Source organism: Manihot esculenta, chromosome 16, assembly GCF_001659605.2.
Source record: "Manihot esculenta cultivar AM560-2 chromosome 16, M.esculenta_v8, whole genome shotgun sequence".
Taxonomy (NCBI): domain Eukaryota; kingdom Viridiplantae; phylum Streptophyta; class Magnoliopsida; order Malpighiales; family Euphorbiaceae; genus Manihot; species Manihot esculenta.
The window spans coordinates 33,364,536-33,435,258 of record NC_035176.2 but is presented as its reverse complement, the minus strand read 5'-3'; the positions used below and the strand labels follow the sequence as shown (position 1 = coordinate 33,435,258).

General features: G+C 35.1%; 6 protein-coding genes and 1 long non-coding RNA gene across 10 annotated transcripts; 4 read left to right on the top strand and 3 right to left on the bottom strand.

Annotated features, from left to right (window-relative positions):
• Positions 1-13,049: 13,049 nt before the first annotated feature.
• LOC110603902 (ubiquitin carboxyl-terminal hydrolase 18) lies at positions 13,050-22,154 on the bottom strand. 4 transcript variants are annotated; one of them, XM_043951771.1, is made up of 13 exons: positions 21,530-22,154; positions 20,494-20,689; positions 20,292-20,380; positions 19,968-20,053; positions 19,704-19,866; positions 19,484-19,607; positions 18,500-18,657; positions 16,888-16,972; positions 16,562-16,771; positions 16,262-16,323; positions 15,091-15,590; positions 14,349-14,453; positions 13,050-13,891 (listed from the first exon to the last, which is right to left on the bottom strand). In XM_043951771.1, exons 1-12 carry the CDS (start codon positions 21,799-21,801, stop codon positions 14,395-14,397), a joined length of 2,004 nt encoding a protein of 667 aa, XP_043807706.1. In that variant the 5' UTR covers positions 21,802-22,154; the 3' UTR covers positions 13,050-13,891; positions 14,349-14,394. The 4 variants fall into 4 exon arrangements, with proteins under 4 accessions (XP_043807706.1, XP_043807707.1, XP_043807705.1 ...); XM_043951772.1 differs by having other exon boundaries at positions 13,050-13,297; XM_043951770.1 differs by having other exon boundaries at positions 13,050-14,453.
• A 7,573-nt stretch (positions 22,155-29,727) lies between these two features.
• LOC110603135 (histidine kinase 5) lies at positions 29,728-35,822 on the top strand. Its single transcript, XM_021740825.2, has 12 exons — positions 29,728-30,272; positions 30,942-31,875; positions 32,143-32,199; positions 32,336-32,563; positions 32,652-32,745; positions 32,848-33,185; positions 33,286-33,335; positions 33,466-33,806; positions 33,967-34,070; positions 34,196-34,978; positions 35,203-35,364; positions 35,581-35,822. The coding sequence occupies exons 2-12, from the start codon at positions 31,129-31,131 to the stop codon at positions 35,701-35,703; spliced, it is 3,027 nt and encodes a 1,008-aa protein (XP_021596517.1). The 5' UTR covers positions 29,728-30,272; positions 30,942-31,128; the 3' UTR covers positions 35,704-35,822.
• A 582-nt stretch (positions 35,823-36,404) lies between these two features.
• Positions 36,405-41,016, bottom strand: LOC110603352 (glutamate receptor 2.7). The gene is made up of 5 exons (XM_021741054.2): positions 40,577-41,016; positions 38,104-39,419; positions 37,686-37,998; positions 37,173-37,579; positions 36,405-37,086 (listed from the first exon to the last, which is right to left on the bottom strand). The coding sequence occupies exons 1-5, from the start codon at positions 40,860-40,862 to the stop codon at positions 36,505-36,507; spliced, it is 2,904 nt and encodes a 967-aa protein (XP_021596746.1). The 5' UTR covers positions 40,863-41,016; the 3' UTR covers positions 36,405-36,504.
• LOC122722122 lies at positions 40,341-41,177 on the top strand. Its single transcript, XR_006349014.1, has 2 exons — positions 40,341-40,387; positions 40,554-41,177. It is a non-coding gene; the product is annotated as an uncharacterized LOC122722122 (long non-coding RNA).
• A 2,179-nt stretch (positions 41,178-43,356) lies between these two features.
• LOC110604182 (uncharacterized protein At1g32220, chloroplastic) lies at positions 43,357-49,058 on the bottom strand. The gene is made up of 10 exons (XM_021742312.2): positions 48,753-49,058; positions 48,330-48,447; positions 48,149-48,237; positions 46,830-46,885; positions 46,666-46,721; positions 46,401-46,494; positions 45,649-45,728; positions 45,245-45,287; positions 44,797-44,888; positions 43,357-43,704 (listed from the first exon to the last, which is right to left on the bottom strand). Exons 1-10 carry the CDS (start codon positions 48,806-48,808, stop codon positions 43,525-43,527), a joined length of 864 nt encoding a protein of 287 aa, XP_021598004.1. The 5' UTR covers positions 48,809-49,058; the 3' UTR covers positions 43,357-43,524.
• Positions 49,059-57,306: 8,248 nt separating this feature from the next.
• On the top strand, positions 57,307-58,152 carry LOC110604295 (protein GLUTAMINE DUMPER 5). Its single transcript, XM_021742462.2, has one exon. It carries the CDS (start codon positions 57,415-57,417, stop codon positions 57,961-57,963), a length of 549 nt encoding a protein of 182 aa, XP_021598154.1. The 5' UTR covers positions 57,307-57,414; the 3' UTR covers positions 57,964-58,152.
• A 1,041-nt stretch (positions 58,153-59,193) lies between these two features.
• On the top strand, positions 59,194-63,991 carry LOC110604294 (ADP-ribosylation factor 1). Its single transcript, XM_021742461.2, has 8 exons — positions 59,194-59,455; positions 59,549-59,587; positions 59,689-59,751; positions 60,147-60,165; positions 61,538-61,649; positions 62,435-62,482; positions 62,719-62,849; positions 63,738-63,991. Exons 1-8 carry the CDS (start codon positions 59,353-59,355, stop codon positions 63,769-63,771), a joined length of 549 nt encoding a protein of 182 aa, XP_021598153.1. The 5' UTR covers positions 59,194-59,352; the 3' UTR covers positions 63,772-63,991.
• The last annotated feature ends 6,732 nt before the right edge of the window (positions 63,992-70,723 follow it).

The following is a 70,723-nucleotide window of genomic DNA, read 5'->3' as shown; positions in this document are numbered from 1 at the left end:
CAATGAGCTTGTAAAACTCCTTCACCACTGGTCTCCTCTCTGCCGTGATGTGGGATAGACTGCCTAGTGACTTCCGGCTTAGGGCGTCTGCCACGACATTCGCCTTACCCGGATGATACTGAATCTTGCAATCATAGTCACTCAGCAGCTCTACCCATCTCCTCTGTCTCAAGTTCAAATCTCTTTGACTCAGGATGTACTGCAGGCTTTTATGATCTGTGAAGATCTCTCATTTTACCCCATAGAGGTAGTGCCTCCACATCTTGAGTGCAAAGATTACTGCTGCCATCTCCAGGTCATGTGTGGGGTAATTCAACTCATGCTTCTTTAGCTGCCTAGAAGCATAAGCAATCACCCTCTCATTCTGCATCAGTACACAACCCAGTCCCACACGGGACGCATCACAAAAGACTGTAAAGTCTTCATCACTAGATGGCAGAGCTAAAACTGGTGCTGAAGTTAACCTCTTCTTAAGCTCTTCAAAACTCTCTTCGCACTGGTCGGTCCACAGAAACTTCTGATTCTTCCTGGTTAGTCTGGTCAGAGGAGCTGCTATTTTCGAGAAGTCCTAAACGAACCTCCTGTAGTAACCTGCCAAACCCAAGAAACTCCTGATCTCCGTCACTGAAGTGGGTCTAGGCCAGTTAGCCACAGTTTCTGTCTTCTTGGGGTCCACCTCTATCCCATTCTCTGACACTACATGCCCCAAGAACGAAATACTCCTCAGCCAGAACTCACACTTAGAGAACTTGGCATACAAGCCATGTTCCCTCAAGGTCTGCAAAACCAACCGCAGATGATGGGCATGCTCCTCTGCATTCCTGGAATACACCAAGATATCATCTATGAAGACAATAACAAAGTGATCCAGGTACTGACTAAACACTCTGTTCATGAGATCCATGAATGCTGCAGGGGCTTTAGTTAACCCGAACGGCATTACAAGGAACTCAAAATGCCCATATCTGGTCCTGAAAGCCGTCTTTGGAACATCCTCATCTCTGATCCTCAGCTGATGGTACCCAGATCTCAGATCTATTTTGGAGAAACAACCCGCTCCTGCTAGCTGGTCGAATAGATCGTCGATCCTTGGCAAAGGGTACTTATTCTTGGTAGTGACTTTGTTCAACTGTCTGTAGTCGATACAAAGTCTAAGGGATCCATCCTTCTTTCTGACAAATAAAACTGGAGCACCCCAGGGTGAGGTACTCGGTCGGATGAAGCTCTTGTCTACCAGCTCTTGCAACTGTTCTTTCAACTCCTTCAACTCGGCTGGAGCCATCCTGTAGGGAGGGATAGAGATCGGTCGGGTTCCAGGCATCAATTCTATCTCGAACTCTATCTCCCTAGCAGGTGGTAAACCTGGCAACTCGTCTGGGAAGACGTCTAGAAACTCTCTGACCACTGGCACCGAGGCGGGCTCTCTAACCTGACTGCTAAGCTCTCTCACATGAGCCAAATACCCCTGACATCCCCTCCTAAGCAACCTACGAGCCTGAAGAGCTGATATCAGACCTCTAGGTGTACCCCTCCTGTCTCCTCTGAAGACAACCTCTGACCCATCCTAACCTCTAAACCTGACTACCTTGTCCCTGCAGTCCAAGGTAGCACCATGGGTAGATAACCAGTCCATCCCTAGAATGACGTCAAAATCTGTCAAGTCTAGAACCACAAGGTCGGCGGACAAGCATTTTCCCTCAACAAACACAGGACTACACTGGCAGACTGACTCTGCCACTGATGGATCACACTTGGGTCCACTGACCCAGAGAGGACACTCTAACTCAGAGATCATCAACCCTAACCTCTGGACAGCTCTCGGTGTAACAAAAGAATGAGATGCACCAAGGTCCATCAAGGCATACACATCTGAACAACCAATGACTAAGTTACCTGCCACCACGGTGTTAGATGCATCTGCCTCCTGTTGAGTCATCGTGAAGATCCGTGCTGGAGTTGATGGACCTTCACCTCTGAAACCCGCTGAAGAAAAGGCTGCCCCTCTCCCTCTGCCTCTGCCACTGGCCTGAGTCATGGCTGGAGCTGCTGGCTGCGCTACACTACCTGAAGCTGTCTGCTGGGACTGTGCCATCGGGGCTGCTCTTGGACAATCTCAAGACATATGCCCCTCCTGACCACATCTGTAACAGGCCGTCGTCCCAAACCGACATACTCCTCTGTGTGGCTTACCACACCTTGCACAAACTGCATTATCCGCACCAGAGCTTGAGCCACTCCCTAGTCCCAGACTGGACTTAACCTTGTTCCAGAACTTGTTCTTCTTAGACTTCCTGGGACCTCTGTCCCACTTCTTGCTACCTGAGGTTGCTACACTCATTGAAGAAGAGCCTGGGGTCTTAAAACCAGAAGGTTGTGCCACTGACTGTTTAACTGACCCTTGAACGATGGCACTGGCCTCCATTTTCCGAGCCATATCCACTATGGCATGGAAGCTCTCCCTATCTGCTGACTGGATCAAGGAGGAATATCTGGAGTGGAGTTTCATGATATACCTCCTTGACCTTTTCTGGTCTGAGTCAAGGCTTTGCCCTGCAAAAGGCAACAGCTCCAAAAATCTGTCCGTGAACTCCTCTACGCCCATCTCATCAGTCTGCCTCAACTGCTCAAACTCTATCATCTTCAGCTCCCTTGAACTATCTGGGAAAGTCCATCCTGCAAACTCGTTTGCAAACTCCTCCCAAGACATGCTATCCACTTTCGGGTTCACATAATTTTTGAACCACTCTCGTGCCTTCTTGCACTTAAGTGTAAACCCAGCCATCTGAATGGCTCTACTATCATCAGCCCCAATCTCATCTGTGATCACCTTGACCCTCTCCAAATACACAAACGGGTCATCCCCTTTTTCATACTGGGGAGCACCCAACTTCATGTAGTCGGTCATCTTGACCTTGCTCCCACTGGCTGAGCTAGGTCTAGGAGGTTGGGTAACTGGGGCTGCTGGTTCTGCTGGAGGAGGAGGAGGTGCAGCATCCCCTGGGGTAGGGTTTGCTGGATTTGGATAGTAAGGTGGAGGTGGATACATTGGGTACTGTGAATATGGTGGGTAGTAGGGTGGGTATGGCATCTGTGTGGGATAAGGGCTAAAGCTGTGGTAGTCCGATGTGCCTCCCATCGAATACCCAGGGTTTTGTGAGAAGGGTGGGTAGTAAGGTGGCTGAACAAGTCCCGAGGTCTGAGTGCCTCCTTGGGATTCTCCCATTCCTTCTTCTGACATACTGACTCCCAGACTGCCATCCCTCCTCTGCTCTACATCCATATCATCCCCCATGTTTTCTGACGCTCCTCCCTGAACTGTTCCTCTGACTGATCTACTTCTACCCAGATCCAAAGACCTTCTAGGGTCTCTTACTACTCTTTCTCTGTTAGACCTACTAGACATTGTCCTAGGCAATGTTGGAGGACGGGCGCTCGTGCCCTCATCCTCGGGTGGTACTCCAGTCAATCTTGCTGATCGACGAGTTCCTCTCATTCTGTTTTCTGAAAAACAGTACACATCACATAAACATTAACATCATATGGTTCATGTGGGCACACATGAACCCGCATCACACATCATAGCATATCATTCATATCATAGCATTTCACATCATCATGTAAGACAGGACTCCACATCCTATCCTAGTGGACATGACCTTTCCTACTGTGCTTGACCTTCTATAACATCTATGAGCCCGACACTCTAGGTCCGACCATATGAACCTAGGGCTCTGATACCATTCTGTAACGACCCAAAAATCGGACCGCTACCGGCGCTAGGATCCAGATCGACTTAAGGCCGCCGGGACCCGTAGCAAGCCTGACATGCAACCTGTAAACCTGTTTAATCCCATACATGATCAACAATTATACATAAAAATTTAAAACTTTTCTTTCATACATTCTATCAATCACCAAACTCAACCTGTGCATGCACTGAACATATACATAATCATAAACTTGACCCCTCTGTGGGATCTCATCAAAGCCCCCAATAGGTGGCATAACAAGAGTTTAGTTGGCTAAACATGGACATCAATAACATTAAGATCATGTTTCAAAAGGGATTACATTAAACTATGGTCAAGCACACTTCTAACCTCGATATCGTTACATTACATATCTATACATCATTATACAATCTGTCATGTCCACTTTCTAACTATTACATACATAAGACTTCATTACTCTTCTTGACTTCTCTGTCTAACCCGCACCTGCAAACCTGGGGAATTTGGGAGAGGGGTGAGCTACTAGAGCCCAGTGAGCAGAATAGTAAAGCATTTAAAACATATGATAACATGAAATGCATCACATCACAACTAATCATATCAAGGATGAACTTGTCACCATTTAGCCCTCTACATAATCCAATCATGCCAGGGGCGTAGTGCAGGCCACACCTGGTCTTTCTCTTATACATAACATAACATAGCATACATAGTCCATGATGCCGGGGGTGTAGTGCAGGCCACATCCGGTCTTTCTCTTACATAGTGCCAGGGGCGTAGTGCAGGCCACACCTGGACTTCCATATCATATCATCATGTCATAACATATGAGGGCTAATGGATCATTCAACATTCATCCACATCAACAACATATTATGCAATGCAACATATTCGTGACTTCTAATGCAAGCATCCTAGAATATCACATGGCATCCGTGATGCATGAACATGCCCAAAGCTGATTTATTTAAAAGCATAAGAGTTATTCCACTCACCTCTGGCTAGCTCTGACACTGACTGAAGCAGTTGACTCACTGCTGAGGTCCTCGGTTCCTCGGGTCCAACCCTACACAGGTGGACTCAAATGAGGGACCAACATACTAGAACATAACTCTAAAACATCCCCCAAAAACTCCCCTAAAACATCTTAAAACATCCATGCAAAAACATGCAAAAGAAGGCTGGACAGGGCACTTTCGGCGGCAGGTTCGGCGGCCGAAAGTCCCTCTAGAGCCGAAAGTCAGGCAGGTTCGGCGGCACCTTCGGCGGCCGAAACTCCCAGACAGAGGCGAAACTCATGCATGTTCGGCGGCACTTTCGGCGGCCGAAACTCCCAGACAGAGACGAAAGTCTCCTTTCGGGGGCAAGCTTCGGCAGCCGAAGGCTGCCTCCACAAGAGGGTTCGGCGGCCGAAAGTCCCTTCGGCTGCCGAACCTTGTTTCTCCCAAAAGGGCAGAAACTTGGTTCAAACATGCACAAAAGCCTCAAACTCATACCATCATGCATTTAGCTCAACCAAAACATGCACACAAGCTCCTAGGGGTCTCAAACTAACTTAAACCCCAACTACAACACACATACACAAGCATTTGCAAGCCACATTGTTCATGAACATACATTTATACCTATAAACATAACTAAAACCTAAACATGCATTCTACCCCCATGAACTTCAATAAACTTGCTTAAAACATAATATAAGCTAGAGATCGACTCTTACCTCTTGAAGATCGAGAGTAGAGGCGACCAAACTTGGGGTTGGGAGAGATTTGAGTTCTTGAACCTCAAAGCTCCAAAACTTTGCTGAAAAGCTCAAATCTTCAAAACAAAGTTAAAACAAGTGAAAAACTTGAAGGATCTAGAGGAAAAGCATCAAAGATCGGTGAGGGGCGGCGGAGAGCTCACCTTGGCCGAAAATGGGGAAAACTCGCCCGTTTTCGGCTAAGAGACCCTTTTATAGTGGCTGGCTAGGCCACGTTCGGGGGCCGAATGTGCCTCCGCATGCATGCCATGTTCGGCGGCCGAACTTGAGGTTCAGCGGCCGAACCTGGACTTCCCTCACTTATGCCTTCGGGGGCCTAAGGCTCACCCGAAACGCATGCATGTTCGGCGGCCGAACTTCCAGTTTCGGCGGCCAAACCTGAGCTTTCCTCCAAGGTTGTTTTTATTCAAAAACTCATTTCCTTTTCATTCAAAATCATCAAAAACATTAAAACATCTCATGAAAACATGGTTTTACCCTTCTAGAGGTCTCCGACATCCGAGATTCCACCGGACGGTAGGAATTCCGATACCGGAGTCTAGCCGGGTATTACACTTACAACATAAAACTCATTAAAACATTTTATGAAAACATGATGTTTCCCCTTCTAGAGGCTTCCGACATCCGAGATTCAACCGGACGGTAGGAATTCCGATACCGGAGTCTAGCCGGGTATTACAAATAATTTGTTAGTTTGGATAGTTTTGAGTCCGTAATTGCTTGGATTATTCAAATACAAGAACATTTGGTGTAAAAATTAAGAAAATTGCATGATCTAGGCGATATCACCATATGTTTGGGTAGCTAGAATTAGGTCTCTCTATCTCTTAATGCAATTGACAGTTGTTAGATGCCAAAGGTCCAAGGACATTCATTGTCAATTTGTTGACTATGAATTAATTAGAGGACGTTTCCTAATTGATTTATGCTTAAGGAGAGATATTGATTTATGCTTAAGGAGAGATATGGTGGTGAGAAACGTCTTCCACCCCATAACTAATTTATTGAATCAAATAAAGGAACCTAAGAGTCAATAATCAATCTCAACAACTAAAGTGGATCCAATTCTTCAACTAGAGCTTTTCTTATATTTGAATTTCTTTACTTTAATTATTCACTTTACTTTATTGCTTTCATTATTAGTTTAATTGAATTAATCTCAAAACTCCCTTTTATTTTACTTTAAGTTTATTTACTTTTAGTTTGTTTGTTTGGTCTTGATAAGAAAATAGATAAATATCAATTTTCTGTGGATTTAATCCTTTTGCCACTATTTGCAGTTGTAAAATTGTTGATAATTAAAAAAATTATTTTTGATAGGTTTCGACAACTGCAAAATCAATGACGCAAAGAACCTAGAAGCTTGCAAGGTTGGCAAGGTAATAAAACAGTTGAATACTCGGCAAGCTTGTATGGTTCAAGGAGTTTGGATGGCCAGCAGGACTAGTCTGGACTAAAAGAAGAGTCCAGATACTCGCCAGGCTTGTTGGGACAAGACTTAAATGCCTGTTGGGACAAGGCTTTAATACTTAGAAGCTCTGCCAGGGCGAAAGTTAATGCTCGGATTGACTGACTAGACATTAGACAACACGAGTTTCTAAAAGCTGCTAGAGAAGTCTAAGTGCTAAATGATGGACGGGCACACAAAAATAGCTTCGAGAGCCACAACTTGTAGAACTTGTCAAATAGCGTGGCCCTAAGTACTCTTTTGTACAGACTCTATAAATACTCATTTTATTCAATTGTAGAGACAACAGAGACAACTCTAGAGAGAGAACTTTAGATACTCTTTAAATCATTTTTCTTGTATTACACAAGTCTCTTCTTCTTGCTTCCATCATTCTATGTTTTTCTTTGAATCCTTCAACCCTCTCCCCAGTTTAACTTTCGCTGTGCATTTCACGGAAAGGCTGAACTTGGTTCCAGTTGAACTAAGGCGGCAGGTTGTAGTGCCATTCTGGTGTTGAATCACTTACTCCGTGACAAAGAGCGTGGGGAGATAACTACCACCATCGCCATTCGCCACCACACCTATTCCAACTCCGCCGTTGCCAGTTTTATTTCTACTCCACTCCTGGAGACTCAGCAGAAAAAATTGGATCTCCTTTCTTTCTTTCGCTTTCTTCCCTATTAGTGATAAAGGACTATTTAAACCGTCGGAGTTTCAATCAATATAGATATTGATTAAAATGAAATAAGAGAAAAGATTGGATAAAAAACTAAAAATTTTACTGAAATTTTTTAAAATAAAAGTGTTTTCTAATAAAAAAGATTATTTATAATAAAAATAAAAATTTAATATGTAAAATTATGAAAATATTTAAAATAAAATAATTAAACTGTAAAAATAATATTTATATGATAGAATTTTCATATTAAATTTTGTAATCAGTTTATAATTTTCGTGACACTTTTAAAGTTATGAATTTCAAAATTTTTTTTTTGAAAAATTATAGTAGTCTATCGCAACAACAAAAATTAAGTTTGGATCACCGAAGTTTAAGGTTAAGAGCTCCATATCGGCTAGAGATCCAGTTGGCGGAATCTACCTTATTTTCGGGCATGGCACTACACTAGAAGCTTCATTTTTCCTTTTTCTTTTTTAAATTGCCACGCCGAACCCTAGCTTGTAGTAACACTCTCTTTTCTTCTCCGATCACCTGTATTCAATCATCACATCTCCCCTTTGTTTCCCTTTCCAGTCACGTTCCTCCTCCACGACATTGTTCCCAATGTCCGCATCTCCGACGCCGCCTCCGTCCACGAAAGTTCGATCAATTGTAAATTCATTTCTTCTATCTATATTTTTATTTCACAAATTGCTTTCTTATGATGTGAGATCAATCATTGTATGATCGATTGATTCTTCTATTGGTGTTTTAGATGGCAAGTGTTAGGAGCGATAACCAGTGGAGACTGCTTGGAGAGCATAGTTACTCGAGTGAATTGGGGGTAATTATTGTACGATCAATTATTCGTCTACCGTACTAGAACCATGAAATAGGGATTGTTTGTGTTTAATCATTTCAACAATACTCAAGAGTAATCGATATTCATCATATGTATTGCTTGATTAGGGTTTTTGTAGCCTCTCTTGTAGAAGTACTATGACAACTTCAGGATGCAGGAAAATACAGGATGGTCTGAGGTGAAAAATGTGATATATCTTGCTGTCTATTCTCGCACGAACTCCATTTGATATTTCCTTCGTTGATTCTAGACTTCTAGTATTGCAAATAGTAATGATCTTAGAAAATTTGAGCCTGCCCCCTTGTTTGAAGATTTTTAAGTTCTCCAAGCATTTTTAGCATTTGCTGAACTAGCATGTAGAGGGTTGATATTGCCTGTTAGTCTTTCTAACTTTCCATCTTTGCTGTGATTCTGCTGTAGTTTGTAGCATTGCACATTGATTGAGAACTTGCCTTCTATTTTAAGTTATAACAATTTGTTGTTTGAGATTTTTTTTTTTCATTTCATTTTTTTATTTCTCTTTTTCTTAAATTCCATGGCTTCACTTTTTTGTAAATATGTCAGCATCTTCTCTTTTATTTCTTAGTTATTGTGAATCCACTTATTAGACATTATGCCTCAGATATCATGAACTTTTCTTTCAGTTTAGAGATATTAAATCAAGTTACTTTTATTTAGGTGTTTAAAAATGACGAAGGATGGAGAATTAGCTGACTTATCTTTCCTCAAATTGGGCATAAATGAATTTTTTCACAAATTTAAAATTTTTGGATTTTCATTTATAAACTCATAATTGGCTTATAGTTTGATTGGAAACTCTATTGACTTGTCTCTATTATTGTGGAAAACATAACTTGTGTCATTCATTTTTTTTTAAATCTGGCAGAATCAAGAAAAAATTTTAAAAATGTAGGAATTAGTAAAACTATGTGGATGGGGTAAATTGCACAGACATGGTACCTTAATTTAGGGGTATGTAATAGTAAGTTGCCTAAACTTTATTTTCTCCCTTTAAACTCCCTCAACATCAATTTAAGTGATATAAAACCTATTTAACCTGCAGTAGCATATTTCCAAGTTATTTCTATTGATGTGACACTTGATAAATTTATCACTGTGTTTTACGTGGCCCTTAGTGTGCCTCCCTCAGCATTTCATGTCTATTGACCTTCATATTTAACAATAGTTGATTGGTTTAAGATTATTACCAAAATTCAGACATAAGCTCATAACAAAACTTGGCAATAGTTGCATCTTTTTGATAGAGAAGGGAATTTAACTAAGCAAAATAACAGTGACATAAATAGCTAAATAGGGAATGGAGGAGGGATAATTTGATTGAATTGTGAAAATTGTAATACAACTATCAAGTATAGGAGATAAGTCTCCCCAAGCAAGAATAATTTCCAGCTCCCAATTACTCAAGGAAAACACTTGATACCCTCTTTTCCCTCCTTGATCCTGTTTATAGCTTTTCTAGTACTCATACACAAGTCATGCTTTGGCATAACTAACGCTACATCCTCTCCTAATCTTTTTGATTCTGCTTTTATGTTCTAGAGTAAACAATCTATGTGCCTTTGGCCCTTCCTTCGTGTTATAGTTGCCACCCTCTTTAAAAACAACCTTGTCCTTAAAGCTGAAACATGGAAATTGGCCCTTTAAATCATCATCCAGCCATTTATCATCATCAATAGGCTGGCCCTGCCATTTAACCAAACTCTGGGAAGTAGGCTTATCATTTGGTGATCCATCATCACTGGTTGGTGCCTTGTTTTCTTCTAAAAATGCGTTAGTTGATCGGACATGCAATTCAAACTTAATATTAAGCATTCTGATGATATACTGTTGTCATCTTTGCAATGATTATTAGCATCTGGTGCTTGATTTATTTATTTTCCATTTTTAGTCTTCATTTTCTTTAGGTCTCATAGCATTTTGACTGATAAGACGCATATCCTAAACTAAAGAAAAGGAAGCACAAATTCAGTTTCTTTTCCTTTCCTAATAAACCAAAAGAGTTGATTATGTAGTTTCTGCCATCGGAAAAATACGTCTTTATTGTGGAAAAGGGTGGAGGTAAATATGTTTTCTGCTGTTTCCAGCTTCCTTGAATGCATTTCGTTTGTGTCATTTGACATTGTTAAAGCTTTAGTTACGTGATATTCTTTAGTGTAAGCCTTATAACAGCAGACTATCTGGGATAGCTAACAGATGATAATATTGCTGTAATAAGAGAATGTATTGTTTGTGTGTTGAGGGAAGATTGTACACTTTTAAAGCATTGCATCTCTTGTGCAATTGAGGTATTCATAAAAGATGCTGGACTTTAAAATTATTTCATTTGTCAAGGACTTAATTAACTGGCTTTAAGTGGATCTTTTATTTGCAGGATAACCTTGAGGGCGAAAATGCTGGGCCGAGGTACTGCTCGCAGTGGACTCGATTCCTTGTGCAAGACATTAAAGCAGGCATGACAATGTTCTCACGATAAATGCTTCATAATTATCGCTTCCTGATCAAAATGAATCTCTCCAAGCCGAAGAAAAAGTTGCACGTGTGAGATTTGCAGTAGTTTTCGAATTTTCATCATGCATCAATTCTTATTTTCTTTTTATTTATTTTTAGAATGTTTATATTTAATGCACTGGTTCTTTTTAGATTTAGTATTTGTATTTATTTCACATAAATTTATTACGATTGAACTAAAACCTAGAGCGAAAGGCCCATTTAAATTGATTGAGGCCCAAACTACTTGAGAGTGTTAAATACTTAAGCTGGGCAAAAGGCTCAAACTCTAATCCCCTTTTAATCTGCTTAAAATATGTCCAACTAAAAGTGGTGTAAAACCTTGTGCAAGGCCCCAAGCTGCCCTACGGAAGTAAAAAAATTTTAAATGGGTTCTGAAGTTAATTTCGTAATAGCAGATTGGTCCTTTAAACTGGGCAGGGAGCTACAAAGAAACTCGGAAATTTCCCAAGGAATGTGTGGCTCAAGGGAATCAATATGAGCTCTAAATTAGGCCTTGAGGCCCAAAGGCCACGGTAATTGGACCATGCAACTTTAAATGTGCACATTAAGGAGTTTTTAATGTGGTCCAGGAAGCCCAATTCCCAAGTTTTATCACGTAGATGGGCTCTATAGCCCAAAACCGTTTAATTGGGCTTCTAAATTGGTTAAAGGCCTATTATCAGTTCCGTTGGACTCACAGAGCAAGCCCATCATTCGGGCCTAAAATCGGCCAGAAAGGCCAAGGAAAATTGGCAGCCCAAAAATCAGTTATTGGGCTGCAAGGTGGGCCTTGAGCCCAAAGCAGCTTCCTATTGAGCGTTTTACTGGGCCTAATTTGGCCTAGTAAGCCCAAAAGACTATCATTGGTCTTCTAGGTTTGGGGCCCAAATTAATTTCCTTTTGGGCTGCAGAAGGCCCAAAAATAACTTATTGGGCTATTTAAATGGGCCTCCGGCTCTAATTAACTTCTTATTGGCCCTTTAAATTGGCCCAAATTAATTTCTGATTGGGCCTCCAACTGGGCGGTTTTGCATGGGCCTCTGGTCCAAATCAACTTCTTACTGGGCCTTCATTTGGGCCCAAAAATCAATTATTGGGCTATTTGAAAGAGCATCGGGTCAATAAACTTGGCCCAAATAAACTTTATTGGTGCTTCGGTGGGCCCAAAAATAAACTATTGGGCTATATTGATTGAGGCCCAAATTAATTTCTCTTTGGGCCGCAAGAGGCCCAAAATAACTTATTGGGCTATTTAAATGGGCCTCCGGCTCTAATTAACTTCTTATTGGGCCTTTAAATTGGCCCAAATTAATTTCTTATTGGGCCTCCAACTGGGCCCAAAATCAATTATTGAGTTTTTCATGGGCCATTAGTGCAAATTAACTTCTTTCTGGGCCTTCATTGGGCCCAAAAATCAATTATTGCGCTATTTGAATGGGCATCGGGTCAATAAAACGGGCCCAAATTAACTATTGTGACTTCGTTGGGCCCAAAAATCAACTATTGGGCTATTTGGATTAAGGCCCAAATTAATTTCTGTTTGGGCCACAAAAGGCCCAAAAATACTTATCCATTTAAATGGGCCTCCGGCTCTAATTAACGTCTTGTTGGGCCTTTAAATTGGCCCAAATTAATTTCTGGTTGGGCCTCCAACTGGGCCCAAAATCAATTATTGGGTTTTGTATGGGCCTCTGGTCCAAGTTAACTTCTTTCTGGGCCTTCATTTGGGCCCAAAATCAATTATTGGGCTATTTGAATGGGCATCGGGTCAATAAAATGGGCCCCAATTAACTTTATTCGGGCTTCTGTGGGCCCAAAAATCAACTATTGGGCTATTTGGACTAAGCTCTGAAGGGCCTTTAACTAGTCTAGTAAGACCAAAAATTATTACAGGGTTTTACAGTGGGCCTTAAGTCAAAATTAAATTGTGATTGAGCATGTTATTGGGCCAGTAGCCCTATAAAACTCTTGGAATTTTCCATAAGCACCTTATTGGGTATTATAAGTGAGCCTTCGGCCCATGTAGCCTCAACCTATTGCATCTTATCATCAATAAATGAAATTGGAAGGAGAACTCAGAGAATTATAATGAATTAATTAAAGATTCAAATATAACAGTAAAGATCAATGAGACATTTTTAGAAAGCTGTCTACAAATCCTTTAGCCTTGTACATCAAACATGATGAAAACGCAAGATACGAATTAATTAAACGCATTTAAACTCTTCTCCTTCATTCTCTCTCATGCATGTAAAAGTTGCGTGACAAATGGACAGGCTAATATTTCTATAACGCAATTTAAGTTGTAAGAAGATGAACCCACCTGCGTTGTATGGAGAACAAACAAATAGTAAAACAAGATGTGAATATTCCTATTCCATCATATATTTCAGTCGCATAAACATACATGCTCATGCTCAATCATATGCATCAACCTTGCATGCTAATGCAACAAAAAACATTAGCTAGATCAAAAACCTTGATTTACTGATAATCTTTGGATTTATCTTGAATTGCCTAGCAACTTTATGAACGAAAAAAAATCAGAATTTGCACGTAGCCATGCTCACTAATAAGAAAGCCACTCTATCCATGTGCACTTACAATAGAAGACCATAATTAAAAATAATTAGGATGTTTCTAATCTGGAACACGTAAACACTTGTCTCTACAAAATAAGATGGTTAAAACAAATATAAGTAGGCAGGAGGCTTCAGACGACCAAGGAGGTGATGGTTCATAAAACTTGCAACATACTCCGCATATACAATCAATCATGCATGAAATAGAAAGCCACAAACAGATAAGAAAGCTAAAGTTACAGGCAAAAGCAAATTAAATTGTCATCAGTATGCGTAGTCAACAACCCCCTATCAGCTCATTATTATTGTTGCCTCGTCATCTCTTATTCCAGTACCTGAAGAATAGAAGTCAAACTTATACAGAATCCATCATCAAATAAAAGCTTGGGCCTTTTTTGAGAAAAATTTCCATACATAAAATCCTTTTTTCTTCTTTACCTTTTTACAGGTTCTATAGCAACAAAACTAGACTAGCCCAATTTCATACTACAACTGGTCTTGAATTAACTCCGCTAGACATTCCCACATCAATGCATCATACACTCAAATGACACTTAATACAGGAAACACCAATATTTCAGAACCATATATATCCAAGAAGTGAATACAATAATGCATTTAGGAACTTTATTATCAGGGAATAAGGATCAGTAGCGTTTTACCCATACATCACACCACTTAAAAAAAGGGTACCGGCAATAAAAATACTAGTAGCAGCACCAGAATACAGTGGCGGCAATAGTAAACAGACACTATTATGAAAAAAATATATATATGGGGGTAAGAGCTTACTTGTGATGAAAGTGAAAAACTCTGCAGTATTGTTGTTGGAGGGTAATTACCTTGTCTTCCGACATTCTCCCGAAAGGCAGCTGCTGCTGCTTCTCTGCAGTTGACCTAAGCATCATAATTCATAAGCTCTGGTATTTTGGGAACAATAATAATAATAATGGAACAATGCTTTTGATCGGAGAAAAGAAAGCAGATCAAACACCTCAAAGTCATAGCAGGCCACTGTAGGTGTGGATCAAATTATTTACAAAATTTAGATCTATATCACTCCATGTAAAACATTCTACATAAAACACCCCTTTACCGTATAAATCTCATAAATTCGGGCCTCTTTTACTCTCCAGATTCTAATTCCGCCATTGAAGAAAAAACAACCTTGCTAATATTGTAACACCTTTTAATGAAGGTTGGCTCCATCTACAATCGTTACAAATGAAAGCTGAGGTTTCCGCAAATAATGAAACCCCAGACTAAAATTCCCAGCTCAACTTTTCTTTTGCTGATGGGACAACAAGAAAAAGAACGATATATAAACAATTAATTAGTGAGGACATGTTCCACAGTTATCAATAACTATCTGTTATTTCTGCTCTCTTGACTCCACGGTTCCTATTATCATCATCTAAACCACTCAAGGGTGATTCACGTTTCAACTTGTGAGGATTGGTTGAAGCTGTCATGCCTGGAAAGGAATAAATAGTGCCGTTAACTTTGACATTCTTAAAAATATCAGAAGATTCACCATTAACTGGATGTGCATTGACTGAATCTTCTATGGCAACGGCTTTCGAGTTGGTTGCACAAGATGAATCCTTCTCCCAGTCAGAAATCTCCATTGGAAAAGGTGTACTAGAATCTGAATGAATTGCATTCATATTCCCTGAATCTTCAGCTGCAGCTTCAGAATTTAATGCAATTGTTATAGACCTATCACAGTCGACCTCCACTGTACCAGATGAATGTAATGACTTGTCAACATTCATATCCTGACCAACTCTAGAAGACAACTCATTTTCCAAGGATGAAACATCCACTGAAACCGCTGAACTTGATGCAAGTTCAAGTTCATTTACAAATTCTGAATTACTTTCAGATGCTAGTGACTGAGTAGTGCTTGTAGCTTTTACAGCATCCACAACTGAGAAGCAATCAACTTTTTTGCAGCTTCCTAATTCCGTTTCTGTTGTTGGCTGCTCTTTTGAAGGTTCCATGGTTCTAAGACATGATGGTCTGACAGAAACCCTGCCCCATAACAGGCAAAATAAGAACATGAGCAACACTGAAAGAAAGTTACAACAGAAAAACTTCCATGCATTTGAACAAGACCATTTTAATCAGACAACACAATGATCACATGGAAGCTAAAGATTACAGCTTCTCTTAACTAAGTTTACATCCACAAGCAAAAGAACCAAGGACAAGGGTTAAAGGCCAAGTAATTCAAGAAAACTGGTGAAATCAATCATTGCCACACAGTCAAAACAATCAACTCCTGTACCCATTGGTGGAAATATAATATACTCCTAGTCCTAGAGCACTAAAAAAAACTGCTTCCCAGGACACAACATTTCACTTATTCCTTATGGAGAAGACGGTTCCATGTTTTGAGAGAGAGGGAGCATGGTGCTCCATGAACATTGAATAATATCTTCCCATTGACTATTGGGTTCATAAACTCCAGAATTCAAAATTGCTCTAATAACAAGAAGTCAATCTTCTATGCCATATTTTTATTGGCTCACATTTTTTCTTTTGGGCAAGTTTGGAATGTTGGGAATATTCATGTATCTAATGGCTACCTGCATGAATACACCAAGCAACCATATTGTAGATACTCAAACTGATATGCATGCAAAACTCAAATATGCAATTGAGATTGGATGTTAACTAGCAGATGGGTATTAGCTAGATACCTGCTGTATAAAAGCATATAAGCTCCTTGAGAAAGCACTTCCTCCAATTCAACACTTTGAACCTAAGAAGAACACCATATGTTAGTGAAATACAATAGATTGTGGAGCCACTTTTTTTAAAGCAGATTTCTTTCCAGCTAGCTGAAAAATAATAAGCAAGAAAAAAATTTTATATAATCATTTTGGAAATATGGGAACATCTAAAAAATGTAATTTATTATATATGGTAGATATTCAAGAAACTATGTGTCGGATATAAGAGAGGAGTAGTGAGCTGGAGGGATGGGGGAGAGTTTCTACCTTACAGTCATCAACTCTATACCAGTTTCCATGGAAGTCCTTAATATAGCAGATATAATGACCAAAGAAAGATGCATTAAGCATGTCCACGTGGACAACAACAGCATAAAGCTTGTACACATCTGTACCATCTCCTTCACTTGTATATGGGCTCAGATCCAATGTCTCAGGAAAAGTTACTCTTTTGTTGAGTTTTCCAAACCTCCCACTCTGTAAAATTTTTTGTCAACAGATGCCATTAGAAGGCATGTAAATTTTTAGCCTCAGTTAAAACTAATGATCAATAAAGAAATTATGGCTCAGAAAGGATTTAAACAACTTGAGACCTGAAATCTTTTTAATGCAATTGTGAGAATATTTGGAGCCCGTTGAATGGTGAGACGCTTCCATGCCTTGACATAGTCATTGCACCTGCAAACAAGAGTATATTATCTCTAACAACAGAATAAAACGGAGACATCTAGAATACAAACATTTGTTGTGGACTTGTAAACCAGTTTATTTATGTATGATAATGTAAATGACATTTCCACTGGGTTTGAAATATTATAGAATGTTAAAGTTACAATAATAAAGAAGACAGAAGAAAATAATAAGAGAATATTTATGTGGTTTGGCTACAAGAGCTTTACCTATGGAAACAAAACATCAAAGGGTTACATATTCTACCTCATAAATACATAAGCTTCCAATTTATATTGGAAGACCCAATACATGATACTGTAAATTAAGAATTCTCCAACTAAGTAGGAATATATCAAATCCCCCCTAATAGGAACATAAAGACATAAATTATTTTATATATTTAAAAGTACAAATCCGACGATAAATAGGAATAACTTTCCATACCTTAGCACAGAATCATATCAATTCCAACTAGCATCAGCATGGAAGACAAAATACCCTTTGGGCATGGCATATTGGACTCAAACTCTAACTCAACCCAATTAAACTTTATCACAAGCCAATAGAGATAAAGGGAGAGAAGAAAGAATTAGGAGTTGGCTACAAAGTAATCTTCCTCCACTCCATTTCACCTATCAAAGTACTCTCAGTGAAAAGCTTTAAATTCTTGAAGTTCAACCCTAAGAATTTTGTCCACATCTCAACAAGGGATGAGGATATTTGGGAGAATATGAAGTAGGACAGGTTATGCAAGTAACCTGCTAATGTTTTTCTAGTGGAGATATCTCAAGCAATTGATGAGATGTAGGGTCAAGATTAAATAAAGATAGTAGGTTAAGCTTTAGGGGGGAGGAATGATTAGAGTGAGACTAGGAGAAACCGTGGCTCTTTTAAATCATCAAATAGTAACCTGGGTACTGTAGCAGCAGAGACAGAAAGAATGAGAAGAAGAGGACAAAAGAGAGTAGGAACTCCAAACAATATCAAACTACTGAAAATTCCATTGTCAAAACTCTAAGCAACGAATTAAGACAAATATGTATACACAGTAATTACGGTGATTTAATGACACTAATCATATTGGAGTTGGTAATCCAGGCAAGGAAAATTACAAACTAATACTGAATGGAATGCAAATTCCAATTGCCAAATGGGCATGGGCTTAGGAGTGTTAATTTATGAAGAATATACTGAAACAACCTCAACCATTATCCTTTTTATAAAAAAAAACTGCAAAACTAATCTAAGGTATACTTTCTACTCCCATCCAACGTTCAAATGCCATTATCATTTGATATAGTTGCAACACCATAGCTATGGACCAAATGAAGGATTATTAAAAAACATAAGGGTCCACCAGTGGCTTAAAAACAAACATGATGAGAAGATTACAAAAGCCTTCCTAAAAGGCCAAGTATGTAAGGTGCAGTGCTCAAAGCTCACACTAAAATGAACAAAATGCCAAGAAGAAGCAACATTCAAAGTAAATGATCTAATGTTGCAATACAAATAGTACAGAATAAGGAGCCATACCCATCACATTTGTACATATTTTCTCCATGAAGCCACTCTTTGGCTGTGAACTGATCAAGGCATTCCTCCAAGGATGCAGCGTCCCCATGAATTTCAACATTTAAATCCATCATATTTTCAAACAGATTTGAGATCTTGTCACATTTTGTACACATCACCTGAGAAAGTTATCCAATAGAATCATAGAGGCTGTCAGATCCACTACTGAAACTAGAGACAGGATCGGTTTAAATAAAAGGATACAAGCACATGGAAACCATAAAGCTTGCGTGGATCACAGTCAAACAGAGAGCTTGGAATAGTTCAATTTGAAAAATACAAGTCAATCAAAATCAAAATCACATGAATATGTCAAACCCACAACAGATTTTGAAATAAATAGGATTAGCAAATAAAATCTTAGTCGTGCTTTAATAATTCCAAGGGAAATAAAAAAACATAGTCTCCAAACATTATCTAATTAATATTGTAAAGGAAAGGTGCAGGCAGCCCAATGATCTTCTACCCCACCTCAAGTTCATTTCCTAAAAGTTACATTCTATGAAAGACCTTACAACCAACCAAGAGAGTTGGCATCTCCCCTCCATTTAGTTTTTAACTAGCAAAATCTCTCTTTATTCCTTCATTTCTTTTCAACATAAATAGCAAAAGGTGGAATAGCAAGAGGAACAAATCATTTGCGTTCATTCTAACTAAATATTCATTATTCTCCTTAAATGTGAATTCTACCAATTAAGCATGAAAAAAAAGGAAGTCATTCCAACCCCCTCCCCCCAAGGGTCTCTCTCATCTCAAATCTTTTGGAGAACAGTTCAATTTGGAAATATAGCTAACTGTTCTTTAATTGACAGAGAAAAACACACAACATTCTGAATAATGGCATGCCATCATAATTCGTTATAGTTCAATTTATGCACAAAATAAAAAGAAATGTTTCACAAGTAAGAAGTAAATCGTCTGGTTCCAGTGTAATAGGCTGGCGACCTGAGATTGTAGATGACCACCAAATACATGTTGAATAAAGGTCGTTTCTTGAGAGGCAGGATGGACAGCTTTTTCTCCCCCAAATTCATCAAGGCACACTGATTGCATCATATCAATGGCAAACCTAAAGCAAGACAAAAGAATAAAATCATTATTGGATGTTGAACATAAAATAGAAAATATAAACTGGATCCAATGCGACTGGATGAGTAATACAAACCTCATGAACTCATGAGCATCCTCTTGTCTTCCATAACCAAGATTACCACCAATGTTCGGCAAACGAGATAGAATACTCATAGGTGAAAAGGGATGTGAACTTTTGCTTACTCTTTCAACATGATCTTGGAATTCACATAGAAAGCACCAATCGTTGCGTTTACCTGAGAAGAAAATTTTGAAGTTAGGAAGTGAAGTAATGTCCAATTTCCTCCTAGAAAAGAGGAAAGCATGGGCCAAAAATAGATCTACTTTCCAAACTTACACTCTCTTTGATGACCTTTTTCCAATAAGTAGCCAACAAGAGGTCGTGTGAATGTGAGGCATTGCAGAACCACATTGGCAAAGCAACTGTTCACAGAATGCAGAATTGAACAAAAGAATTCTAGAAAGAATAGAGAAACAAATAACCTTCCATAATTAACAGGCAGCCTAAACCAAATGGAATGGAAGAAAAGTTAAAAACTGGAATTGGCATAAGGCTTAGTTAAGTAAAGTAACATGTGCTTATATCCGTGCATGGAGTCATGTATGTGCAAGAATTACTGAAAAGTGAACATAAAGAGCTTGCAAGTATGGTAAATCTGACCTGTTTCCACAATTTAGGAGTCCACAAGGAGGGAACGCTTCCTTGTTCGAATTGTAAAGTTTAATGAAGACATCATAGGGGAAAAGAACCTGAAAGTATAAGTGTAAATCAATGCTTTCTCTTTATAGAACAAGAATCACTTAACCAATCCAAGTGGCACCCAAGAAAACAACAGAACCAAAAGCTCTGTCACAACATATACCTCTCTTGGCTTCTTAATAAGCTTAGTGGACCCAGTGGCTGGAACCAGTGCAATGCCAGAAAAAGTTCTGCTCCCAACACCTGAAGCTTTTAACCCAAAGTTGGATTTTGAATTTTGTGCTGAATTTAACCTGACAAAATCCTTGCATTTTGAATTGTGCCCAGATTTCCAGTCAGCTTGTTGGCATTCTGTTGAGCTGGAAATGGCAAGGAAGAGTAAACTTTTAAACGTCTGTGTATTTTGAAATACTGAGTACTGACCCAAAAAATCCTCTGAAATAGCACCTACTGCCATTTATTTTTATGAAAATGAAGCAATACTAAGATAAGCCTTAAAGTTAAAAATGCAGAAGGGAGGAGAAAACATATAACTAAGCACACAAGAAACAGTTAAATAAAAAACGAGTGAATTTCTTAGTTTCATAGTAAAAGTATTAGAAACCATTTGCACATTATATCATATTATATTATTAACATTATACAGCTGTATAAACAAGAAAAAGGGCTTTTTTAGGGAAGAAGAAGAAGAAGGGTGGGGAAACACCATCTTTCGAGCTAGCACAACTAGTGCCAGATAAAGCCAAGCCAAAATTAGATTATGATTGTCTTTTGTCATTAATTAACTTTACTCTCCGGTTAAAACGAGAGTAATTCTGTCTTGAGCAAGCAACTAGAAACTGCATTTACATATGCAACTCTTCTACTGCTGCTTGTGAACCAATGAAAAATCCCTATTTCATTGTAAATAACTTGCTACGAATATTAAAACGAAAAGTGCAAAGCAATAATTAGGAGACTTTCAGTAAGGAACCAATGCCAACCGCTTTCTAAACAAGAAAACGATTTTTAAAAAAAATAGAAGAAAGAAAACTACCCACATATGACTATCATTAAAGATTGCCATCAGTATCGGCCATGTTTCAAGAAACTCTCAGAGAACAATCAGGGGAAAGAAAGCTAATGATGAATTACAACCACAACCATAATTAACAAACTCAGTAAGAAAGATGGGGGGGGGGGGGGGGGGTGGGGAGTACCAGTATCTAACAGATTTGCAACGGGAGCACTTCTTGGTTCCATGATTGCCGCAATTGGCACAAGAAGAACCCTCCGTTTCCATATGAATGGTAGGAACCGAGCGATTCCGATAAGTGGAGCCGCCACCTCCTCCTTCGAAATTGGCGTCGACCTCGAAGTACTTCGACGCTGTATTCTTGACCAAGTGAAGCAATCCTAAAGCTATTATAAAGAGCGTGAATATTAATTGAAGGAACCAATTGAGATCCACCGTTATTCCACCGACATGCATCTACACGTTTGATCATATACATACATATATATATATATATATATATATATATACAATTTTGCTTCCTCTATTTGATCAGAGAACCTTTTCTTTTACCTTTTATTTAAAAATTAAAACAAAAAAGAAGCTTTAGAATGCTGAAGAACAGTGAGAGGAGAGATGGGACTGTGTATACTTTAGGGTTTTGGCAAAGAAATTTGGGAAAGTTGGAGAATAAAGAGGAGGGTGTGGGTACAAAATTAGGGAAGAAGAAAAAAGAAAGTGGGCCTGAGTTGGGACTGGGTTTCTCCTTCAATGCATTCTTTCCCAATTCGTTCTCTCAAAGGTTTGTTTGTCTGTCCGTCTGTCCAGCAACTTACAATATTAGAAAGAGAAGAGAGCCTCAGCCTACGTGTCTGACACTTTTATTGGATTTTTCTTTTATTTGTCTTTCTTAACCGCAAAGAAATTAACTGCTTTAATACGTTTTTTTCATTAATACAGTTAAAATTTTATTTAAAAATTATTAATTAAAATAATAATTGTATTTTAATTTTTTTTATTCATTAAAAATTAAATGTGAATTTATTTTTAATAAACTGTTATGTTTAATACTATAAATTTTTAATAAAAATTAAATTTTAATTATTAAATATATTTTATGTATAAAGTAAGAATTATGTAGATTAATTAAATTTTGAATATAAAAATACATTATTCATAAGAAAAATAGAACTAAATAATAATAAATAGATATAAAAAAATATTATTTTATTAGTTCAAAATTTTATAATTAAATAGTTTATTGCAAAATTACTTTGCAATATCATTTAGCTAATATATTTGAGAAAATATATGTCTGAAGATAAAGTTGTTTAAGGGGAAAAATTATATATTTTCTTGGCATATATCTGGACCACAAGAACAATAGTAATTTTTTAATGGATGTGACATTATAATTATTATAATTAATTAAATATAATTATTTATTACTAATTTTGCGACGAAGATAAATTTGACCTCGGCTTTAACAACCATTTGATTATATAATTTTTATTGAAATTTATATATAATTAATTAAAGTGCATATAATAATCAACAAATTTAAATATAAAATATTTAATTCAATAATTATTAAATTCATTTTCATAAGACTTCGTGCTTCTAAAACTTATACTCATTTTGTTCTTCTTTAATTAATGCTGTAGAAAAAAATTGTCTCAATTTAAATGCTATAATGTTGAACAAGGATATTTTAATTAATTATTTTTATTTTTATATGTAAAAATGAGGTTATCCAATCAAGTTTTCAATCTGTATTAAAAACATTAAACATTACTTAAGTAAAATGGAATAAATGTGTTTTTTTTATAAAAAAAAAATGAGATGTTGCACAAATATAATATATAATCTCCTATTTTGAACTTTGACAAAAAAACGTTATATATATATATATATATATATATTTTCCATTTTTGGTTGCGATGAAGGAAGAGCACAAGATCATTCGCCAGAAATTGATTTGGACAGATTTTAGTTACTATGCAATTAAATTTTCATGGGTTTGTGCTCCTCATATGTATGTTAATTTTATAGACAAATTACCATGTTCATGACTCATGAGATGTTAAGTGACGGGATTTGTTTGGGCGGCAAGCCGAGAATGCCTATGAAATAAGGTTTTTTCATTTTCTTATATATATATATCAAAAGGAAGGGGGTCTGGGTGGGTGTGAAATTTGGGCTAACCTCACCTAAAACTCACCGATTAGACTTCAGAGCCTCGGTGGTTAAATGGAGGGCTCAAATTCAAACAACCACTGCCTCTTTCCAACCTCACCCCTAATTCATATGCATGTATTTTAATATATAACAACTATTACAGATTATAGCTATAACTTTAGTGTGTCTTAAGTTTATATTAATGTGAAATGTGTGTCTGAATCTTGTCTAAACTTCATATTTACTGACACTCATAGTCCCTTAATTTTTATAATCCAAGCAAGCAAAATGGCAAAATTACAAACTCAAAGCTTCAGGGAGTGGCCTTGTTGGTGAAGGAGAGTAGAGATATATCAACAGGACATAAACCCTAACCAAGAATAGCTGGGATTAGCCTAATTTACAGTAATTTTTTTGTCGTTTAATTTTGTTTCTAGTGTGCTCGTAAATGCTGTCGGTGAGATTTGTCTTGGAGTTATATAATATCAGACATCGTTGATGTGATCCTTTAACATGATCTTTCTTGCAAGATAGAGCCCTTTTCTTCTTATTAAATTGTTATCCATTCACTTCGTTTTTATGGGGATTGGAATTTTGATAAACAAGGATTTGGGCTTTGGCCCAAAAAGCATAGATGAACATAAACAGGAGACTTGGATTCATTCGACAAACAGCGAAACGAAATTGAATGAGGCACAATCACCTCCAATGGGCCTAAGCCAACAACCCCAACATTTTTAACTTTTGTTTGATCTTAAATTTTGCTAAAAAACGAAGTTCTTTGGGCATCCACCTGCCAATATATGTTTGTGAAATGGTTTCTTATGTAGTGCTTGCTGAATTTGAAAACGACTAACTTTTCTGCCAGCAAGTTAATTGTCTTATAATAATAAGACCACATATGGTGGACACTATAGTGTTGAGTATAAATATTAATAAATTACTCGTAATTAATGATTTTTTTTTTAAAAAAAAAAAGTATTATTAAGTCTTTGTATTGATGGTTTATTTTAATTACCAGCATTGTTTCTTATGTGGAGGGGAAAGCAACCAAGGCCAATTCGTCTCTCCTAATGCTCTTCGGTCCGCACTGCCTCATTCATATAATATAAACATAATTAAGACAAATAGTGACACGACGTGTGGTGCAATTATTGGAATGGATCGCCATGTGGCATTAGGGCACGTGTTAGCCAGAAAGCAACACACATACATTATGTATTATTATTATTGTAAAGAAGTGGATGTTGGGTCGAGTAGGTGCATGGAGGAAGAAAAGGGCTAATAATCTTCATAGATTTGAGGGCAGAGAGAGTCGCAGTAGTACAATGGTGGTTCTATGATTAAGCAATCTCTTTTGGCATGAGCTTCCAATATTTACCCTAGAAACAAACAAACAAACTTACCATTTGTATACAAGTGACGTTACTTGTTTGTCTCATAATTACCATGCCAAATTAATAATAAAGGTCCGGATTAGGATGCTAAGCAACAAAATCCGGAGTGGTGTTGCCCACTAATGATAACTTGAAGAGCTTTAGCTAAACAGGCGATCATCTAGCCTCTAATACGCACAAGAGAGAGGCCGTATCAAAAGATATAGGAACAGTAACTTCAATATACACTGAAACCACAGATATGGGCTATAAGAAATGCAGAGGTAGGCCCTTGCGTAGGCGTTTCATTCTTTTTTGTCATGGAGTTGTCAAATATGTGATCATATCACAGTACACAATTTGGACGAAGGTTCCTTACATGGCTCCGGAATTTGAGGGATATTCATATTTAGACGGTTCAACCGAGGTCCCATGTTTTGATCCATGTTTATGCAAACGCAACTTGTACGGATCTATTCGCAATCTATGTGGGGAGTGGGAGTGGGAGTGGGATTGCTCATTTGCTAACTCTTGCTTGTGAGTGCCAATTGAATTAAGAAACGATTTCATGGAAATTTGTGTTAATTATAGAGAAGAATAATGCATTGGAAAATTAACAAACTTCTATATATAGAAGAATAATTCAGGGAGTGCAATGCATGAATAATTATTTGATTATCAATTACAAGTGTGCTGATTATTTTTACAATAAATATATACGGGGACAAAATAAGAAAAGCTGCATGTAGCATTATGCTAGTTGGTGGTTCCTTGCGGATGAGATATATATTTATTGGAGAATTATTGCTTTATAAGGTGTTTTATTATTATGAGATTGTAGGCTATAGCATCACCCAATTTCTAGTCCATCATGTTTGACAGAAGAGCAACCCATTTTCCTTTCCCTTTTGCTTGCCTCCCATCTCTTTTATTTGTCATTAATTTTCCAGCAATCTGCTTTCTCATCTAACAATTACCTATACCCATTCATTTTTTCATTTTTTCCTTGCAAATTCTGATTGCATTAATGTAGTATAATATATATTTTTTTATAGAAAAAACAGTTATGTGAAAATTTTCGTAATTTCAAAAAATTTAGAGTTTCTAATATATTTTGATGAATTACAGTTATGACAATTTAATTAAATTTTGTGGAATTTAATGTTATTTTAATACTTAGGTTACATTAATGTTAAGTAGTTTTTATGTGTTAAATATTATTATGAAATTGTAGACAACTTGATAGATTTTTCAAAATTCATTTTGAGTAAATAAAAAAAAAAGACTTAACAATTAAATTTGGACCGTGGTCAAGGAAAAGAATAATAAGCCAAAAAATGAAAAAGAAAACAAATTAATTATTTGTATAAAAATATAAAATACTAGTATACGACTATTTGTCATAGATAAATGGAGAGATAATGGGGGGGGGGGGGGGTTGGCTACTTTCGCTGTACCTTGAAAAGGCACCTAATTGACAGGAGCATCTGTGGACCCCACACCCCAACGCAAACCCACCTGTTGGCTGCTACTGCCTTCTGACATCTGATGACGAAAGCATCTCCTACATTTCCTAGCTAATAATAATAATAAAAAAAAGTTAAATCATTAACGTGAGCCGAGCCAGCTTGCTGTCCCTGTTTTTTGCCAGTTTTGGCCTTTACGCATTAGTCCAAGCATATGCCTCTACTCTGCTTTTCCACTCCAAACGCGCCACGTATATCACAATCATTCTGAAAGCTGCATTAAGAATTTGACACGTATGCCATTGCACGAACGGTTTGAGAGCCAACGCTATGCGTGTCGTGACAAGCAGCGTAGATATTCATGTCGTAACAATTTCAAAGTTCTTACTACAAGATCCATGCATTTTTTTACTACACGAGGGCTCATCTGATCCACCGTGAAAAATCGATAACTAAAAAATGATAAAAAGGTCAAAATTCTGCTTCGGATGTTTAATGTAGATTATTTTAAAATTAATCATTTTAATTTAAATAATAAGAACATTGAAATTAAATTAATTTTTAATACTTTGATCTCGACTTCAATTTATTTAAATATAATACCTATTGTTTTAAATAATTTTATTTTAATTAATAAGTAAACCAGATCATCTTAATGTTAATTAAATTTAAATTAATTTTAATTGATCCTAATTTATGTCAACTTTGAGTTGAAGTTTAATTTTGAGTTGGTATTTGGTAAAATCTTACTAATGGTTTTTGTTTTTTTTTTTTTTTACTTTATTATGTCGATTATCTTACTAACGAGACAATAAAATAGTTAAACAATTTGATTGAGGAGATGAGCTGGCAAATATAAAAAAATTATGTATATATATATATATAAAGCACATGTTCCCTAGCCGGCCAAGGGATATAGAAATGAATAAAGCAAGGGCATGTGACTGCCTCCACAGGCTATCCCCCAAACCGGAAATTGAAAAAAAGAAAAAAAAATGCTATGGCAAACAAAAATTAAGAGTAAAGCAATATAGAGTTACAGTTTATATGAATATACATTTAATCAGTTAATATTATATAAACTAATTAAATAATTAAAATTTATAGCTAATTAATAAAAAAAAAAAACATAGAAACACAATGGACAAAGAAAATGGTGGTTTAAATTTTTTTTTTAAAAAAAAAAAGAAAGGAAAAATAGTAGTAATCGGTGAATTGCATAAAATGGTATTGGCATAATTAATAGTTAGTTAATTGTTAGGTTGTTCCTATTGGGCAGTTGCTGTGGATTTCTGTAGTCGTTGTCATTTCCCAAAACACTTAATCAATTAACCATCCTGCATAAAACTAGTGAAAGGGAGTGTACCACGTTGATTATTATTTTATTTAATCGACTAATCCGTGTATTAAGGAATGCTGTCTCCATTAATCATCCCCTCTTCCTCTATCTATCTATTTTACAATGAATTTTTCTTACCTTATAGTTTTATTTTAGGTGATTAACCCAACACTCACGCATACGTTCGATTATTAATTTTTTAATTAATCAAGTTAAATTTATTTAATTTTCAACATATATGACTTTAGAATTATGCTCAAAATCAGTAAATAATTAATTAGTCCTTTATCTTTTCTATTATTTTTCAATTTAAAAAATTTATTTTTCATTTTTAAGATTTCAAGACTCTATTTAAATTTTTTTAAAAATTATTCGCTCATTATTTAATTTAATTTTTTATATTATTTTTATTATTAAATAATAATTTTTTTATTTATCTTATTTAATTATTAATCTATTTATATGATTTAAATTATAAGAAAATAAATTTTAATGGATAAGAATATTTATTTCTTTTAGAAAAATAAAATGTTAATAGTAAATTATCTATTAAAATATTATATTATTTTACTAGTATTATTTTTTTATGAATTTCATATTACTATTATAGAAAAAGAGATTTTTTTTACGTTAAATATCATTAAAAGTTGATTCTATTCTGATAAATTATAAATAATTAATCAATAATTTATATCAAAAAACATATTTATAAATATTAATAATATTATTATTAAAATATATTTTATTCAATAAAAAATAGAATAGACGACAATGATTATTATTTAATTATAATAATTTATTTATTTTTTATAAAAATTTATTTTCTGAATATGTATTTATTTTATACTGATTTTATTTTATAATTTGTATTCATTTTAATTTTTCAGGCATATTAAAAAATAATTTATTTTTATTGATGTTTCAATTATATTCACCTTAAAATTATTAAATTTTATTTAATATTAAAAAATATTTTAAATATTTATTTAAAAAAATAATAATTAATAATAGATTAATTTAGAAATACTATAAAATTAAATAGGATTATACTTGTTAATTATATGTTAATATAATAAAAAAATAATAATTTTAAAATAATAATAATAAATTGATAAAATAAAAAAATAATATATTCCCTGCATAAAGGTAAGTCAGATGGGTCATGTGAGGATTGGTATATACAAAGCAGAAACGCCAGAAAGCTAGGGGAAGGAAATGGTTTAGTTCGTTTGGGTGCATAAAACCATAAACTATGTGTGTGTATAGATATATATAACAAGGGAAAACATTAAGCTATGGGACGCTAAAAGGAGGCCCTCCATTTGCCAGGTTCTTCACCATACGATATGTTTTATTTATTTATTTTTTTTGAAATGAGATATCAAATTATTATATTTTTTACTCTAACTTGATCATATTATTATAAAAAATTATTGATAGTATTTTTTTAAATTTAATATTTTAGTTTATAATTTCTTAAAAATCTTTATGTTTGACTCAATTTATTTTTTAAATAAATTAAATTCGAATTTAATTTTTAAATTTATTTAATAAATAAAATAAATTTAAATTTACATATACTCAACTTATTAAGACTTAAAAATCTATTTATTTATAAGTTTATAAGTCAATTAGTGAATATATTCCACTAAAATTTTTTAGCTTTACACCTATTATTTTGTAAATTAAAAGTTATTGAAACTATATATAATATTTCGTTTCATGGCTATTTAAAATTTAGTTCGATAAAATTATGATTCATTTTAATTTATTTCTTAGATAAATATTTTTTTTTTCAAAAATTCGATTTGAGTTTAAAATTTGCTCAATCACAAAAAAAAAAAAGAAAATTTGATAAACGGAACTTCAACTCTTGGAAAACTCTGCTGAGCTCCATTGGTTTACGCCCGACCGATGAATTTCACTTGGAAGTTAATTCGGTGGGCCAGAACCAAGATGCCTAACTTAATTAATCTACTCATTGAACTAATCCATGTTATAGATCTTGGATTATAAATATGAGAGAGAGGCTTTCCAGCAGTGTCATTGTCCATGAAACTGCCGCTGTCTGTCCTCATCTCACGCCGCATCATATAGAGCATGAACATTACGCGCCGTCCAGAACACGTCACCTAGAAACGGTAGAGGGCGGGGAACAAGGATAGTTTCCTCCATTTCAGAATAAATAAATGGAAAAAATAGATAAAAATTGCAGGAAGAAGCCTCCGCTTACCTATGATTGATTGAATGTAGCGTTTTTTTATCGTCGAAGTCTCTGAATGTAACCTCAAAAACAAACCCAGATAGATTAAGAGAGAGAGAAAGAGACGATTTTTTTTATTATCTTTGACCTCCAAATGCACATGGCTTCCTGGGCCTCTCTTCTCACCACGTTTTTTGTTTTTCCTTTCCTTCACATGCTCTCCTCTCTATCTCTCTCTTCCATTGGTTAAAACTATTGACTCAGTAGACAGCAGTTGAGTTTAGCAGATTCCTCAGATTTACAGTCACACAAGTTTGTGGCTGTCATTCTGTAACCAAACCTTCCTTTTCCTTTCTACACAGATTCTCCTTCTTTCAATCACCAAGGTTAGTTGCTTCTTCTGATTCAATGTCCTGCTTCTGGTTTTGTAATTTCTTTGGATTTTATCACAGTTTTGAATTTCGACTTCTGTCTCTGTTTTATTTGACTTGCTCTGCTTCGTGGATCTAATTTTCAGCTTCATAGTTTGGAATTCTGGAGAATGACACATTTTGATTTTCAGTAAAATTTTCTCATATTCACGTTTAACGAAGCTCTTCTTTTGCTCAACTATTAATGCTATATCAGGTATCCGTTTGAATTCAATGATGGGATTTGAATCTAACATCCTCCTTTGGCAGTTCTGTTTTGGAAGTTGAAATGACGGAATTCTGTGATTGAATTAAATTTTCTATTTGGTTTTCTTTGGACTCTTTATATTGCCTTTTGATTCTTCTATGAGCTATTCAGTCAGCATCCTAGTTTTTAAAATTCCTTTTTTTTTTCTTCCCTTCACTAGTTTACAAGATTAGTCACTTTCATAACTTAATTACTTTTTTCAATTTTTAATTTTATGTTCATCGCACAGTAGTCACCTTTGATTAATCCTGTAGTATTTGACAGGATTTTTCTTCGTCTTGGTATTAACTTTGTCATTGTTTATCTTCAAGATTTGGTTGGATGATAATTTTATTCTTTGTGATGTTCAGGATGTGATTTTTTTTTCTGCAATTTAGTTTGCTTTGCAGGTCCAAGTACGTATCGAGTTTTTCCTTGAAAAAGAAAGTGGAGCTTAGTGTATGGTTGATTATCTACCTTTGTTGTCTTCCAGTATGATCTAAGTGAAAGGTTTAGTTTGTTGCACTGAAATTGGCTGAGATGCATAGACTGCTGCATGCCCCGTGGTTCTCGTAAATGTTATAGATGGACAACGTGGATGTAAGCGATTCAAACTTCAGCAAAATGGAGGGTAATCAAATTGATCAAATTGAAGACATGGATATCGAAGTAGTCTCAATGTGGCCTGAAGATATTGATAGTGAAAAGCCGTATAATATAGAAAAGCCAAGAGGGGATCAAGATATGTTGGAGGAAGTTACTATAGTTGAGGAGCCAACTATAGTTGATTTCCACCGTCTTATAGAGCTAACCAATTACACTGACAGAGGCTCTTCTCAGCTAGCGTACCTTGTAAAACATTGGGAATATCAGCAGGCAACTGCTGTACGACTTCTCAGAGAAGAGCTTGACATTCTCAGCCAGCAAAGGCAGGAAGTTGAGCTAAAAAAATTAGAGATAATAGAAAATTTTCGGTTTGAGGAAGAAGGATATGGTGGTGATAAACGTCCAGTGTCGATATTGGATGAAGCTATTGATATATATCAAGATCTTCCTAGAAGAAAAAAAGATGTCATTGTTCAAAACAAGAAAGTAGAAGTAGAAGCAGAATATGACACTGTCGCTTACTGGAAGCAGCGAGCCTTGCATTTAGAGAAATTGTTGGAGGCTAGCATCCAGAGGGAGCAAGCGCTCATTGAGAAGTTACAGGAAAGTGTAAAAAATTTGGAAAGGCAGTCCTCACCAGTAGAAGAATTATCCCAGATTCTGAAAAGAGCAGACAATTTCTTACATTTTATACTTCAAAATGCTCCTGTTGTCATGGGTCATCAGGTAATCATGAATCAAGTGCCTTTCAAAGATTTTTCATAGGAACCTTTGCTTCTAGCACTGGAGCCTTTTCCACTTAGTCATATAATGACTGCCTGAATTTGAAGACTTGTAGCTGTTTTACTGCAGTGGTATAACAGTGTTTTCTACTTGCAACTGAATTTAGTAAGCTGATTGGTTGATGAACAATGCATGCTTTCTACTCTTTTACTATTATTCTTTTCTCATTAGATAGAAAGGCTTATTCGCTAACAACATATTTTTGTTCAGGATAAAGAGCTAAGGTATCGTTTTATCTACAATCATTTTCCACGTTTGCAAGAGGAGGTAATAAATTGAAACTGATACATGTTCTTCTTGATGTGGGACGTTTCTTCTTGAAGTTCATCCTGTTGTTTCCACAGAATTGTTTGCTTTAGTGAAGCTAGAATGCTGATATTTTTCTCCAATTTTGTCGTTTCAGGACATTTTGGGAAAAACAGATATGGAAATTTTTACAGGAGCAGGAGTTAAAGAATCACAAGATTTCAAGAGAGAAGTTCTTGAAAAAGGATTATCAGCAAAGAGGGAAATTACATTTGAGACGGAATTATTTGGCACAAAGATATTTTTGATTTACGTAGAACCTGTATTTAGCAAGTCGGGGGAGACAATTGGGATAAATTACATGGGAATGGATGTAACCGACCAGGTAAAATTGATTCCTTTTGATTCTCTATCAGCATCTTTCTTTATACTAAAAAAAGTAATGGGGATTTATAATTTTACTTGTACAACAGGTGCGGAAAAGAGAGAAAATGGCAAAGCTTAGAGAAGAGATAGCAGTGCAGAAAGCCAAAGAAACAGAACTGAATAAAACAATCCATATAACAGGTTCATTTATTTGGTGAATTTTTTTTTAGTAGCTTATTGTATATAGGACAGACTTTCCGATAGGAGTTCCACTGATCTTGCTTTGTCACTCTTTTTTTGCAGAGGAGACGATGCGTGCAAAACAAATGCTAGCAACTATGTCTCATGAGATAAGATCTCCTCTTTCTGGGGTAGTTAGCATGGCTGAGATTCTTTCCACCACACATCTTGACCGTGAGCAAAGACAACTACTGAATGTCATGATATCTTCAGGGGATCTGGTCCTTCAACTTATAAATGATATACTTGACCTTTCCAAGGTTGAGTCTGGTGTAATGAAATTGGAAGCCACGAAGTTCCGACCAAGAGAGGTAGTAAAGCATGTACTCCAAACAGCTGCTGCATCGTTGCAAAAAATTCTGACATTGGAAGGACACATAGCAGATGATGTTCCTATTGTGGTGAGAGAATCTTAAAACAAACAGAGCACTGTTTTCTGCACTTATCCAGTTATTTGTTTAGTTTTTTGAGTTTCTTTTTAATGATCATGCATGGATTCAGGTCATTGGAGATGTTCTAAGAATTCGACAAATTCTTACCAATTTGATCAGGTATAGAATCACAGCATTCAAATTTTCTTTTGAACATTATTATATGTATACTGTTTGCAATATTTGTCTGCTAGAGCAGGGTGAAATTGTTGTGATTTTGATCCTTTATTGTTACTTCTGTTTTTCACAGCAACGCAATCAAATTTACCCACGAAGGGAAGGTAGGGATAAACCTTTACGTGGTATCGGATCCATGCTTTGGAAAAGCAGAAGGAAACCATCAGAAGTCATCCAGTGGTCATTTAACCACAAATGCATCAAAAGAGGAGAAATGCACATTGGCGTCTCAAACTAATAATGATCGAAATGGTTCCCACACTCCTCATCAAAATCATTCACTTGATGGTGAACCTGTAACTCCTGGTAGAAATGGGAACACCATGGATGGAGATAAACTGGAGGAACCTCAATCACAAGAAACCGTTGTGTGGTTACGCTGTGATGTTTATGACTCTGGAATTGGAATTCCAGGTGCATTTCTATCAGACTTGACTCCATCTTTAAGCAATGAACTGAAACAAACAATAAATGGAATTTTTGTATTAATTTAATGATCTAGCTATCAGATATATTTGCAAGTTGATCATTATGATAGAAGTACTAACTACTTTTTCTTGGTATTATGTAACAGAAAATGCTTTACCTACTCTATTTAAAAAATACATGCAAGTCAGTGCAGATCATGCTCGAAAATATGGTGGGACGGGCTTGGGACTTGCAATATGCAAACAACTGGTGAAGTTTCTTACCATCAAACGTTCTTCTTGCATATACACTTGTCTACAAAATTACAGTAGTTTATCTGAATACTGATTTTTTTTACATAACATATTGAAGAGCATTTTTATGCATATGGTTAGGTTGAGCTGATGGGTGGACGTCTCACTGTGTCTAGCCGAGTGAACTGTGGGTCTACTTTCACATTTGTTTTACCATACAAGGTATCACCAATGTGCGATGATTCTTCTGATGATGCTGATGAGCTGTCAGATATGACTGATCATGATGCTGCAACAGAAGATGAAACTGCTGGCTACTTTCTGTTCCAACCACGTACTTTGGGCTCTCTATTCTCTAATGGATCCACCAGGACTCAAAAATTATTACCAAACAATATTGGTTTTGCTAATTCTCATAAACTGAATGGATTCCCAGACAGTTGTTACTCATTACTCCCTCATAATGATAGAACAAAAGAGACAGCATCTGTTGAGGATGCTTGTTCTACTGCTGAAGTTGCTGACACATTATCTGAACCTGCAAGTTCTTTTACTCACAGCTTGGAACCTGCTAATGGGAATGTAGCTTGTAGAAGCAAGCAGTGTCAAGAAGACACAAATAGGAAACTGCAAAACACAGAATGTAGTAGAGAAGTGGATTCAAGGCCAAAAACAAGTGAATCCCAAGTATCAAGTCAGGCACAGGAGAAATCTGAAGTAAGTTCCCAGTGCACTTCTGGCAGCAATCCTCAAGTGGCTACAACAAAATTACAGCCTAAGATCCTTCTCGTAGAAGACAACAAGATTAATGTAATGGTGGCTCTATCAATGATGAAGCAATTAGGCCTTTCCATAGATGTTGTTAACAATGGAGTTGAAGCCGTGCAAGCAGTTCAGGGCAATTGTTATGATCTTGTTTTGATGGTAAGTTCTAGGCTTCTGAAATTTATTTTGTTGGAAATTCTTTCTGCTACTTTTTCACATTTGAGGACGTATGCACATCAACAAACAGCAACTATCTTTGGTTTTCTATCAAGTGAGGGAAAAAGTTAAGAAAAAACTAGGATGACTTTAGTTATAAGGTGTTAATTTGATTTGAGCACTTACCTGAAAGTTTTAATTACAGTCTTATCATACTACATTTGCAGGATGTGTGCATGCCAGTCATGGATGGCCTTCAAGCAACCAAACTGATTCGTTCTTTTGAAGAAACTGGAAGTTGGGATGCGGCAGTTAAAGCTGGGATTGAATTGCGTGCACCTTCATCAAATTGTTCTATGCCTTCTAGAAAGCGGACCCCTATAATTGCGGTATGTTATTCTACTCCTTATAACCATTGAAATTTTTTCTGCACTGCTTCTTCTAGTTCACAAATTATTTCATTCACTGTTAGTTTTTCTAACACATGCTTATAATTGAAAAAACATACATAGAACTAGCTGAATTACCCTGAACAACAGATATGCTTTTTAATTAGTCCCTATATTTTTTTAAGTACACTAAGAAATTTAGTTGGCTAAATGCAGATGACTGCAAATACATTGTCAGAGAGTGCAGATGAATGTTATGCGAACGGTATGGACTCGTTTATTTCAAAGCCTGTCACTTTCCAAAAACTAAAAGAGTGTTTTGAACAATATTTTCCTTGATACCTTCTGTAAATTTATGCTTGTGTATATGAATGACAGAGTGCTAGGAAATTTTTGTAATCTCAGTATCAAGTTCTTTGCAGCAATTAGCATCTCAGTAGAAAATCAAGTTGTACAAATCTCTCTTTACCATTTTTTCCAACAACTTTTAACCATTCCGCCCTTTCAAAGACCTGGTAAAGAATTAAAACTTGAAAGCAAAGTCAGAGATGTCTCCCACATGGTAATGCAGGACTAAAAGGTAATTGGATCCCTTTGACAACAAATTCAAAGATGTGACTGGAATCCATTCTAATGAAAATATAATTACCTTCCAAACAAGTACATTCCAGTGCAGATTGAACATTAGACCTGCTGGTGCTAAATAGATTTCTGGATGTGCTATGTTGATATCACTAAATATAAATATATGGATGGTGTTTTAAATATGTATAAATACAGGGATGGTTTTCTAAATATGTTAGGCATAAAAAAGTTATAATTTAGTGAAAAACTCTGTGGTTCCCTAGACTTCGTCATCTTGTAAAATCATGTAAAATTTCATTATCTTACAAGATTTCTCCAAGTTACAACTTAAAACCATGATCTTTTTTGCTGAGAAGCAAGTTGATTGTATTTAACTCTTTCTTTTTTTCTAACTTTAAGCCAGTATATTTTGTAGCTAAAGCAAATGTAAAACTTCTTAGCATGTAATGCAAATGGAAAGAACAAAAACTTTAGCGCTAGTGTAATGACATGTAGTCTAGATTACGGATCATAAGTTCAGTACTAAAACTATGGCTGATGGGTTTACAATAAAAATCAATTGTCACGAGTTCTTTCAATGGCTACTGGCGTTTCTTGATTCGTTTTGGCTACTTCAATGCTTATAACTACCTCCTGAGGTGCTTGCTCACTTGAACTTGGATCACCATATTCTGCTGAAGAGGTTCTCTGCTCTATAGGGAAATCTGAGTGGACTGACTGGATGGATGGACTTGGAGCACCCATACTAGGTGGAAGTGTAAGTTGAATCTCACTCACTTCACTCTTTCGGAAAGTGTGTGATTTCAAGTCCTTTTGGTCGAAGATTCTAAACAAATAAAGAATTCTGCTCCATATTGAAGCTATTGAATCGGAGGGTATCAGAGCTTGCCTGTGTTCATAGACAAACATGGCTGTGAATATAGCGAGAGCTGAAACAGAAGCTACTCCGGCTATTAGAAATAAGCCACAGAAACTCTGGAGACTCAGGCTATTTGAAGAAACAGACGTGCTTGTCTCTGGGCAAATGCCTTGTTTGCCAAACCATTTTTGCTCAATTCTCTTCATTTTATCTCCTTCTGTTACGTTCAAGATTGCCCTTGACACGTCAGGCACTAGGGGAGATCCTCTAGGGAAGGCCTGAAACCCAGGGAAAAAAAAATGTGTAAGTGCACAAGCAGAAAATAGATGAGAGAGACAGAGAAGAAGAGGGTCAGGGAACTTACAAATCCGAATCCACCCGTCTTAAATGTGGGTTCAACAGTGGTATATTTGGAGCAATACTTTGTCAGAAACAGCTTTATATAGGGTACTTCGTCAAAGGCAGCTGCAATGCCACCATTTCCACTTCCTTTGTTGAAAAGTTCGTCGAGCTCTTCAGTAGAATTGTACACCTTGATCTTCGATTCATCAAACCCCAACTGTTTCAAGATTCCCAAAACAAAAGAACCCTCCTGGTAGCCCACATAGAGTCCAGTTTTAATAAGCTGATTGACATCAGTTACAGTGGGCATCAGCTGCTGGACAGTGAGAAGACTAGTTAAACTGGCGGTGTAGCTCTGTGTGAGAATCAATACAACGAAACACCATATGATTACTACTGTTCTTGCCAGGTTGCTAACCACTCTTTCCCCTGTAAGTATGAGTTGAAAAATATGACGAGAAAGGGTATCAGCGCTCGAAGTTGAAGCATTACTTGTTAATTAGTTCCATAAATTCAAAAGGGAAGAGAATTTTACGATGGGCAAAAACCATGGTTGAGAAGGAAAACCAGAAGCTAGTGCCGACTTGATGTGAAGGAGGTCCTCTGAAGTCTTCATTTATTCTATGTTCAAGAACCCAAACCACAAATCCAATGAAAACAAAGAAACAGAAGCTTGTCACCCAAAGATCCCATGTCAGAGGCTTCAAGAAAACCCATGCATTTTTACTGTTTTTGTCTCTGGTGGGCACAATCATTGATACCCCTGATTCCGTGTAAGGCAATGTGAAGTCTGCATACAATGACCTGTTGGCGATTATAGTTGTATCTCCCACCACAGCATCAAAATTCTGTGTTATCCAGAAAAAATACCCATTAAACAGGAAATTGACGAGATCTGTATCAAGGTTAATCTAACCATAGAAGAAACATTAGAATTTAGAAGATTTCCTTACCCCTAAGTACAATTGATAGACCATATCGTTGTAAGTTCCTGCCCTCTCACCATCAGGCTTGGCGAAGGGGATGTAGTCATAAGTCACAGCATAAGGTAGTGCATTTACTACAGCATCAAATATATCTATGCAGTATCCTGTGACTTTTGTGGTGTTGGTGCTAGAATCTCTTGCTACCTTCACAAATTCATTGAAACCATCCTCCATTTGCACTAAAACTCGCAGTTTCTTCCCATTTGTTGGAATCTCCCAACCCTTGGGAACAGAAGTTGAATCTCCTGGCCAGATTACAGATGCTAGATTGGACTTGGAAGTAGAGTACAAATTTGTGTTCGTTAAAGAGTTCAATTTTTTAACAAGTCCTTTTCTAGGTGTCCAAAATCCAAGCTCTCTTGCTCCTTCACCAATCACATTAACTATCTGGAAAGCCGAAGCTGGGAGCTGCCCGTTAACAAAATGGAAATCTCCTGTAAGTCCTCTGAAACGAGTGTTTGATAATGCTTCAAGAAGACTTTGACCATTTCGAGAGAACCCAAGAGTTGAGAGATCAGTTGAATTGTTGGAAACATTTGCCTTTTGAAAGCCAAAATTTGCAATGCCAGCTTTCTCAGTTGCCATGGCCAATGCAGTGGCAGCGTCATAAGCCCACAGTCCATAAATATTGATTTCACCATCAACTTGCTGAAATTTTCTTTTCCATCGAGCCCTGAAATCTTCCAGCGCTTGAGTTTTTGGAACATAAGGTCTAATACCCAATACTCCTTGCATTGAATCAGTGACTTGTGGATATATAGAAGAAATCATCCCATCAGAAATTATCCAAACGTAGCCTTCACTCAACATTCCAACTTCGCTTGCTTTGATGAAAAATCGAGAGCCTAGAGAAGGTGTCATGTGGACAATAAAAACTCTAGTTTGCATGGTCATTAACTTGTAAAGCTCTTCCGAGATTTCATCATCGGTGGCCGCTGGAGAAATGGCACTCCGGTAGGGGACCCGGGTATCAATTGCTTGCAAAGCGTCAGTTAAATAAGGTATAATTCCCTTCCCATACTCGTTATCTACAAATACAGGCACTGCTTCTCTCCACCCAAAGGCTTGAACTATTGCACTAATGGCATTCACTTGAGTAGAGTCATTTTGTGTAGCTCTGAAAAAGTATGGACTTCTGATGGAAGTAAGAGAAGGACTTGATGCGGAATACGATATGATGGGTACCTGAGTTTTTTCTCCAAGATCAATAACAAAACTAGCCTGCATAGATGTATTTGGCCCCAGGATTGCTTGCACTTGCACATTTTTTATCAAGTCCAGAGCTGAGATTTATTTGGCAAGGGAAGCAAAGTGGTCAGCAATTGGTTTAAGGAGGGAGAAAAAAAAAAGAGTCATTACTGATTAAATGCATGTTGGTCTTCCGTAAGAAAGTGGAACCTTCAGACTACTAAGGTTGTACAAATTCATCATTCTATGTTATTTGAGTGAAATGTTAATTTCTTAGTGCTTTTAACTGCTTAAATAAAATGAGATAATTAAAATAGTGACTAAATTTAATTATCTAATCAATAAGCGGTTAAATTTTATGGCTATTTTAAAAAAATAAGCATTTAAATCAATGATATTAAAACCAACACTGCGTAATGAAGCAAGCAATCCGTTCATTACTAGTCAACACCGCGGCTTAGGTGACAACTTAAATTAAGGGTTTTTAAGAGATGCAGATGACATATATTTCTGAAAACCTCTCTATCAAAACACCCAAACCACGTATGTATCTATGGAGTTTCCACATCATTTGCTCCTAAACAATGACCCTTTTGCTATCATCCAATTAACAACTCATTTTTATACATTATCTCTCTTTTTTTAACAATATTTTTTACAAAAAAAAAACATTTTAAAAAATTACTATTCTGCTTCTGCCTATCAGTAAATTTAATTTCGGGTATATATGATTAAGACAATACTATACTAAAACCTCCCAGTTTTAGTTTCAAAAAAAAAAAAAATCTCCCACTTTCATGTGCTGTGCACGTCCTTGTCTGAATAATTAAACGCAGGTTTGTTAGAATTGAGAGTTTTCAGAATAATTTAAATATAGCTATAGTTAATTCTAGAGAATATTAGTGGTGTCTTATCAAGCCACACTTTTGTTGACAAGTGTAATCTAGAATTTTCTGAAACTCTTGTATCTCTGTAAATATATATATGTAAAGCAAAAGATGTTCTATGATATGTAAGTGTGCTTTAAAATACAAGAGAAAAGGGGTTTCTTCCTGCAACTGCTGTGAGTCTATTTTCTTTCATGTCTATGTTGTCTTCCTTTCTACTTCTTTAATGTCAGTTTATATTTGATTTGTTTAGCTCCAACAAGGTTCATATTTAATCAAGTCTAATTTGAACCCATTGAACATTTCTTCACAATGAATATGCTAATTCCTTGACAAATAAAGAGTAGAGAGAGATGAAAACGCACCTGCAGCAGCTGCACCAACAACATCCCTCATGGAGTCCCTGGTGTGGAGGACCAATCTTGTCTGATAGTTAGAGTTGGCGGCGTAAAAATCTGAGAGGGCCATGTTGATGCAACTCAACCACTTGTTGGCTTCAGGATTCTCCAGGTCAAGAACCACTCCTACATTCACCGAGATTGTGGTGTTTTGACTTTGCGCCATCATCATCATCATGTTCATCTCTGTCAACCAAAGAAACCAAACCAGAGACAACGATAGAGCTGCAGGTTTTGAAGGGCTCCTCCTCATCTTAGGATGCTTACACTGATTGAAATGAAATGAAGTGGTTGGTGTGTTTCCTTTGAACACAACTTGTTAGATTTATAACAAGGAATATATATAAGATGGATGCACAAGGATGTGGAGATATAAAGGCTCCACAATGAAAATAAAGATTAAAAAAAAAAAAAGTGTCCTGAATAGTAGGAGTGCGTGCAGTGAAGGTTGAGTTTTGTAGTCAAAGATGTAACTTTGTCTTGTAGCAGAATCGTTTACTTCTTAATTTTCTAACAAGAAATGGTTTATCTTGACCAAATCAAACTTTGCAACTTACTTTTAATTCTATTCAGTCTTGTCCCCATAGTCTCAAGTCATTGCCAAACCATTTTTCTATATTCCAGATATTAATTTATAATAAATTTGAATTTTTATGTAAAACGAACTGTTTATAGTGGCAATAAATAAAGCCTACAATCTATCTTATGGCTTAGACCATTTTAATTTCCAGGAAGCATCGTTGATGTATGAGAAAAGAAGGATTCATAAAATCTCAACTAGCTTATATTACGTACAGGCTTTACCTTGCATCCTTAAAGTCAGACATGAGACTTTTTCACTATTTGATTATTACTTAACAAGATTATAACTTCTTTAATATGTAAATAATGTTAGTTTTAATAATAATATAGATACTACTCTGCTTAAATATATATGAGGCGTTGAATAGTTGAATTTTGAGAAGAGAATTTGTTAGATTTATTTAGCAATCTAATTATTTAATAAAATGAAGTTGCATTTGTTTGCGATTGTACGTGACATCCAAGCAAGATTTTGAGTCCAAAAACAAGAATACCTATATCTAAAAAATTATCAAATTGGCTTTTGAGTTGAAGCCACGCAAGCCATTTTGACAAATGAGCTATACTTCAACCCTATCAACCACAAATTAGAGGAAACCATGCATGGTAACGGTCACCATCGTGATTAATGAAATATAGTAAGATGGAGAAATTTCCTAGTAATTATATATGTCCTGGAAATTTTAATAATGAATTAATTTCTATCAATGCTACACAGAATCATTAAGATGATGAAAAGAAAGTTGCCCACTTAGTTTCAAGTTGGAACTCCCCCAGCTCAAAATTCCACAAACATAATCCTTGATTTTTGGGTGGTTGCTTTATTAATTAAACTAAAGGAAAACTATATATTCTGAGATATATAATTTTGGAGGGATTTGTGTGGGCAAGCGGCAAGCTCATTCGGAGTTGGATCAGCATGTGTCCGCTGCAGGAATCTCCTTTTCTAGCAGAGAAATTTTGAGGGGACTGAATACATTGCTGGACTTGGAGAGCCCATACATGGCTGCTAGAAGAAACAGACATGATGGGTTCAACTTTAATTTTTCAAGTTCCAATTAAAGGAAATCAAGTCACTATCTATTTGATTGAAATGTAGAAAGATAGAGCAATTTCCTGGATTAATTAGTTTCGATTTAAAGACAACAAGTAATTATCTTGCTATCACTCCAATTAATAATATATAAAAAAAAAAGATCAATGGCTTAATTTAATAATAAATATTCTATTAGCTGGTAATAAATTTATACAGAGTGCTATATCTAGATTTTTTTTATTTTTTAAAATAATAAAAATTGGATTAAATATTTGATGAAATTTAAAATATTTTCGTTTATTTTCATATAAATTTAATTAGTAATCATAATATAACAAAAAAGATATAATTTTATTAATAATGACTCAAATTTAGGTTAGTTTTATTTTTATTACTCATTTAGTTTCGTAAAAAGTTTTTTTACTTATTATAAAAGATTTTTACATTAAAAAAATAAAATAATTATTTTAGCGTTTTTATTTTTTTAATTTTTTATATTACTAAAAATTAGCTGGAAAAATCTTACTTCTTTTTCTAAAAGATTATAATTTTTAATTAATATTAAAAATAATTTTTTTTACTTTCAAGAGATAGAATGACATTGCTCTCTTTTCCCATTTTTGTAAACTTTTTGTTTTTTTTTTGAAATGGCCATTTTTGTAAGTTTTATTGGTAGTATATTTGTTTAGCGAGAAAGATTGTCTAGGAATATGTAATAATAAAGTAAAATGATTTTTTAATGTAAAATTAAAATTAAAATTAAAGATAAAACAAAATAAACTTTAAAATTGATGACGGTATACGAAAATCGTCTCACAAAAATAGAAATAATATACTATTCAACAATTGCATTATCATGCATCGTACTCAAATTTTTAATGGCATATGCTTTTTCTTTATTTGATGTTGAAGCTCACTACCAATTTTCGAATTTACAACTAACCAAAAATGAAAACAATGATACCTCAGCTATAGTCGGTATCTAAATTAAAATTATAAATAAATCATCATTATAATTATGACGGTGGATAGAAATTCAGTTTTTCAACACAATCAACTGTTTATCCCTTTTCCCTTTTTTTTCAATATATTGGGGGGGGGGATTATACTTTCTCTGAATGCCAAGGAATATAGGAATATAATCTCCATAGCAAGTTCGTCTAATTATTCTATGCGTTTTCATCTCAGATAAACCCATGGAAGTCTTAACAGTAGAGCACCTAAAATTCTGACTTCCACTGGAAAGGTTACCAAAAATTTCAAAGAAAAGGTGCCGAGCGAAAGCAACTCAAAAAATCTATTTTGACCTTTGCTGGGTATAACGTAAGATTCCATATACATCTATGATTCCTGGAGGAAAAACAGGATCACTTGCTGCCCTTGTTGCAACCTTTGCCACTGCACTCACATTCACAGGCGGAGTGAACAGGGGTCCAACAACTGGAATCTGGTTAAGCGGTTTTGCATGTTGAAGAACCTGCGGGGACGTGTACGATGTTAGTGAATCACAAAATAATAGGAACAAATAACAACTCGTCGCACACAATATATTCCTGAGCTTGTAGATCCTCTACGTTTCTTTCTCAAGCATTTTATGCTCGACAAATAATTAAAGGGAATATAACCGGGAGTTCATTTCAAGAAACTTTATTTTCATATCTTCAAAACAAACAAGTTGGAGCTTTTTCTTACCCCTCATATTTCTGCTTAATCAGGGGAAGAGAGAGGAAGGGACTCGGGGGAGCCAACCAACCTCCCTCCAATTTCCCCATATATATATATATATATATGAAAAAAAAATTGTTTTAATTATTGACCCCTCCAAAAGTTATTTTTTATTATTACTGCTATATAAATTATGTGAAATATTATAACTATTCATTTCTTATTATATATTAACTTAACTAATCATATTCTATTATTACCTCCATTACCTCCGCCCAATACTAACTGTAATTTTAGAGATTTTTTTTTCAAATTATCTATTACTTTGAAAACTTTAAGGTATTATTAATTTTTATTTCTATATATACCCTTACTAATTTTTAAATCATTTAATATCATTCAATACTAATATGTGAAAAATGTAAGACCATCTGCAGGGTATTTTAGACAAATTATTATAAACTTTTCTAAAATTAAGGCTATTAATTAGTCTTGTTGGTTTTGATGAATAAACTTTAAAGGACAGACATTGTGGGATGAAACTAGTAATATTTTTTTTGGAATATAACGTTATCCCCTCAAAATATATATATAGAGAAAAACTGTAGTTAACTAAATTTTGAATCAATTATATGTATAATATTTGCCCCTCAAAAAAAAAAATCTGGCTCCACCATGTCAACAATCTATGAATTAAGAGGAAATACAAATGCGGTAACTTTTGAGAAGTATGAAGCTAAAGACAATATAATTGAAGGGAGTAAAAGCAAATTATCCAGTTGAATCTGCCGCAACTTGGTGTCTTGATGGATAATTAACTTCATTTTCATATCTATGTCCAGCATAACTGGGTTAGGGAGACCTAATAGTAAAGAAAAATATATGAGGAAGCACAAAAAGTTACCATCTCCATTGGAGAACCAATTACGCCTAGAGGTATTTTCATGCTCCCAACACTGCGAGTCCCATAAATAAACCCAGGCCTGAGTATCACTCCTGAACAAGGACAAGAAATACATTTATTGAGTAGTGTCCCATTATTGATTATTCCAAGGATCATAGTAACTAATAGCTATACTTTGGTGTCCAGCTGCAAGGAAGTTAAAATCAAATTAACAGCAAATAGATTAGTGAAAAATAACCACAAGATTTTATATAAGCCCTGATTAAGATTCCTGACACACCGTATATGAGGATACGGAAAAATAATTGCATTTGGTGAAAGAGAAATTTAATGACTCCAACCTAACAACTTCTTCGAGTCTTTTAAACCTTCAGTTCTTTCGGAATTCCAAACAAAATTGTTAGAAATACACCTGCATTTATCTCATAATGATGGAGAGAAAGTTTACCTCCATAAGGAAACTTTGTTAGTAACTCTGTTTCAGCAGCTCTCTACTTCAAAGAGGAAGAGTAACGATTTTAAGTTAGATGAGAATTATTAGAACAAACGGAAAGGTAATCAATATTTTGACTACATTGAAAGAATGGTCGTGTTTTGGCATAATGAATGCATATTTAACTTCATATTGGAATCTTTGGAAACTCAACATGGTAAACACAACAAAATATGGTAATCAGATATATTCACAACAATAAAATAAAATGGTCAGCGTATGTTTTTGAAATCAGCCCTCGTTTGAGACCAAAGATAGTAATAAAAAAGTTAAAACATCAACATGACTTCAGTTCTCTGAATCAACTATACATTCCTAACTAACAAGTGAAAGAAGTAAATGAGTAGTCAAGATAGTACCTTTCCCTCATAGTATCCCTGCAGCAAATAATTGGCCAGTCCAAAGTCAGCAGCAGAAATATACACAAATCTTTTTACACCTGTAGACAAAAGTGTTGCGCCCATCATCCAGGCAAATAGAGTTAAGTTAAAGCCAACCGAAAAAAGGAAAATTAAATAGGAGGAGAAATTGATGCAGGCATGCGGCAAGAAATCTATTAGTATGAGAAAAAGGGATTGCCATCATCTCTTGAATTGCCAATTATCTACGTTGATGGTCCAATAAGTAGGGAAAGGAAGAAAGGAAGAAGTGACAAAAACCATAAATAATTCAAGAGAAAAACAATATGGGTCCAACATCGCAAAGGTAGACATGGAAGAAGCATGCAAAAGCAGAAAGAACCATGGAAAAAAAAGGAGGGGAGGGGAGGGGGGGAACAAAAACATAGCACTTAGATTAATAACCTTTACCCATGTGAAAAATACAAATACAACAGTAGCCCTGCATGATACCTAAAAAAGATACCTCACACACACTTAATCAACGTCTCCTATGAGCAATATTATAGGATAACTTATAGATCACATCAATCTTCTATGCTTTTAACGTACAAGGCACCACTCTCCTGAAAAATCCAACGCAAGTTAACTTCAAATAAACTAGGATTTCCTATTAAAATCATGCCCTTAGTCTTATATTTCCTGGGATTTTATATTGCCCCCCATTCGGCAGTTAGATGGCAACAAAATTTTCAGCTACCTAATATCCATACCTTGTTCTGAAGCAGCTCTTATTGCATTGATGTTTGCAGTTCCATTAATCTTATACATGTATGAGTTTGAACCAAAACCACCAACGCAAGAAATCTAGAAAGGTAAATTAATTAGCAAATTAGACCAGTTAATCTTCAAAGGAAAAGAATAAATATATTGTAATAAAATCCTGTGCAGAGAAACTTAATTAGGCAGATGCATGCAAAAACTTGGATTTTCTCAAGGTAGTAAGCTTAAATATTGAAATGGTAAGAAGTGACATACGACGGCAGAAACCCCATTAAAAGCTTCCTTCCATGAATCAGGTGAAAGAAGATCTCCTGGCAAAAGATAATGAATGCCAGAGAAAAGCTTTAGAGGCTTTGGAGGCATCATAACATCTCAAAGATAAGAAAAGCAAAAAAGTACTAGAGAAGAAGAGAGTAAACCTTGATGCCAGGTTACAGCATTAGCCCATGAATCATGTAATGATGACCTACCAGATCTGAAAAGAAGTAGGATAAATTAAACGAAGAAAGAAATATAATATGCATTCAAATAATTCATACCATGAGGTAGAGGCCAACTGCTCAAGTACAACAAAGATCTTTAAAACTGTTAAATTGCCACATTAATTTGAGATAGGAGTAATGTAATCCTTATAAAGCCTTAGACACTCCTTCCACTTTAAGCTAGCTTTTAGGATGAGTTAAACTCGACTTATTTTCTTAAGATGTTATAAGAGCTTCCTTATTCAATATTGCACCTCCTATAAGTGTTTCACGCCCCAAGCATTTGGTCTTGGGCATGACCAGAGTATGTTAAATTCCCAAATCAGTTTGGGATAGAGGTAATGTATAAGGTGGAACATTTCTCAGTTTAAACCAAAAATCGGAACCAAATTGGTTTAGTTCGGTTTGGTTTTCAGTCTAATAGGTACAGTTGAATTTGAAATTTTAAGAAATTTCAGTTTATTGGTTCAATTTGGTTATTTTTGTCAAAAAATAAAGAAAATCCGACCTGATTGAAAATGTTAAGCTGCATATACGTGTGTATATACAAACATCTAAACCTTTCCACTTTCCACAGACTCCAGTTTCCCCGGCCAGCCCTAATTTTCAATCTTTCCTTCCCTTGATCTCCCTTTCTTCTTTTTTTCTTCTCCTTCCTTCTCAATTCGTCGTTTCCAATGCCTTTTTCTTCCATTTTCTTCTTCTTATTCTCCTTCTCCTTCTTCTTCCTCCTCACTATTTCCGGTCCCTTTTCTACCGGCGGTCCCTCAATGACTCATCCCTTGACCTCCCTTTGTAACAATATAACTCGAGTTGTGGCTTTCCTTCCTTTCTGTGACACACCTCGTGGCATCAGTAGCGTCTAGCAATGCTTTGCGTTTCGCCTCTAGCTCTCTTCCCTCGATCTCGATTCTTGTGGAAGAATGTGTTGTTATGACAACAGATTTGGGTTTATGAGATGTGGTTTTTTTAAAAAAAAAATTGAGAAAAGGGATCTGTATTGTTGAGATATGTTTTGTATTGCTGAAGATATTTTGAAATAATGATTTGTATTATGAGTATAATAATAGCGTACACTATTATCTGCTCTATTAGCTTCTTTACATACGTAACAGAATTCAGTTTCAATGGTTATTCTATAATCAGAAATTCAGAATTTTCTCAATCAACAGGCACATTTTTAGACATGAACCCAAATGATTATCAATGATAACGAAAGGCAACTGAAGAACTATAACTGTGGAGAACCGTAATACCTGCTAAGGCTAGCAACAGATAAACCACGATCCAAGGCTTCTCTACAAATATGAGAGCCAACAAATCCATTTCCGCCCAACACAAGCAACTGAATTGAATTGTATATTGGTCAAATGTTCAACAGCAGAGAGAAAATATCTAAAGGACCAAAGCTAGTGTACAATTCTCAGGGCAGCATACCTTCTCCGTTGGTGGTGGAGGGACATCTACTGTTTCGGCTTCCTCTACTTTGAACGGTTCATCAACCTTATTAGAATCAGTTGACAGATGCCTACCATTCCTGGATGCAGCTACTATACTGTTTTCACAGAAAAAAAAAGAGAAGAGTCGGAACTTCGTAACCGCACAATTGGTACCACTACAAACTTGAGTATCTTAAGAACAACATGCGAAAAACAGTAGAAAACCCAATTTCACTTCTATCTCCCTCCTTTTGTCATCGTTAACGCACGCCCAAAATCTAATTTATGTAATATTCACGATAATTGATAATAACACACAAGCAATTTCAATGTAGCTCTACAATGGCATCTCCACTTCGCTACCTATGAATATAATTCAAAATTAAACCGACCAAAAAAAGAAAAGAAAAAAGAAGCATACTATAGTCTGGAGATGGATGATCTTGAACTGAACAGCCGTGACGCGACCGTCGTCATTTGAAATTTCCGATATTAGCCTTCTTAAACTTTTCTGATCAACAACAAGAGATTAGGTTTTTCAAGGATAGCCTTTGCCTTGAGCTCCAGCTCTCGAGTATCTAGCACTAGAAAAGTCAGGCTCGCTCACGCAGAAACCGATCCCCATTCCACAGGGGCAGCACACATGGCGCGTAATGAAGCGGACAGGTCGAGATGCCCATGTGGCTGGATGTGAACCTAGAGAAACTGGAAAGAGGAGGAGTTTGTGAAACTAATCCAAAGGACCTGAAAATGGTGTCCCCTTTACTTTTCATGACGTGGCAGATGAATAATTTTCTTTAATTAGAGAGGGATCTGATCTACGATCCAAAATGAGTGGGAGGAGTAGGCGCAATTATGTATAGTATAGAAGCGGATGTGGATGATTGCCACTTGGATTACGCAAGGAATGTCCACGTTTGAGGATCTTGGGCCAAACTAGTCCATGTTAGCTTGAGGCGAACATAAGATTGGGCTCCCTTCGGCCTTCACAAGAAACTCTCTGCTTTTTGAGGAGCTTGCTAATGAATTGACAAGGGCCAAATGAACGAGTGGTCTCTGCTTGCTTTGTAACTCTGACCCGCATACCAGTTAATTCCATCTTCGCTTAAAATGATTAAAGCCCTTGGATCAAATTTTTCTTGATTTAAAAAACTGTTGATAAATTTTTGCTTGTTGAAATTTCAGAAACCAAATCTCACTTAGATTTCCGTCATATTTGATCAATTTCTCATAGCATCTCAGTACTTGGGCCGACGTATGGCGGAGATCCCATCTGCATGTAGATGAGAGAGAATGTTCAAGTCATGTTAATCTGTTCTGTTTGACTAAACGATGCGTCGTTAGACGACGGATCTTGCGCATGACTGTCATCTTAAGATGGTAGGTCGCTGAAAAGATAAAGTCATGTTTCTATAGACGTTAGGAATAAAGAGTTTCATCTATCCATTTTCTTTTCTTTTCCTTTAATTTTCTGTTTTCGTTAATTCTTAATAAACAATTGCCAAGTATCAAATAATTTCTTTAGCTTAGATGTTATGCTTCTCTTGCAAATAAAACATTGTGGTTGTTTTGCAAAAAAATAATTTATATGTGAAATATATTTTTGTAAAAAGACAGTTTTGAAAAAATAATTTATTTTTTATTATTTAATTTTAATATTAAAAATAAAAAATATAGTTTATTTGTAGAAATTTTTGTGTTGAAAAAGTAATTTTGCTTAATATAATTTTTCCTTTCATTAAAAATATTTTTAAATAACTATTTTTCTATATAAAGGAAAACGCAAAGGAGTATGTGCATTTTTGAAGGTTTTAGAGTTTAGGTATCAAAAAAGAATATTTAGAAATGTGGTGGAGAAAAAATATTTAGCCGTTGTAGTCAAAGCCCCTATTTATTATTTTTTTTATTCTATTTTCTTCTCTAAATATTCTTTTTTGAACGCCTAAAATCTTGAAATTTCTATGTTTTTGTGGCTGTGAATCGTGTGAAATATGATAACAAGTTAAAAAGGGAAGGCAAGGTCAAAGGAAGTTGACGAGGGTTAACAAGAAAAGAGGAAGTAAAAATAACATTAAGTGAATTGATTCAATCACAGAAAATGCAATACAGTTTTAATATCTGAATTGAGAGCCTTAGATCAAATAATAAAATATTTAAGTTTCAATTGAATTTAACTTGAGCTAAAATAAACCTCAATTATTATCTACATGTATCTTAAAGCAGCTGAATCAGAAATATGAATTCAGTAACTCCTAAGAAATTAGAATTATCTTTGCACTGGAAATACTCTTATTGTGATCCAAATGATATACTTTATTTATCTTTAATAAATTACTAAGTGGAATTTCATATGTTAATTGGAGTGGAGGATTGAATGGTCTGCTTTTTCTGTCTCTATAGTTCTATTTCTCTGTATTGAAGCTGTCCCTTTAAAGATACCTGCCATGATTGAAACATTTCATTTTACTTTATCTGAAATGGTTTAAGCAAAATTTGTGCATGAGATGTGACTAGTCTTAGAAGGCCAGCAGTGCACCAACAAAATGGTCAGTGGGCTACACATTTTTGTTAGAATTCCGGAGGTGAATTTAGAATAGGATCCACTTCAACAACAAACTAAGTGGAGGAAGCTTTGTTCTCCATCCCCATTACACACCAACACCAACGTGGGAAATCGCCCATGGGTCAATTTTTCCACAAATCCACATGATGCCTTTTGTCAAATTTTTTTAATAAAAATATAAATGATATTGATTTCTAATAAATTTATCAATATTAAGCTCATTTTTGAAATTGTGAGATATGTAATTATGCTCAATTGTAGTTATTTGTAGTTTAATTTGAATATGTAACTAATTTGATCTAACTGAAATTCATTTAAATCAAAGCATTTTATATACAAACGAATATAAAGATTTGAATTTAAATGTATCAAAATGAATCATATATTTTCAGCAATCCAACCAAGCAATGCTTAGCTACAATGAGTGATATTTAATAAAACTATTTTATATACACGATTACATTATAAAATCTCTAGTATATATGGGTGTGCAAGGCAGGCAGGCAGCCAAATCTCACCTACAAACTACAAGCATATTATGTGGGTGGTGGGTCACCCTTATCTACAAAGAAGAAAACATATAGCAATCAGAAAAGAAAAAAAAAAAAAGTTTACGTCACAGATCCACCCAAGTTGGAGAACTAGTGCTCTCTCAAATTTGTGTTGTGACAGGTGATTCCAACACAATATCTCTGAGACAGTTTTTTTTTTTAAATAAGGGTAAAATATATTTTCGGATCTGATATTTTTAGTAAATGAAATAATTAAATTAATTTAGACAAATAGTGGGGTGGGGTGATTATCCAAGTGGGTCTTCCACAATTAGTGGGTTTCTCAATGTCTATTATCATATGATTACCAACGATTCTGTATGGTGATGGCGTACCATTTTATTCTCTCTTCTTTAATTAGGATATATTCAATCGGCTTAATTATTATAGTTTTGGTTTTTCATAGCTCAAACACAAACAGCCTAGGGTCGCCACACACACTCAACAATATACATTATCTCAATATCTATCCTTACCACCACTTTGCTTGCTTCCAATAGGCCTTTGGTGCATAATTTAACCAACAAAGAATATGCTTTTATCAAAATCAAATTATTATTGTATTAATCTGAATCAATTCAGTAATTAAATACCCATTTCTTCCTAAAAAAGTGCATTTATATATCTTAATTTACATAAATATTGATTTAGAATGATGTGGTCAATTTAGTGTTAAAAAATAATTTGGTGAGTTAAATCCCTCTTTAAGGAAGTTGTTATATTTTTTTCACATTAACTAATAGTTATAGAATAGGGTATTGATTTAGTACATTAAATCAAGCAGGATCTGTTATACAAATAAGATGAATAATTTTCCTTTATTTTGAAATGAAGATAATGCATGCATGATCAAGTACAAAAGTGGAATCTAATTATCTACTGAAGTTTAAAGAAAAGTAAAGTTGTACTAAGTTGAAGAATACAATAATAGGATGCATTTGTAGCTTTAAACCTTTTAAGTGGAAGATGGAGAATATCTATTTGGCAATTAAAAAAATAATATATATTCTAAAAATATACAAAATTTTTTTTTTTAAAAAAAAGAAAGGAATAATAGAAACAGTATATGAATAAAAAACATAAAGGATACGCTCATTACGTAAACCGTACATAATAAGCCAATGTGCTTAATTTGATGCACAGTTTTAATATCAGTGTGCTCAATTTATATCTCCAAATGTCTCAACTCAAACCATTCATTCAACTTAATTAACAAACTAAATAAAGTCAACTCATCAACCAATTATAAAAACCTGCATTATTATTATTATTATTATTATTATTATTATTATTATTATTATTATTATTATTATTATTATTTGATATTTTAATTTAAATTCGACAACTTTTAATTATAAAAAACTTTAAATTATTATCTTCCAACAATATTTAAAAGATTTTTTTACAAAAAGCATATTTTCTTAAAATTTTGATTGTTTTTAGTAACATTAAACTAAAACTATAGGTTAAATTGTTTGGGAGCTCCATTGGTCAGCTTTGTTTGTAGTTGAGATAATGAACTTGGTCCATGCATGTTTGCTTTGCTTAGAGGAAAGGGAAAGGGATACAATAGAGTAGTATGAAGCATTAGTCCTTGCAAGTCTACAATTATGAGATGGTGGAAGGTGATGAAATTGGCACTAAACCACAATAGGCTCATTTTGTGCCAATTAGATTATGTGTTGTGACTTAGAAATCCACCTACGTTAGTGCTTTTTAACTTGAAGACTTGGTTTAGAGATTATCGAACTCAAAGAGGGCCAATAGCCGAGAGCCTAAACACCGAAAGGAAGGGCCGCTGCTGCCTGCTGGGACGGAGCAAATCAAAGTTATAAAAGTGGTGTCTGCTGGGGACAAGCCTAAGTGCTAAAATGCCTCACTTCCCAATAATTTTCCAAACTTCTTGGGCCCCATTCCCACTTATCACCCACCTGAGCTGCCCCAGCTTTCGTCCGTTCCTTTTGCCCTAGGTGAGATCAAGAGTTTTATAAAAATTTAATTTAATTTATTTTTTTTCAATAATTCTTCTATTTAAGATAAAAATTTTAATTTTTTATAACATAATTCTTGCAGAATTTGAATTTTTTCATTCAAAATAAATCATATTAAATGAGAGGTTAATGAAAAATTATTCACTAAAACAATTAGATATTTAACCATTTTTCATTATGAAACTTACATTCAACTCATCAAAATAAAGGGCTCCATCTCCATGCTCATCCTATCTTCTTATCTTTTTCTTTTCTTTTCCTTTAATAGGTTGCTTCTGCCTGATTTTCTTTTCTTTTCTTTTCTTTCCCAAGAAAAAGAAGGAATTTATAAAAGATTACTCAAAAAGTGACAATGAAGGGCCTTGTCACAAGGCTGACTTTAAATCAATCAGTATTCTGTGCAGCTGTACATCTAAAAATATCGGCACAGGAAAACAAATGTAAAGAAGAAATTTGAAAGAAGCATTATGCAGTTGGCTTATTATTCAGCTAGATTTCACGAGTGAACCGACTCCGTCTACTGTTGAACTAACATTTTAAATGCAAAACCAAATCAATCATTATTTTAAATTTTATAATTTCCTACTCCTTATATTTTAAAAATACAACGAGACTAATGGAGTTATTTCTCATTATTATAAATATCTAACAATAATATTTTTTTTTGAAATAGCTCGTCGTTTTTAAAATAAAAATTATTAATAAAAAATAATTAAGTGAATTGAAATAAAAATATTTCAAGATTTTTCATTTAAATTTAAAAATAAAATGAAGTAAATCACTCTAATAAATTCACACACAGTAGATATTTAGGCTAATAAGGTTTTCTTTGAGTACAATTGGATTTGGTTGAAATTTGGGCCCAAAAACGATCTTAGTATTTATCGGATAAAATCTATTATTATGAAAAAAAAAAAAAAAGATAAAATCCATTAATAACTTTTTTTTTTTTCCACAATGCATGTGCATGTTGGGTAATTGCCAATAATCAAATCTATGTCAAAGTGTTGAGGAAATACTAACAGCGTCTTTTCTCCTCATTTTTTTTTTCTAATAAAAAATATCCTATAAAGCTATTAAATTAATTTTTTTATTAGTAAAATATTTTATTTATTTATCTATTTAAACTCTCAAAACATTGAATACCAATTATTATATAATTATTCTTCAATCAACAAAATGATAAAATGCCATCAAAAATTTTTTTGATAAAAATAATATCATAATTTTAAGGAGAGGTCAATCGCAGCTATCAAATGATTATAATAAAAAAATTATCTTCATATTATAAAATCCAAAGTTAATCTTTGCTATTTTTTTTTTCTGAAAAGGATTAATTTCCCTTTTACAGAATGGTGATTTTTCCTTGCAGGTAAAAAAAAAAAAAAAATCAGAAAGGGAATGATGAAACAAAGGAAAATCCATAATGGGTTGCTGCCACTTTACTCACAATGATCATGGTCTCTCTCTCTCTCTCTCTCTCTCTATCTATCTCTTTAGGCGCACATCTCATCACACACAATTCGGTGCGTTTTAACAGTTTCCTCCGAGTCTGATATGGGCCCAACCAATTTAAAAGCTTATTTGGGAAAATATTGCATCACTATCACTCACAAATTAATTAAAACATATATATTGCCTTGCACACTCATTGCTGAGTGGGGTCTTCGAATCATGCCTCATTTTAAATCATTTTATCATCAAAATGAGATGTTGATTGTGATTTGCTTAAACCCTAGCTTTTATTATTTTATATATCTATGGTAAAATAACAAAATGACAACGTTTCATCTCCTTAATTTTTAATAATGGGTAGTGCTTACTTTTCTAAGTTTGTGCATAAATCTTACAATTGCATGCTTATTTAAGAAATTAATTCATTCTACAATATAATTTATTCATAAAACACTATGCATCAAATCTTGTCTAGATCTTGATAAATTAAATTATTAAAGGTTTAAAACTTGTAATTAATATATATTACCATACAAATTGTTTTTTTTTTTAATTTAATATCAAAGTATTTTTTTTATATTTGTGTAGGGTCATTTACTGTTCATATTTAAACAAATACTTCACTTATTTAGAGTATATGATTCATTGCTTTTGGATGCATTCTCATCTTTTTTCTTTTAGAATTCAATTTATTCATTTCGATTTTTTGTAAAAAAAAAAAATAGAGATGATAATACTATTTTATTAGCTGTTATTAGATTTAAAATAAAATTAAAAATTAAAAAAAACAAGTAAAATTAATAAATCACTAAAATAAATTAAATTGAATTGATCCTAACTCTATCCAATTTGATTACTCAATTCAATTTGATTTGTTACAAAATTTTAATTTTTAATTCTTTTTTATAATAAATTGAATATATAAATATATATTTGACATGAATTTAAATATTGCAATATGGTGGTGGAAACTGGAAAGCAACACAACAATATCTCCATGTAAAAGGAAATTATTCCCTCCAATTCTTTCTTTCTGTTTTTTTTTTTTTTTTTTTTTTTTTTTTTTTGCGTTTCATATAAATTAAACATATATATAATTAATATAATTAAAAAGTAATAAATTTTATACTATTCTACATTTCATTTTGTTTCATTAATAATTTATTATCAAAATTAATAAATTTTACTTTTTTTTTCAATATATATTAAATAGGTATACATTAAGAAACTGATTGAACAAATTATTTATTATTTACGACGAATGAAAAAAAAAAAGCCTAATTTTTATAGAGTGAGAGTAATTTTCAATCGGTTGCATTGTAAGTGGGTAAGTTGTAATTCAGAATCCTGTCTCATTCCATCCTGTGATGGAAACTTATGAGGCAGCTTGGAGTATCTAAAATTGATCCCTCATCTCATATGCTGCCCTAATTTTCCATTCATCAATCAAATTTAAATTCCAACATATTGGTATGTTGTTCCGTAAAAAATATTTAATTTTTTTATTTGTTTTTTTTTTCTTTGAAACGGAAAGAGTCTTAATCTAATCATCTATGCTTGCTTTTTTTATATATCCAGCATTTATTTAATTCATCATCACAAGCGTAACTTTTTTTTTTTAAATTCTTCACAACGTCAATTAAATTTTCTGTCAAAAATACCTTCTTTGATACATTAATTAATTAGCTATGTTCAAAATTTATTTAAAATATTTTTTTGGTATATATATTTTTAAAATTTTAAAGTTAAATTAGCACATTTTAATCACAAAAAGTATAAATAATTAAATAATTTTTTAAACCGCATTTACAGTGATATTTTTAAGTCCAAACGGGTTTTAACTTAATTTTTGACAAAAATGAAAAATATGAATGGCAAATTGTTTAGAACTTTCCTATGAAATTAGGAACAGCACACGATGTTGATGATCTTTGCGCTTGACAAATTAAAAGGAAAACAAGATTCACGCAACGCAACTGCAGTGAAAAATAAAATCGTATCAAATAAAATATTTACGTACATCCTTTCTGTACAGGATTTTCGATTAGAGTTTAGAGAAGCTATTGGTATGAGGTTGGAGCAGCTCATAAAATTTTACCCATCAATTTAAATGTAAAAGATCATTTTGTTTCATATATTAATTCACATAAATTGAATTTTGGTAAGAATCGCCGACCATCATAGGATTTCACCATCAGCGCTCACATCTCCCAACGGCAAACATCCTTCCAAAAGCAGTAAGCAGCTACACCTGGACACAGAGGATCCTGTTTCAAGATGTATACATACATAATATACACATACGCATGAAAAACATTAAGGAGGCAGGGCCAAATCCGTGAACCCAAATGAAAAAGCAGAAACTCCACATCTCTCTCTCTCTCTCTCTCTCTCCGCTTATAAATATCGCCTCTTCCCTTTCTCTGTCTCTCAGGTTGTATGCCTTGTTTTCTCTTACCTCTACCAGCCATCTCTCTCCTCAAGATTCAGAAGAGTGAGAAATAGGTTCAGAGAAGCAACAAAATGAGACCTGGTAGAACCCTCACCTCCACCGCAACAAAAATCACCTCATTTCCACCTCCAGCCATCACGCAACAACGCTCGCCATGGCACTCTCCGGTGCCTTACCTCTTTGGAGGTTTGGCTGCGATGCTGGGCTTGATTGCTTTTGCTTTGTTGATCTTAGCTTGCTCTTATTGGAGACTTTCTGGTCGTTTAGATGATAATGAAGGTGGTGATCAGAGAGATCTTGAAAGTGGTAATGAAAAAGAGGGAGATGAAGGCAAGGCAGGGAAGATATATGAGGAGAAGATTTTAGTGATAATGGCTGGTGATCAGAAGCCAACGTTCTTGGCCACTCCTGTCTCTAGCAGAGCTTCCTCTCTCGGTGAGAAAGATGCCAAGATTGAGAACAAAGAGGAAATGAAGACAGAAAATGGTGATAAAACAAAGGAGGACATTGGTAACCATGTTCAGACGACTACAGCTGCAATAGCATCAGAACAACTGCAAGAAGAAGAAGGACATAGAGAGACTCAAGAGACTGGACAAGCTCAGGAACAAAATCATTGAGCTGCTATTTTTTCCCCCTCTCTGGAGAGGATGGATTTTGCTTTCAAGGATCCAGAGAGCTCTCCTCTCAGTTTTCTTTTTAATATTTTTTTTTTTCTGTTGGGTTTTCGTTTTTGTTCCCTTTTTCGCCGGAAAGTGTACATTTTTCTGAGATTAAATAGATTTGAGCATGAGAGAGTTTTCTTTCCAGCCAAATTTCAGAGATACTAATCATAGTTTCTGCTGCTTTCTCCGCAATTTTAAAAATTTCATGCATCAGTGACATACAATTAAAGTTAAATTTGTTGTTCTCTTTCTGAAACCATATATATGCAAAAAGAAAGCACTCAAACAAATGGGTAAGGAACTTGGATCAAGATTATTTAAAAAAAGAAAAGAAAGACGGATGACATTGCACGGAATCATCTTTTGTATCTATTGTTAATTCACTTGAAGCTCTAATGGAGAATAAAGTTTAAAAAAAAAAATGACTTGAACAGATTCTCTTTGTAATAAGTTCTCTAGCTCTATTTTTTTTTTCTGCGGTGAAATTCTTCCGGCGAGCGGTGAAGTCAGGTAGTCGGAGGAGACACCAAAAAGCAGAGAATAGACAGGAGAAAGAAAGATGAGGTCATCCATTTGTTGTGTTTCTCGGGATGCAAAGAGGAGACACGTTCTGGGTTCTAATAGGTTAGTTGTGAGTGGGAAAGGACGTGTAAACTCAAGCAGCAACGGTTGTCTGCGCGGCGAGACGAAGCCGCATGCATTTGTTTTTTATGGAACGGAAAAATACGGCTCCAGCTATTCATTTCAATTTCGTCCTGCTTCCTATGAACAGATTGATTCCTAGTTCTTGTCCTATTTATTTATGTATTTTTTAATTAACGTGACAGGCTTTATATATATGTTAATATTAATTAAATTAGTTTTTTAAAAATTAATATTTTATTTAAAATAATTAAAAATTTATAATATAAATTATTTAACATACATGAATTAAGTATTTTAACCACTAAAAAACTAATAAATAAAAAAATTATTTGCATACGAAAACGACAAAAAAAAAAAAAAAAACTTGAAAGAAACATTAGCAAAGGCCTAAAAGAAAACGGCTTAACAAATGGTCCAACCAATTATTATTGGGCTAGGCTCAGCCTACTTTATTATTCAGAGTGTATGCCCGCTCCAGATTACCTTCTATGGCCTCTATTTTGAAGCTCCTTTCACTGTTAGATTCTAAACGGCGGCGTTTAGTTGTCAAAGCATCTTCAACTGGTTGCAATTTGCAAATTGCCTGCGTGAAGGTGTAGTGTCAGAGGGAGGAGCAAAATTAAAGCTCCAATAACAACAACGTATATGTGAATTCAAGGAAGTGATGCGGAGAGAATTTGCTGTTCAGTGAAAAACAAAATGGGCATTTTATTCAGTCGAATGTTTTCTTCTATTTTCGGCAATAGAGAAGCTCGAATCCTTGTACTAGGCCTCGACAATGCCGGAAAAACAACCATTCTCTGTAACTCTCTCGTTTACTGGCTTCCTCTCTCTGTTTCCCAGGATTTATACTTAGGTGTTCTTCTTTTATGATTCTGTCACTTTTGTTGTTCAGATCGGCTTCAAATGGGCGAGGTAGTCTCCACGATCCCAAGTAGGTCCTTTGATTTCACTTTCTAATCGTTTTTTTAATTGTCGTTTCTTTTTAATTGTATCTTACTTGATGCGGAATTTGATACATTTGTTTTGATGCAGCAATTGGATTCAATGTGGAAACTGTACAGTATAACAACATTAAGTTCCAGGTCTGGGATTTGGGTAAGTGGCTACTATTTTACGCTATACACAATCCATTAATCTCTCTATAATCTATATGCTCTGTTACAATTGATTTAAAATATAATAAAGGAAATTGGCATCCCCTGTATTCAAGTAACAAGTATATATGTAATCGAGGATTCAAAGTGATCTAATTTAGTTCTCCTTTGTAATCCTTGCTGTACATTGACCATTAGCTTTTATGTGGATGTAAGGTCCGCAAATAATGTTCATCATTCTTCTCATGTAGATTGTTTACTGATAAATTTACATTTAATCAATGGGAAGTCCCATTTTAGCTGGCTTTTGGTTTATGAGGTTAGGCATTATCGACTTTTTTCTTTTCGCCCTGTGATCACTCTAAATTAAATCGGTTTTGTTTGCTTTTGAAACAGGTGGGCAGACAAGCATCAGGTAACATTGTTACTTCATTCTGATTCTTTTGGAATAAAGTTTGTAATTGTAACCTATTTTCGAGAAGCAGCAATCTCATTAATGGTGGAGAAAAGATTTTCCATCCATTTGTAGAGATGCTTCTTTGCTTCATCATATCAACATGATATATTCATATGGAAGCTCATAGCTGCTACTGCCATTTTCCTAACACATAACTTGAGCAACTCTTTCTGATCATATATTTTATAACACAATATTTATGCTGAATATATGTGGATTTCATGATATCCATTTGAAGGTTTAATTCTTCATGTAGTTTAGGCTCTTTCATGTAGTATAGTCACTAAATATCAAAATGCTGTTAGTTGTGATAATGAAAGTGCAACTAAAATTATGCTTTAGGGTAAAGTATTATCTAATCATGATGCATGGTGCTGTTTGTGATACTTATTTTATTGCCATTATAAGCAAACTAGAAGTGTATCACTTTATTTCTGAACATTGATACTTACTAACATGTACGAACTACAATTGTTGAACCTGAACTAATGTAGCACTCAGTAATGCTTTTGATGTCTCTCAAGAACAAAATGCCTCAAGGGAAGTAACTAGAGGGATATACATCGTATGTTTCTCTTTATGAAATAAGTATACAAAATGTAAGTGAGTGGTGATTTGAATAAGGTTATGGTTTTTTCAATGATTAAAGCCATTCAGATCATTTACTTTTTTACCACTACAAGGTATTGCAGTCCAGGCTACAAAAATTAGGCTTGTAGAAATGCATAAGGCTTACCTCTGCCTCCCCACTCAATTTTAATAAGCCGGAATTAATAGAAGTGTTCATGCTAACTAGAAAATGGTAGTAAACAGGAGCTATAATAGTGGACCAACTTTAGGTTTAAATCTCAAGATTAGAGGATATACATTAAATCTTTGTTGCTTTTTTTTTTCCTTTTTAATCTTGGATGCATTCTGCATTGATTATACTTCTCAGAGCCTTCAGTCTCTGTGCATAATGGGAATGCCATGTGCTTTTATGTACTAGAATGAGAGAGAGAAAATCCTAATATTTGGTTGTTGCTCCTCTGCTGTTCTGCATATTTTGTAATCATGATCATTATTGATAGTAGTAAATCTTTGTGCATCTAGTATGCCATTATGCATACAGAATTTGTTTTGGTGCTTCTTTTCTGTCTTTTGTTTTACAGTACAATTATAGGGGAGGAATGATTACATTTGATGATTCAAGTTCCTTTTGGGGTGCTCATGTTGGCTGCCCTTAGTGTGTGGTCACCTACCTTGATTGTGTGCTGGAAATTTGGTGTTCTGTTCCTTGTTTAACTCCTTGTTGCTTCCCTTTTTGGGTAAATTTGTGTGTTTCTTTCAGGCCATACTGGAGATGTTATTTCCCAAATACCCAAGCTGTGATTTATGTTGTTGATTCAAGTGATACTGATAGAATTGGAATAGCCAAAGAAGAATTTCATGCAATTTTGGAGGTATTTTATTGGATAGAAATTGTTAAACAACCTATTTTACATCTGTTTATGAAAGGTATGAGGATGACGTTACAACTGTTGCTTTGTGAAAAGCTTGTCATTCTTGTGTTATAATTTTTGTTGAAGGATAGCTTAGCTGGCAATGACTGTTGAATTCTATCCCTTGCTGTCAGAGTTGAGGTATCTCTTTCAAGTGGAAGATAGTAAGATAGTTTTAAACTTACTTTGATTGTATAGTTTGACATTGACTAATGTGATTGTAGAAAAGACAAAAAAATTAACAAGCAGACGAAGAATGTGCAATCCCTTAATTTACCATGTGTACTGATATAGAAAATTTCAACTAATATTTGTCATTGTCAATGTGTCTATTGAGATGCAACTTGAATTATATGCCTAATGCAGTTAAGCTACTTATAAGGTACTTCATTTTAGACTGCATTAGATGGACATGCATTTAGGTTAGACATGTAGTTGATACTGGCTGCTTTGTGGCAAGGGGTGCTCTACTGATGGGAAGCATGGCATACTGTTATAGGACCATAGTTTGCTAAGTTCTTCTCTTTTTTTCTTTTCTTATAGTCTTACTTTAGAAATCAGAAAAAAGAAGATGGAGAAACAATGGCAAAAGGATCCTGTTGGTTTTTTGTCCTCTAATATATTGTACAGCTGTTAAAATAGTCATGCTATCATCTTTACTGGAAATTTTATTTTATTTTTTTTAAAAAAATGTTTTTCAATAAGAATATTGTAATTGTAATTTATGTAATTGAACCTTTTGGCAGGAGGAAGAATTGAAAGGTGCAGTCATACTTGTTTTTGCGAACAAGCAGGTTGAGTTTGCAAACATTTCTTCATCTTCTACAAATGAGAAAAGTAGTTCTTTTCTTCAGTTACATCACAGACTACTATATGTTCATTTATGGGTCAACTTCCACGACAGGCTTTCAATTTTCTGTATTGCATTTACACTATATGACAAAATGCAATTACATTGTACCAATCAAAAACTTTTTATCAATTATTGGAGATTCTTATAACATGTTGAATTTGTTGCTTATATGAGCAGGACCTCCCCGGTGCTCTTGATGATGCTGCTGTGACTGAGGCCTTGGAGTTGCACAAGATTAAAAATCGCCAATGGGCCATCTTCAAGACGTGTGCTGTTAAGGGTGAAGGCCTCTTTGAGGGCTTCGACTGGTAAGCATCCTTAATATTTTCTGGACAGAAGGGTTTTTCTTCAAAAGATTATGGATCAAGTAACTCATCACTTATGGTATGCCTTGATGCATCATAATAATTCTAGTGGCCTTTCTATTTAATATTTATAGATTTTGTGAACCCATCATTAGGAGCTCTATTTTGTTTTGCTATGCCTTCCTTTCTTACCCAATCTTAGTGTGCAATTTAGCCATTATTTTAATTTTATCAATTTCTTCACAACCATTCATATTGATATCAATATTAACAACCTCGCTCAAATTGAAAAGAAATTGTGTAATGTTCACGCCAAATCAAAATAATTATTTTCTTTTCTCATCCTTTCCCTCCCACCACGGCCTCCAACCCTTTCTCTCTCTCTCTCTCTTCCCACCGACCCTACTGGCAAAAAATGCCATTGCCACTTGAATTTATCTTAAATGCCCTACTCCTAAGGAACCACCTACATTTCCAAGCCCTCCAAAATCAATCTTGAAGCAAACAGCAGCAAACAACAGATCTAGGTATTGAACTAAGTTGCACAATAGTTGGGATTTTTTTTCAGTCACTGGCTGCCTCCATTTGTTTTCTTTTTTGCTTTCTGAGTGGCAACGCACCTTTGGCTTAGATTAAAGAGGGTTCCCCGGCCCTAATAAAGCATGGATAAGCATAGTTTTGATATTTGTGGAATTAGACAAATAAATTCAGAATTTTGATTGATTTTGCCAGGAATAGGAAATATTAATCATAATCTACAATTAAAAGGACCTAATGGAACTGGATATCAATTCAGGGTTTTCAGTTCTGATCAATCATGCAATGAAACTCTAGTTCGGTTCTTCCTAGTTCTTTTTAGCTGATCCTGACTGAAAATATGATTAATTGCAGGTTGAGTAACACTCTCAAGTCAGTGGGCAGCTAACTTTTCAGTGAAAGTGCATGGTAGGCAGGAGCGATCTTAATTGCTATGGCCATTGTTTATGCTTGGCATGCATTTCTTTTTTGTCATGTTCTATCTTCTTATTGGCCTCATTTATGGAGGCTATGCTTTTCGTAATAACAGCTCGAAGAGTTATGGTAGTGATTTACACAAAGATTTTGGGAGAAAAAAAATGCATTTAACGTGTTAACAGTTCTAGTTATTGCAATTTCTTTATTCTCTCTGTATATGCATGTTTCTCTAGGTACTTCAACCTTTGCTGTTAGATAAGACATTATCAATTAATCCAAGGTTATTTATTGAGAAAGTAAAACAAACGCATATATATGAGTTGGATGGATGTGAAAGGCAACTCTATTAAAAGTGGGAGGAGGGGAGTCTTCTCTTCTTTCCTTTAGATTATTTAGGCAACACACTACCTAAAACGAGTTTAGCTTGGGATCTTTAGGTTTGGTTTACAAAAGAGAGAACGTTGACTCAGAATTTATAAAAGCTGAAGCTTAAGCATTTATTATAGATCACAGGATTAATGGTTATGGGAGTAGGTGTTTATGACACATTATTGTTATCATCGCTTTATGCATGGACATAGAAAGTAGGAACTCAAACCTTTTAAATTTTTTTATTTTCTGTCATTTATTTTTTTAGTTGTTTCAAAATTATTGTCTATTTTTTTTACACTATATATAAATTAATTATTATAATCTTAATTTATTTTATTTTATTCTCAATAAATCTTTTAAAATATATTTTAGTATTTAATAAAATTTAACATTTTTAAAATGAGTTATTAAAAAGCTGATAAAAAAATTATGGAACGGAGAAAGTAACATATTAAATATGTCCTTGGTATTAATAAGCCTTTTAAATTATAGTAAATCTTTCATAAAATGAACTCTTTATATAACTTATTTTGCAAAAATCTTTCATTAGCTGTAATTCATATTCCATTCAAACATCATAATCAACGTTTCGTTTAATATATCTTGGAGTAAAGTTTTTGCTAATGCTTATTAATGGTTCAAGAATTTGATTGAAAAGTTTAAAAATTTACCTTACTATAGCCAAATGCCCTTGGCCTAAAAGAATTTTGGTTAGCTTTTGGCTTTTGTGTAGGGTGGATTGGTGGGAGAGTGAGTTGTGGCGTGGGGTCAAATATTCAGTAAAGTGAACGGTACATGCTCAAACCATAAGAAGTAGCCAATTGGAGGGGAATCTATGCCTAGGGTTAAAGCTGGACAGTAGGAAGGCAGTTTTCATTGCATGTCCAAATTAATAATTTTCTTTTCAAAGATTAAAAAAGAAAATGCATTGATAAAAATAGGTCTTGAACACAAATACATGATGAACAAAATACAAGCCCACAGAACACTAAAAACAACAACTCAGCAAATGGTGGTCATGGATAGGAAACCCATAATAGAAACACAAACAAAAAAAAAGTATGATTTTGGCGCCATCTAGTTTAAAAAAGGATACCTGAAAGATGTGGCACGGACTTCACTCCGTCTCAGATGAACGTAACTATGCCTTAATAGGCTACCAATGCCTATTGATCATCTTAGATCTCTAAAACTAAAGCATGCCAAGAGAAGGAAGAGGTTTTATGACAAGAGCCTCCCAGTTTGAGTCTTCGGCCTTCAAAACCTAGAAATGGCTAATCAAACCAACTATTAAAAAAAAAAAAACAACTGGAGGCTTAAAAGTAGGCATTTAGGAATGCCTTGCAAATTAGCACTAGTTGCAACAATCAAAAGAAACAAAATATTCACAATTCCGTTCTGCAGTAATAAGAGAAACTCATGGTCAGGTAAGGGAGATAGACCTTTCTTACCCGACAAGGAAGAAGAGGTTGACACGTGACAGGGCAAAAAGTACTGAACTTTAGAGAAGAAGGGATATGAGAGAAAGGGAAGGGAGACACTTTTTCTTTTTCCTCTGTGCAAAATAATACTAGTTCACAAGCTGGCTTTACACTTCAAGACAAGTACCTCCAACACCAAACCATACATATCACTGGTAATGGTACCAACTTAAATTAGAAATATTTCTGGCTTATTCACTGTTGTATTTGATCACATGGCCATTACTTGGAATTTTTTTTGTCCCCTTTGCGCACCTAATCAAATGTTGCAAAGAAATGTAGATATGAGTTTGAACATGAAGATTATTTTTGGGCAGAAATAACAAGACAGCAAATTGGATAGAATCGAGACCAACTGCGCCACTCCCAATCCTATCCCTTGTCCCGCTAATAGAGAAAGATAACTGATCGGACTCTGGTTGAACTTTGCCGGAAGCCCACCTCAAGTTTCTATTTTGAAAATAAAGATAGAACCAAAGCAAAAAAATCTCAAATTTTTTTTTTAATATAATTACTGATATCTCCCATTCATCGTACCGAAACTCATATTTTAAACTTAATAAAATCTAACAAAATAGAAAAATTCATTAAAGGCTAAAGACAAATTTGCTTATAGAGGCTTAAATTCAAACGTGACAGTAGACTATTCAAACAAGTAAATTAAAGCCGAAGCTGTCAAATGGACAGCGTTAGGAGTAGCCAATGGTCCTGCCTATAATTGTCAATTTAAATTCAAATTTTATGACAATAAAATTGGATTATGAAACCTCTAGGTGTTAGTTTATCTTTTTTATTAAATTTAATAATTACCTTTTATTTTCTTAGAAACAAAATATTTAATTTTAATGAAAAATACATTGAATTAATTAATTTCAATTGAAATTGATTTATTTAGTTTAATATAATTTTAATTTTAAATTAAATAGAATCAATTTCAATAATGTACTAATTCAAAGCGAGTGCAAATAATGATAGAAAGGAGGCAATTTACTGCAAAATTGAAGTGGACCCTTGCCTACATCTAGGAAGAGGATGGTAGTTCCCATCTACTTTCTCTTCGGTCTCTATGCAGATCCATCTCGAAGACCAACTGGCCACCAAGTGGGACCCTCTCACATTATCGACCCTTTGCTGCCAATTTGCGGGAAAATTATGCCATGCACGGAAAATATCATGTGGCATAGTGTAAGTTCATAGTGTTTTGGGTATTAAAATGTAATATTTTCAACAATGTCATTTTCTGAAAGCAATGTTAGAAAAAATTAGTATAAATTCATAGCAAGTAAAGGGTCGCATCAGTTTTTTATAATTATTTTTTATTTATCTATTAAGGGGGTCACTTCAAACATATTAATATCTCATCCTATCACAGTTTTGCTTGTTCTTAAAACTCTTTAGAGGGGAGTGACTAGTTGGCCACCAACGAGAGCTGGGCCTAGTTGACCATCGTAAACTTGTTGAGTTATTGGATTGTGCCTTATCTTCTTGCAGGCATTCCCCCTTGTCTTGAAGTTGAGAGAGGATCGTTGCTTTGATTGCATAATGACTGTTTTGCCCCTGAAATAAAATAAGTAGCCCATTCACTAAATTTTTTTGCTTGGTTATTTGTTGATGTGCTTGTATCGCTAGAATTATCTGATCATGATATTTTTGCTTGATAACTGTGACTTTTTTCCATTTTTATGAGAATGGGGCAAGAAGTCCTAACCTTGACGTTCCTTTGTCCAGGTTAATACGTAGAGAGCTTGGCTGACTTGGCTTGAAAAGAATTCAAACCAAGTGCCGTACGGTTTCAGACCAGTGTTAAAATATGAAACTGTGATAATTGGTATCAGAGCGAGAACGATCGAAGAATAGTGTGAAAGTATGACGAAGTCTGCCACATATATTGATTGATAGAAGGGTTGAGAACCTTATTGCCCTATTGAGTGACTATGCCACCCAAGAGGGGATGACATTGGAGATTGATTCTATTTATAAGCGCATTGAGGTGCTAGAGAAAGAAAATGAACGTTTGTTGGCAATGATAGCCAAATCATGTAGAGGTGAGGGTGAGCCAATAGAGATTAAGGCCACCCAAATTCCCTTCCATGAGAAGGACACTCGATGGGGTGATCTTGAGTCTAAGATGATGGAACGAGAGGCAGTGGCCTCTCAAGTGGGAGGCATAATGGAAAGCCTCAAATCTATTACTGATGCTCATACCTCTTTGGTAGGAGTTGTTGAAGATGTTAGAGATAGTGCTAAAGAAACCATCGATGTTGTCAATGATAATGTCAAGCAGACGATGGACACATTCCAAGGTAAACTGGAAGAGTTCAATGCGAAGATGAACACCCTTATGAAGGCTACAGGGAACAGTAGCATGAAAATTTGTGGGGCAGAGTGGACGAAGGTCTCGGAACCGAAAGCCTTCGTCGGAGTAAGGGATGCAAATGAAGTAGACAATTTCCTTTTTGACATGGAGTTGTTCTTTAGGGTTACCAAGCAAGAGTCTGATGAGGACAAGTTGATGATCATAACCTTGTATTTGGTTGATGATGCCAAACTGTGGTGGTGTACCAAAGTTGTGAGAGCAAAGTTAGGGTCAAATCAAGTTACATCGTGGGACATGTTCACCAAGGAGTTAAGAGCACAATTCTATCCTGAGAATATTGCATATGATGTATGGTGCAAGCTAGGAGAGCTACATCAAATAGGTTTTATTCGAGATTACGTGAGGGATTTCTCATGCCTCATGCTAAACATAGCGAACATGGAAGAGGAGGATCGATTTTACAACTTTATGAAAGGGTTGAAACCTTGGGCTAAAAATGAATTAATGAGACGGAAGGTGACATATGTCGATACAACTATAGCTGCAACTGAGAGTCTAGAGGATTATTCCAACTCGTCTGCCAAGAGAAATTTCAATTCTCCTGCGGGGCAGGACACTCGCCTAACAAGTGGGCGAAGGCACAAAGTGGAGGAGCAAACCGATTTAAATACATTGCTGGAGGGGTGGAAAGAAGGAACTGGAGAGGTAATATGAGCTCAAAACCTTATTTCCAAGGAAGGGAACTGAGTTTTACGGGATCACAGGGCAGTCAACCCCAAGGATCAAGTTCGTTCTCAGTACCAAGACTTAAGGTAAAGTGCTTCTTATGTCTTAGACCCCATCAAATGGTAGATTGCCCTCATAAAGGGGCGTTGAATGCCCTATGAACTATACAAGAAGGAGAGAAGGGAAGTGAAGTGGAAGACCAAAGGGAAGTGGATAATGACCAATCTATGGTAGGAGCTCTACGTTTTCTGGGAGCTATGGAAAAGCAAAGAGCCAACACATCCTCTGAGAGATGATTAATGTATGTGAACCTGACTATCAATGGAAAGTTAGCAAGAGCCTTAGTTGATACTGGAGCTACAGACAACTTTATAGCCGATTCGATGGTTCCTTGTTTCAAACTGAAGATCCAAGCGGACAAGGGGAAGATAAAAGCAGTTATTTCCAAGGCATTAAATACGATGGGAGTGGCTCAATCAGTAGCTTATGAAATGAGACCTTGGAAAGGAGAGGTGAACTTCACAATAACACCTTTGGATGACTTTGATGTAGTAATTGGAAGGGAATTTCTTAAGACAGCATGGACAGTGCCGATCCCTTCGGCAGATTATCTCCTCCTTATAGGAGACAGACCGTGCGTAGTACCTACCACTTTCAGTCCGATATGTGAGAAAAAGCTGATTTCAGCTTTACCATTTAAGAAAGGAGTGAGGCGTAAGGAGCCGACATACGTGGTGGTTCCAATTATGAAGAAAGAGGGGGAGGTGTCTACATATCTCCTTGAGATTAGGGACGTGATGCTAAAATACAAGGATGTTATGCCAGAGAAGTTACCGTCTGTTTTGCCACCCCATTGAAATATTGATCACGAAATAGAGTTGTTACCAGGTATAAAGGCTCCAGCAAGAGCGCCTTATCGGATGGCACCCCTAGAATTGGCAGAATAGAGAAAACAGTTGGATGAGTTACTAGAAGCTGGGTTTATACGATTAGCCAAAACGTCCTTTAGGGCTCCTGTGCTTTTTCAAAAGAAATAAGATAGAAGCCTAAGGTTGTGTGTAGATTATCGAGCTCTAAATAAGGTGACAGTGCGTAATAAATATCCTATACCCTTGATAGCAGATTTGTTCGACTAATTGGATCAGGCAAAGTTCTTTACTAAGCTGGATCTTCGATCAGGGTACCATCAGGTTCGAATCAAAGAAGGGGACGAGCCCAAAACAACATGTGTGACACCGTACGGTGCTTTTAAGTTTCTAATTATGCCTTTTGGACTAACAAACGCTCCTGCTACTTTTTACACTTTGATGAACCAAGTTTTTCATGAGTATCTTGACAAGTTTGTGGTGGTCTATCTTGATGATATTGTGGTATATAACTCTTCATTGAAAGAATATAGAGAATACCTTAGTTTGTTATTTGAGAAATTGAGGGAGAACAAGCTCTTCATGAAGAAAGAGAAATGTGCTTTTGCTCAAACCAGAATTAAATTCTTGGGCCATGTGGTTGAGCAAGAAAAAATAAGCATGGATCAGAGTAAGGTAAAAGCCATTCAAGATTGAAAGTTACTTAGGAGTATGGCAGAGTTGAGATCCTTTTTGGGATTGGCAAACTATTACAGGCGGTTTGTGAGGGCATACTCCCAAAAGGTATGTCCCCTCATAGAGCTCTTAAAGAAGGGAAACAAGTGGCAGTAGATAGACGAGTGTCAAGAAGCTTTTGATAATGTGAAAAATGCGATGACGGTTGAACCAATGTTAGCTCTTCCCGACATGAGCAAATCGTTTGAGGTGTAGACAGATGCTTCAAACCTGGCATTAGGGGGAGTACTAATGCAAGAGGGACATCCTATAGCATTTGAGAGTCAAAAGTTGAAGGAGGCAGAAGTTCGATACACAGCCCAAGAGAAAGAGTTATTGGCAGTGATTCATTGTTTACGAAAGTTGAGACATTACTTATTGGGGTCAAAGTTTGTAGTCAAAACAGACAATATGGGCGTTAGCTATTTCTTTTCTCAGTCGAGATTA

What these genes read in the sequence shown, in the direction of transcription:
- LOC110603902 (XM_021741905.2), bottom strand. Translation starts at nt 21,801, where the DNA reads ATGCATGTCGGTGGAATAACGGTGGATCTCAATTGGTTCCTTCAATTA. An exon ending in GTGGTCATCTACAATCTCAG is followed by an intron (nt 18,658 to 19,483) that starts GTCGCCAGCCTA and finishes TAACTTTCTCAG; the next exon opens with GTGATGTGTACAAAATGTGA. An exon ending in TATATGCTTTTATACAGCAG is followed by an intron (nt 15,591 to 16,261) that starts GTATCTAGCTAA and finishes GTTATGGGGCAG; the next exon opens with GGTTTCTGTCAGACCATCAT.
- LOC110603135 (XM_021740825.2), top strand. Translation starts at nt 31,129, where the DNA reads ATGGACAACGTGGATGTAAGCGATTCAAACTTCAGCAAAATGGAGGGT. An exon ending in TAAAACAATCCATATAACAG is followed by an intron (nt 32,746 to 32,847) that starts GTTCATTTATTT and finishes CTTTTTTTGCAG; the next exon opens with AGGAGACGATGCGTGCAAAA. An exon ending in AGCGGACCCCTATAATTGCG is followed by an intron (nt 35,365 to 35,580) that starts GTATGTTATTCT and finishes GGCTAAATGCAG; the next exon opens with ATGACTGCAAATACATTGTC.
- LOC110603352 (XM_021741054.2), bottom strand. Translation starts at nt 40,862, where the DNA reads ATGAGGAGGAGCCCTTCAAAACCTGCAGCTCTATCGTTGTCTCTGGTT. An exon ending in TGTTGGTGCAGCTGCTGCAG is followed by an intron (nt 39,420 to 40,576) that starts GTGCGTTTTCAT and finishes AATAAATCTCAG; the next exon opens with CTCTGGACTTGATAAAAAAT. An exon ending in TCTATCAATTGTACTTAGGG is followed by an intron (nt 37,999 to 38,103) that starts GTAAGGAAATCT and finishes TGGATAACACAG; the next exon opens with AATTTTGATGCTGTGGTGGG.
- LOC110604182 (XM_021742312.2), bottom strand. Translation starts at nt 48,808, where the DNA reads ATGACGACGGTCGCGTCACGGCTGTTCAGTTCAAGATCATCCATCTCC. An exon ending in CTCCACCACCAACGGAGAAG is followed by an intron (nt 48,238 to 48,329) that starts GTATGCTGCCCT and finishes AATTCAATTCAG; the next exon opens with TTGCTTGTGTTGGGCGGAAA. An exon ending in TCTGTTGCTAGCCTTAGCAG is followed by an intron (nt 46,886 to 48,148) that starts GTATTACGGTTC and finishes ACTTCTTTTCAG; the next exon opens with ATCTGGTAGGTCATCATTAC.
- LOC110604295 (XM_021742462.2), top strand. Translation starts at nt 57,415, where the DNA reads ATGAGACCTGGTAGAACCCTCACCTCCACCGCAACAAAAATCACCTCA.
- LOC110604294 (XM_021742461.2), top strand. Translation starts at nt 59,353, where the DNA reads ATGGGCATTTTATTCAGTCGAATGTTTTCTTCTATTTTCGGCAATAGA. An exon ending in GGTAGTCTCCACGATCCCAA is followed by an intron (nt 59,588 to 59,688) that starts GTAGGTCCTTTG and finishes GTTTTGATGCAG; the next exon opens with CAATTGGATTCAATGTGGAA. An exon ending in TTGTTTTTGCGAACAAGCAG is followed by an intron (nt 62,483 to 62,718) that starts GTTGAGTTTGCA and finishes TTATATGAGCAG; the next exon opens with GACCTCCCCGGTGCTCTTGA.